The sequence below is a fragment of the Lolium perenne genome, chromosome 1 (assembly GCF_019359855.2).
Source record: "Lolium perenne isolate Kyuss_39 chromosome 1, Kyuss_2.0, whole genome shotgun sequence".
Taxonomy (NCBI): Eukaryota; Viridiplantae; Streptophyta; class Magnoliopsida; order Poales; family Poaceae; genus Lolium; species Lolium perenne.
Window position 1 is genome coordinate 10,240,341 of NC_067244.2, and position 72,089 is coordinate 10,312,429.

Sequence of the window (72,089 nt, forward strand, 5' to 3'; positions counted from 1 at the left end):
CATTTTGAGTAAAACTCTAAGGCCATAAAATATTTTTGAACTCACTTATAGTTTGAAAACACTGAGTAAATAAATTCACAATTTCAAACCACATTAGAAGGATGTGTAAACCTTTTATGAAGTTGCAAAATAGGAATTTGACAAAGGCAATATTAAAATAGCAATGAGTTACTATTATCTCATAACTTGGCATAGGATAACCTAGCAGCAGTAGGTGCTTTCCAAACATTAGAGAATTAAGTTTTAGAAATATTTAACATACTCACTAATATGAGGTGTACTTTTCACATAACAAAGATAAGGAGCAAAGTTTGAACTTCTATTTATTTTCATGACAAAGCAATGATGATGAGGATGCATGATTATGAGAAGCATGATGCATAAGAAGGTATATTAGACATGATTAAACCAAATCAAGTGGCTGGGTCACTACAAAACCAACCCCCCTTAGAAAGGATCTCGTCCTCGAGATTACCGTGGATCAGAGAAGAAAGATGGAAATTCAGATTTGAGATGATCTTCACATTCCCATGTAGCTTCATCTTCGGAATTTTGTGGTATTTCTTCTTGTCTTCCTTTCAGGTTGGTCTAATATCTTGATAGGAACCTCCAGATAGGATAAATCATCTTGGATGGAAAGATCATCAAATTGATGGATAACCTCGAAAGGAGCTCTAAAGCATTTCTTCAGTTGAGATACATGGAATACATCATGGATTCTTGAAAGTGCAGGGGCAACTCCAACTTATATGCCACTTCTCCTCTTTTGGCAACAATTGTAAAAGGCCCAATGTACCTAGGAGCAAGCATTCCCTTTAACCCAAACCTCTGGGTGCCCTTCTTAGGAGAGACCTTGAGGTATACCTTGTCACCTATCTCAAAGGTAAGAGCACGACGTCGATAATCTGCGTAACTCTTTTGACGATATTGGGCGGTTTTGAGCTTCTCTCTAACCACGCGGACTTGCTCTTCAGCTTCTTGAATCAGATCAGGTCCAAACAATTTTCTTTCTCCCATTTCGGACCAATTGAGAGGGGTCCTACATGGTATGCCATACAACAAGGCATAAGGAGCCATACCAATGCTGGATTGATAGCTGTTGTTATAAGAAAACTCAGCTAAAGGCAAGCATTTCTCCCAATTCTTGCCAAAAGTGAGGACACAAGCTCTCAACATATCCTCAAGAATCTGATTCACTCTTTCAACTTGCCCACTGGACTGTGGGTGAAAGGCAGTTGTGAAGGAAAGATGCGTACCCAATGCCTTCTGAAATTTCTCCCAAAACCGTGAAGTGAAAAGACTACCTCGGTTTGAATGAATTTTCTTAGGTACACCATGAAGACTCGCAATTCTTGAAAGATAGAGGTCAGCCATCTGACTAACACGAAGCTGAGACTTCACAGGAAGGAAATGGGCCACCTTGGAGAAAGTGTCAATGATCACCCAAATTGCATCATTCCCCTTGGGAGACCTAGGAAGACCAGAATTGAAGTCCATCTCAATCACATCCCATTTCCACTCAGGAATAGAACTAGGTTGTAGCAAGCCTGTCGGTCTCTGATGCTCTGCCTTGACACGGCGACAAACATCACACCGGGCAACATAGGATGCAATCTCCCGCTTCATGCGGGTCCACCAGAATAACTTTCGAAGATCTTGATACATCTTAGTGGCACCGGGATGAATGGAATAAGAAGATTCATGAGCTTCTTTCAAGATAAGCTCTCTAAGTGATTGTTTCTTGGGCACAACAAGACGTCGCCCAAACCATACAATCCCATCGGCATCTTCCGTGAAGCATTTGTACTTTTCTTGAACACTTTTGATATTCTCCTTGATTTTTTGAATGCCCACGCTCTTCAACTGGGATATCTTAACTTCATCATGAAGAGAAGGCTTTACTTCAAGATTAGCAAGAAATCCCTTCTCAACGATTTGCAAATTCAGCTGCTGGAGATCTTGGACCAATTCCAAAGGATGGTCCCTAGCAAGCAATAGAGCATTACAAGACTTTCGGCTCAGAGCATCGGCAACAAGATTGACCTTGCTAGGAGTGTACTGAATGTCCATATCATAGTCCTTGAGCAATTCCAACCATCTCCTTTGCCTCAAGTTTAGATCAGACTGGGTAAAAATGTACTTCAAACTCTTGTGGTCTGAAAAGATTTCACGGCGACTACCAAGAAGATAATGCCGCCATATCTTCAAAGCATGGACCACTGCGGCTAACTCAAGATCATGGGTAGGATAATTAAGCTCGTGAGGTCTCAACTGATGAGATGCGTAAGCCACAACCTTTCGACCTTGCATGAGAACACAACCCAAACCAGTGCGGGAAGCATCACAGAAAATCTCAAATGGTTTGCTAGTGTAAGGGAGAGTCAACACTGGAGCGGTGGTGAGGCGCTTCTTGAGCTCTTCTCGCAGTCCTCACTCCACACAAATTTCTTATCCTTCTTCAGAAGCTCAGTCATTGGCTTGGCTATTTTAGAAAATCCCTCAATGAAGCGGCGATAATAACCAGCCAACCCAAGAAAACTTCGGACTTGGAAGACAGACTTTGGAGATTGCCATTTCTGAACAGCAACAACCTTCCTTGGATCAACAGCAACACCCTCAGCTGAAAGAACATGACCCACGAATTCCATTGAAGTCTTCCAGAATTCACACTTCGAGAATTTGGCATAGAGGCGATGCTCACGGAGTTTCTCGAGCTCTAGTCTCAAGTGCTCTGCATGCTCTTGCTCGGACTTGGAGAAAATCAGGATATCATCAATGAAAATGACAATGAATTTATCAAGATATTCCATGAATACATGGTTCATAAGCTGCCTGAAAGTGGAAGGAGCATTGGTCAGCCCAAAAGACATGACCGTGTACTCATATGACCCATAACGAGTCTGAAATGCTGTCTTTGCAGTATCTTCGAGTCTGATTTTGATTTGATGATATCCCAATCTAAGATCGATTTTAGAGAAAACTTTTGCATCTTTCAACTGATCAAACAAGTCATCAATCCTTGGGAGGGGATATTTGTTCTTGATTGTCACTTCATTCAAGGGGCGGTAATCAACGACCAACCTAAGCGAGTGATCTTTCTTCTTGACAAACATGGCTGGACAACTCCATGGAGATTTACTAGGCTTAATGAAACCCTTCTCCTCAAGCTCTTGGATTTGCTTCTTCATTTCAGCCAACTCCTCAGGGGCTAACCGATATGGTCTCTTAGAGATAGGCGCAGCACCAGGAGCAAGCTCAATAACGAACTCAACCTCACGATCAGGGGGCATACTAGGTAACTCCTCTGGAAAGACATCAGGGAAAACACAGACAACCGGAATCCCACTCATCTCAGTGGTGGTGGGATCATTAAGGGCATACAATCGTGCACCTATAGCTTTAGGGAAAAACGGATTGTCTCCCCACTATCATTAGTGAGGCGGATAGATCTCCTAGCACAATCAATCTTCCCTTTGTACTTGGATAACCAATCCATGCCCAGAATGATGTCAATGTCTCTAGAACCAATCACAATCAGATCAGCCCAGGAAGTGACATCCATGATAGAGAGCTCAACTCCCAAACAAATAGTATCAGAATCAAGGTTAGAGCCAGGCGCTTGAACAAGCATAGGCGACGACAACTTAGATCGCGGCAAATCATAAGAAAGCGCAAACCTCTTGGTGATAAAAGAATGAGAAGCACCAGAATCAAACAACATGAGTGCAGAATGTGACTCGGCAAGAAACATACCCTAAATGACCTCCGGGGACTCCTCCGCTGCAGCGACCTCGATGTGATTGATGTGAGCACGACGGGCATTGACCTTGGCAGCAGGTCTAGCCCCTGAAGTGGAACCTCTAGGAGGCGCCTTGTGAGGCCCAAGGTGTTCTCCAGCCGTCTTCGGATGGTGCAAGAAGTAGAGAAGTGCCCACGCTCATGGCAGTTCCAACATTCAACATTCTTGTTCTTATTGTCCTTGAATTGGCCTCCACCCTGCCGCTGATTGTGTTGTTGTAGCTGTTGCTGTTGATGTCTTGGATGGGTATAAGGTTGCTGATTATGGAACCTTTTGCCACTAGAAGAATTAGGAACCGGCTTGTCTTGGCAAGAGCTAGATGATCCCGCCTTGGAAGCCTGAAATGCCTCCCTCTTGCGCTTGCGGGCTATCTCTGAAGAAATACTAGCCCTCTCGGCTAGCCTAGCCTTGTCCACCAAAGTGCGGAAATCCGGGAAATCATGTGTGACTAGCTTCTCATGAAGATCCTCGCACAAGCCATTCAAGAAGGCATGAATCTTCTCCTTTTCATCTTCAACGTCTCTTGGAGCGTAGCGGGAGAGATGCTCAAATTCCGCCAAGTACTCGTCCACCGAGCGGCGTTCCTGCTTGAGAGCCCTGAACTTCTGCTTCATGAGGCCAATGGTGCTCTCTGGGACATAAGCACGACGAAAAAGTGTGCAGAAATCAGCCCAAGACATCTCCTGACCAGTGGGCTGCATAGCCATTTGGGACTACCACCAAGCAAGTGTAGGACCACGAAACTGGTATGTGGCGAAGAGAACTTTGCTGCCATTACGAATGTGCATGTGCTGGAACTTAAACTCCATATCTCTCAGCCAGTAATCAGCCACCAAAGGTTCAGAGGCTGAAGTGAAGTTGGGAGGATCACACTTCTGAAAATCCATGAGAGAGATCTCCTGATCTTGTGGTGCCCTATGTGCTGCATTTCTCCTAATCATCTCCTCCAAAAGATGGGTCTGGTTCGCCATTGTCATCACCAGAATTTGACCGATTCAGAGGTGGGCCACGATTGAGATAGACTTGAAGATATACATGGAAGGAAGAACAAGAATTGGCCTTATACACGAAGTTGGGCTGAATTGCCCATGTATCTGTAATATAGTAGATCGCATCTTAGATTAAAAGTTAGAGTTTTACTCGTGCACGGTTAGGTGCACGTCCGAATTAGAAAGTCCCCTGGACTATAAATATGTATCTAGGGTTTATGGAATAAACAACAACTCACGTTCAACCCAAAACAAACCAATCTCGGCGCATCGCCAACTCCTTCATCTCGAGGGTTTCAATCAGGTAAGCGACATGCTGCCTAGATCGCATCTTGCGATCTAGGCAGCACAAGCTCCACGTTGTTCATGCGTTGCTCGTACTGAAGCGTCTTTGATGGCGAGCAACGTAGTTATCATAGATGTGTTAGGGTTAGCATAGCTCTTCGTATAACATGCTTACGTAGTGCAGCCCTTGCATGTCTAGCCGCCCTCACGCCTATCTCAGGTGTGGGGCGGCACCTACTTGTTCATCATCTAGTAGATCTGATCCGTTACGATTGCTCCTTGTTCTGCAAGGATTAGTTTAATATCTGCAATAGTTAGGCCTTACAAAGGGGGGGAGGATCCAGCGGCACGTAGGGTGGCGTTCGCAAGTCCTAAACAGGATGTTCCGAGGATCAACGCCATGTTGGTTTTTAGGCCTTGTTTAGGATCGGCTTATGAGCACCGTGCGTGGCCGCGAGGCCCAACCTGGAGTAGGATGATCCGATTATGCGGTGAAAACCCTAAATCGTCGTAGATCTCATTAGCTATATCTTGATCAAGCAGGATCACCAAGTATTCGTGCACCCCGTACGAATCATGGGTGGATCGGCTCTTTGAGCCGATTCACGAGATAACCTCGAGAGCCGATCGAGGCTCGTATTTAATGTTTACGTGTATGCCATGCAGGAACTAAGCGAGGCATCCCCATCACCTTCACGACCAGGTATAGGTCAGGTGGCACGCCCTTGCACTTTGCATCGCCGCGTGTGACCGAGAAGAGCATTGCGGGCCGTCGCTCGGAGGGGTCTCGGCCAGCCGCAGCTCTAGGCTCTTCCGGCTCTGCTTGTGTTGACAGGCCGCTGCCCGCCGGTGGGTTTTGGCAGTCAACACATTCAGCACGCCCGGTGGGACAATCGTCTACATCAACCACATCGCCATCTACATCTGAGATGGCGGCGGACGGCACGCCGATCACCTACGAGGAGCTGCACGACGAGCTCAAGAAGAGATACGACGAGATCAAGGTCACCCTCGAAGCCGACCTCATCGGCTCTTTTCGGAAGAACCCGTTCCCATGGCATCGAGATGGAAGGGATTCTCACCGCAAGGTGCACTCGATGGGATAGATCTCTCTGCCCCGTCGGAGGAACGCACCAGGGCCTACGGCGGAGATCAACTACTTGGTGGCTCACTCACTACACCGCCACTGAAAACTTGGTCAACGTGTTGGAGCGTCTCGCTCTGCGCGTGATCCAGAGATCATGAGCCACCAGTACTCGCCGTCAGGACCAGCTCTCGGGACGCATCAAGGAGAGTTGCCGCTCCAGTCCCGTCCACCGCTGCCATATGCGTTGGCAGCACCAGCGGAAGTGCCGGCTACACCGGCATTCGTCGTCTACAAGATTGGTGGTGACCCTAGTGACTACCAGTTCTTGGCTGAGGCGCCCAAGGAGATCCCTCAAGGATACGCGTGCACGTATGTGCCAGATTGTGGCAACTGGGCACTCTCAAACCAGGCCACAACATCAGGGACTCCGGCGAAGACAGGAGGAACGTCAGCGACAGAGCTTGAAAAGCAGACGTGGCTAACTAAGTACGCCACCCCGACGAAACTCCAGAGCCCGGCTCCTGCAGTTGGCTCAGAGCTGGAAAAGCAAACATGGCTGGCTAAGTACGCCACCCCGGCGAATCTTCAGAGTGCAACTCCTGCAGCCAGCACAGCGGATCAGATCAGTACCATACTGAGAGACCAGTTCGGCATGGTGCCGAAAAGAAGGGCAATCGGCTATTCCAAGCCGTACCCCGACGAGTACGAGATGATCCCGCTGCCACCTAAATATCGGCTCCCTAACTTCTCCAAATTCAGTGGATCAGATGGCTCCAGCTCCATCGAGCACGTCGGCCGATATTTGGCGCAACTAGGACCGGCTTCAGTGTCGGATCAGCTACGCGTGAGGCTCTTTTCACAGTCCCTCACAGGATCGGCTTTTGGATGGTACACCTCTCTGCCAGCAAACTCCATCCAGTCTTGGAAGCAATTGGAAGAACAATTCCACAACTCGCTCTCCCATGCCACCAACGACTGCAGGGTGTGGCGTCAGCACATCCAAGCGGCGATAGAGAAGGGGCGTTTAATTTTCAACCAGTACGCCATGAAGGTCGACACCCAACCCTCCCCCGCCGTTAACATGGTGGAAGTCACCTACCCTGAGGGTTGCCAGCCAGGTCCCACGTTCAGCATCAACATGGTAGGACCTGGGAACCACTCTGGCAAAGATGGAGATGAGGGCAGCTGCTCTCATAGCAAGGATACAGAGGAGGCCGCTCCACGCGATCGGCTCCATCATGATGGCAAGCGCTACGTCACAGAGGGAGAAGTGAAGAATATAAGATATCAACGACCTCTCTCTGATCACCTCCTCAACAAATATGTGAGTCAGTATGACCAACACCGACGGTCCAACTATGATGATGAAGGAGATCGTCTGGCTAGAGAAGCCAGAAGACATCGTCGGTGGGATCGCGATGAGGAGGAGCACGAGCGCCGTGCCACGGACACATCAAGGGAGCAAGATGACAACGCCAGACACTGGGACTGCCCTTTCTTCAGACACTGCTGGGATTCAGGAATGAGCCGATTGCCCACAATCGGCAATTGCCCAGAATGCAACCAGAAGAAGAAGGAGGCAGCCAACGTGTCTGTGTTCAAGCGCTTAGGGCCTCTCCCGCCACAGAGCAAACGTGCTGAGTCACCTCGTTGGGCAGATCTTGAGGATTCCGAAGACGAGGGACTAGAAGAAGAAGAAGACAGGTACCACCGTCCAAGGTGGTGCCCTGACGGACTCAGCCGTTCACAAAAACGCAGGGTTCAGCGGTTGCGCGGCCTGGAGGAAGCCGAAAGGTTATACCTGCATACGCTAAGGAAGGCACGGCCTGATCTGGCTGCAAAGGTTCAGCGAGCCCTGGATGAAGAGGGTCGTCCACGGAAAATGGAGTGGCGCCCCAAACAAAGGAGAGCCGATGGTGAAACATCGGCTGGCACGAACATGGTGTTCATCCTCCCTTCAGAGTTCAGTGCTCCAGGGTTAGATGAGACATCCGTGGCACAACTTGACTACGGCCCACGGCCGGTTATCTTTGAGAAGCCACGAGATAGGAGCTACAGGCATCTGAAGGCCCTGTACTTGCGAGGATATATCGATGGGAGGCCTGTAAATAAGATGTTGGTGGACACCGGAGCGGCAGTTAACATCATGCCGTACTCTATGCTACGTCGGCTGGGACGCTCTAGCTCGGATTTAATCAAGACCAACGTGACATTGAGCGATTTCAACGGCCAAGCGTCTGAGGCACAAGGAGTTTTGAACGTGGATCTGACCGTAGGAAGGAAAACTATCCCTACAACGTTCTTCATCGTTGATAGCACGAGCAGTTATGCTGTGCTGCTGGGAAGAGATTGGATCCACGCCAACTGCTGTATTCCCTCCACGATGCACCAATGCATAATACAGTGGGATGGAGATGAGGTAGAGGTCGTCCAGGCCGATGACTCAGCCGAAATTTCAACGGCTGGCATGAACGCATGGGAAGCAACAGGCCAAGAACCCCTCTCAGGCATCAACTTGGACGACTGCGAGCGCATCGATGTGACAAAGGGAAGGGTTAAGCTGGTTTTATCCACTGGCCTGACCATGTAGTTGAAGCGAAGCGATGTGCAACTTGGTGAGGCTGATCCTTGTGATCGGCCCCAAAGGTCTATGAAGGGACATTACAGAACCTTCAGTCAGCGCTCCAATCATTATGGAGGCCGATCCCAGCAATCGGCCAAAATTATCCTCACCACATGTTCTGCTTGTGTTCGCCCTTGACCCTATCAAGAGCCGACGTGCGAATTACAGAGCCGATATCTGCCATTCTTTGACAGCTTCGGCTCGGGGGGCACCTAAACATGAGAACAGATGCAGGGGTACATGTGTGCAATGAAATACTGGGGGCCGATAGGAGAAAATCGGCCGGTAAAAATTTACAGCCGATGCAAGGGCATCGACTTTAGAATTGAGAAACAGCCGATGCGCGGCCATCGACTCTAGTGGAATCATGCGATGTTTATCGAGTCTCCACCAAATCCAGGCCAACGGTGGTGCCTTCTGTTGATTTCTTCAGCGGCTTCGAGCCGATCCGGGTTTCTGAACCTTTTTGTCGAGGATTTCCAATCTCTGGGGATAGTTCAGCCGAAACGGAAGATTATCGGCTGTCTGAGGAAGAAAGAGGATCGGTTGGCGCATTCTCTCTGACATTCTCGCCTCGAGTGAGGCTCGGGGGGCAGCAGGCTCGAGTAAGGCTCGGGGGGCAGCAGGCCTAGTGGATACTTTGTTTAAAGAACCGATGGGGATACCATCGGCTGATCTTTCATTGCAACCTTCTTCACAATGATGGGTACTGAAAAGGATTATTGGGTTTGGTTGGAAAAGTTTAAAGGTTTTCCTGAAGATCCTGCATTTTCTACCAGATTTAGAAAATCATCAGCTGAAGAAGAGTAGGGTGAATTTCAAAGGACCGATGCGGTGCGATCGGCTCATTACGCATTGGCAAAGGGGACGAATCGGCAAGGTCAGTAGAAGAGGGAATCGGCTCAATTAAACTCAGAAGGAATCGGCAAAATCAAAATTGGGGAAAAGTTCTTCATTGATTAGATGAGATTTCTTACATAAAGAGCTAATTGCTCTCAAAAGGGAAATACTAGGGGATCCATTGCCCCATCTACTACTACTGGCCCTATTCTAGAGGCCCTATCTATGGGCCGTCACTGCCCTCGTCGTCGCCGTCGTCGCCACTATCGGCGCTGCTCCCGGCGGGCTCGTCGTCGCTCCAATGACCGCCGACCGGGCCCTCGTTGTCTTCATCTTCTTCGTCAGCGTCGTCCTCGTCGCTGTCGAAGTCGCTAAGATTGCCCGGCCAAGGGCAGAACCGCTTGGCCGGCGGCTCGTCGGAGGAGCTTTCGTCATCGTCCTCCTCCTCCTCTTCCTGCTCCTCCTCCCCGGAAGAGGTGAAGTCGCAGGAGAAGCTGTCGTCGTCACTCTCCTCCTCCGTTTCCCCAACGGCAAGGAAGCGGAGGTCGCTCTCCCCGTCTGTCGAGGATTGGTCGCCCTCGGACCAGATGGAGAAGTCGTGGTCTGACTCCTCCCCGGCCGCAATGGCGCGGCGGGTGTTCGCCGCGTGGACCTCTGCCGGGTTGTACTCCGGCGTCGGCTCACGGGATGTGGAGGACTGGCTGGAAGGATCCGATGGAGCAGAGGAGGAAGAAGACATGGTGGCAGGAGGGCTTTTGGGGTGCTAATGCGGAGGAGATGCAGAGGAGAACTGTTCATGGCGGTTAAATAAAAGGGGATATAGTGGAAATTCAATGCCACAGCAGTTTCCGAGGAAGTGGTGCCTAAAGAAAAAAATAAAAATTGCCAGATCACGCGGAGAAGTTGAGAAGGCAGGACATCATGATGAAGGATACTGCAACAGTTCTGCCACGACATGACCCGACGAAGGAGTGATTTTGGAATTACCAATTCCAAAACCAGGGGGGCATGTGTTATCACCAGAATTTGACCGATTCAGAGGTGGGCCACGATTGAGATAGACTTGAAGATATACATGGAAGGAAGAACAAGAATTGGCCTTATACACGAAGTTGGGCTGAATTGCCCATGTATCTGTAATATAGTAGATCGCATCTTAGATTAAAAGTTAGAGTTTTACTCGTGCACGGTTAGGTGCACGTCCGAATTAGAAAGTCCCCTGGACTATAAATATGTATCTAGGGTTTATGGAATAAACAACAACTCACGTTCAACCCAAAACAAACCAATCTCGGCGCATCGCCAACTCCTTCATCTCGAGGGTTTCAATCAGGTAAGCGACATGCTGCCTAGATCGCATCTTGCGATCTAGGCAGCACAAGCTCCACGTTGTTCATGCGTTGCTCGTACTGAAGCGTCTTTGATGGCGAGCAACGTAGTTATCATAGATGTGTTAGGGTTAGCATAGCTCTTCGTATAACATGCTTACGTAGTGCAGCCCTTGCATGTCTAGCCGCCCTCACGCCTATCTCAGGTGTGGGGGCGGCACCCTGCTTGTTCATCATCTAGTAGATCTGATCCGTTACGATTGCTCCTTGTTCTGCAAGGATTAGTTTAATATCTGCAATAGTTAGGCCTTACAAAGGGGGGGAGGATCCAGCGGCACGTAGGGTGGCGTTCGCAAGTCCTAAACAGGATGTTCCGAGGATCAACGCCATGTTGGTTTTTAGGCCTTGTTTAGGATCGGCTTATGAGCACCGTGCGTGGCCGCGAGGCCCAACCTGGAGTAGGATGATCCGATTATGCGGTGAAAACCCTAAATCGTCGTAGATCTCATTAGCTATATCTTGATCAAGCAGGATCACCAAGTATTCGTGCACCCCGTACGAATCATGGGTGGATCGGCTCTTTGAGCCGATTCACAGGATAACCTGAGAGCCGATCGAGGCTCGTATTTAATGTTTACGTGTATGCCATGCAGGAACTAAGCGAGGCATCCCCATCACCTTCCTGACCAGGTATAGGTCAGGTGGCACGCCCTTGCACTTCGCATCGCCGCGTGTGACCAGAAGAGCATTGCGGGCCGTCGCTCGGAGGGGTCTCAGCCAGCCGCAGCTCTAGGCTCTTCCCGGCTCTACACTGTGTTGACAGGCCGCTGCCCGCCGGTGGGTTTTGGCAGTCAACAGCCATGACCTCCGCAATATTTGGAGGTGGAGGAGGAAGATCATCATCACGCCTATGGCCAGGCCCTCCAACACGACCACCACGACGAGGAGGCATCCTGTTGAAACCGAAATTAATCGATAACAACAAGGTTAGCACAAAAAGAATAGAAGGATGATACGAAATGGGATAGATCGATAACCATAAGGGTACTAAGATAGGAATGCATTTTATATGAATGCACAAACAAACTTTCACATATTTGAAATCCAAATGGTTGTACGGAGGCATCATAGCCAGTACAAGAAGCAAATAAGGCACACAAGGTTCTTATATATCAACAAGAGCATCATCAACTAAAATGGTGCTACAACTTGTGATTGAACCAGAAAATAGCACTTATTCGAACATAGCATATCCAAAAGCAGCTAGCTACAAACTCGAAGGCCACGCACAACTAGCTATGATCTATTAAGTTCTCGACTAGGATGGACAGAAGGGAAGAAAAATACGGAGGCTAAACTTCGCACTTATGAATTTGAATAGGTAGAAAGAAGATTAAAGTTAGTTTCAAAGTCATTCTAACTCACAAGTATATGAACAACACAACTAGAGATAAGGAATAAATAATTTTTATCTAACAATTTTAGGATTTGTTGTTCTCTGAAAATATTTTCCAAAAGACATCTAAACTCGACCATTCTAATTGGTTCTATCCTAGAGACAGTCTAAGCTCTGATACCAACCTGTGACAGCCCAGGTTATGCATTATCATAATCCTATGCTGAATTAAGCTTATTACCGCAATCAAACCCAAATCAGCGCTCAACCGGCATGACCGGTGATCATAGCAACCATCCGGTTCGGCAATGATTCTAATTCAACATAAGAATAATCCAACACCATAACCAAAGCTGGGATATGCTAAACATGTTCCCAAGGATCAGTCAACATGCATACATATCCAGATTTGATACCACAACTCAAGCACAACACGATACAACATAGTTCACAAGGACTTCAATTTTTAACTTCAAATTACATGATGCAAACCAGAAGCTCAATTCAAATAAACACAACGGAAGAAATTCACAATGCCATAAGATGGCTTCAAAATAACAACCTTGCAGTTTGCCCACCAACAACCCAAGGGACTAAGCTGCTGAAGGTAGAACCAAACTACTCGTCGAGGTCATACTCAGACTCGCTGCCAAGTGAAGTTTTATCCTCTGCAAAAAGATTACAACCGCAAGGGTGAGTACTTAAGGTACTCAGCAAGACTTACTTTCCTCCATTTTAGATTAGTTCCATAGCATGCATATTAATCAAGTTAAAGAAAAAGTACACAATTGCACATGGGGTCTCCAAGACAACCAAAAGTTCAGATCTGGACTCAAATTGTCCAGTACCTAAATCACCATGGTTCCTAATCTAAAATACATCATATAATAAAGTAAAAGCACCTATGTTCATATCCCATCAGTTCTGGAATTTTTGAGAAACAAGAGAAACATAAGCAATTGACAATGACATCAATATTAGCAAAACAGGACAGAATTCTGCACCATTGTCCTAGACGAAAATTCATCAATAAAACCCATCTAAGACATGGTAAATTCACTCATTCTAGGTTCATGATCATCGCATCACAACCCTGGAATTGGAGGATCATCGGATCCACCCACAAGTGACCAAAAGTATAATGAATTCAACAACATATACAAACATTGTATAACGTGGATAAGCAACGGATATCATATTAGGACTGTGAGCAATAGAATTGATATCTAGCAGTTCATTATATTACCAAAATAAAAATGATGTAAGTAAAGCATATGAGGGGTTCAACATTTCTAAAATGCATCCCGAGACCGATGCTTGACCATTAGTGACTTACATTTCCTGTGTGAAACAACCAAGCATGTCCATGACTGTGGACAATGCTACTCGAATAGATTTAACTCTGAAGTGGTGTACAAATTTACCCTCACTGAAACAATGCACCATTTGGTAGGATCCTCGGTTACAGAGGCAAGATAGACGGTGAACTACTACAGGAATATTCCAACACGTTGCCCTAACATAGTAGCTGCCCCTAGGTTCACTCCAGGGCGCTTCTAGAAAGCGTTGACCCGGTCCATAGGTTGCAGTCGAAGCCCAAAGTACAGTTATGGTTCCTCGTTTGCGGGGTGTGCGCCATCTAGCTAGGATGGGCAAAAAAAAAAGAGACACCATGTCCTTTTTACATGACACCATGCCCAAAACAGCAAATCCAACCAAGGAAAATACCAACTAAAATTTGCAGCTACTATGCTAAGACTCGGTGGTACGATGTGGCTTGGGATCAAAGGCACGAGAATTTGTCCTTGAAGTGACTTAAGTGGGATAAAGAAGCAAATATCAGGGTACCCACTCAAGTCGATTCATTTTAGTTGCAATTTTTATTATCATAACTAGAGACATCGCTCGGTGATCATGTCATGATTCTCAACCAAAAGATAAACCACTAAGTCCGACACCATGCTCAATGTTACCAAGTCACCCAAGACCCAACGAGCAAGGACTGATACTTAGAACACAACAACATAAATATATGAATTTAGGATCATATCCAACCCAATGGAATACCAATCCCAAGTTTACCACAAACAATTTCTACTCATGGTAATGACCAACAGTAACAATAGTAAACAAGCTTTTAGAAACACAAGGGTAGTGTCTCCAACACAAACATCACATCACACAAAGCATGGCATATTCAAAATAATAAAGTTGATACACCCTAAGGGCTGCTTGCCTTTATCACCCTGCTGGTACTTTGAATTGCCGTCCTCACAATTCACACCCTCCTCATCACCTATGGCAAGAAGACCAAAAAGATCCAAATAGAATCCAAATAAGTCACTCATTCAACAATGATTTGTTGTACAAAATACAGTATAATTCCATGATGATGCTTTCATGATGCACATGACATGATAATATAGAGCAACTAGTTTGAGTTCAACACAAGCAAGTGAAAAATTAAATGTGGTAACTCAAGCATAGTTACTTGAATGGTCCATCACATGCATGCATTTTCAAATATATGTACAACAGTGGTAAAACTAACATCACTGTGTAGATGGGGTTACAATATGAGTACAACAATTTGATTCACTCATTTTGGAGATTCCTATCTCAAGATATGGAATTTACAAGTATGCATAATTTGAAATACTACCTTTTAAGGCACAAACTCTTCTCGGGTTTTTACAGGCATGATCGTGCAGCAAAACTCACACCACGGTGTAGATCTTTCAAAATTACGAATTTAGCAATTTGAATCACCCAAAACAGAGTTAGGATGAATTTTCTACAATTTTTACAAGTTGCAAACATTTGAACAAATTTTGGTTGACGGGATTGAGAAGAAGCAGTTCGTCTGCTCAACTCTGAACTTCGAAACAGATTCAGACAAAGACGATTTCGAGCGGTATAGGCAACGGAATCGAGTGCCGTTTGTTGCGTTTGAAAGCTGGGAACATAGGGCATCTACAGGAAGTTTCATATTGACAAAACATCGCTTGAAGAGATGCAAGCATGCATGAACAGCAGCACACACCGGGGGGTGCAGGGCAACACGCCCAGCATGCCAGCATATACATGCAGGGATGGCTACATACCACGAATTCGAGAGGGACAACAAGCAATGGGGGTAGATATCTCACCATAAACCCAATGCAAAATGGTCGGGAAAGGAAGAAGAGGCTTTGGTGGTCGACGGTCGTCGGTGGCAAGCTCATGGCGATGGTGACCGGTCACAACGGCAACCCGACGCTGGTGACCATCTGAAGCAACGAGCACATCAAAAGATGCACCATGAAACAGAGAAGCTAGAGGACATGGTGGTTCAGCCAGAGGCTCACTGGAATGGTCAGAAACCTCGCTGGAGTGCGGTCGGAGTCGAAGAAGATGAAGCCCGATCTCCTTGGTTGCTGTGAGATAGAGGAGGAAATCAAGTCCCCGAGAATCAGCGAATCAAGTGGCACGAAAATGATTCAGGAAGATTTCTCTAAGCTTGCCTGCAGGGAGCTCGCCGGCGGCAGTGGACTCGGGGCGTCTTGGTCGACCTAGGGTTATAGGAGTTCAGAGAAGAGGGGAGAAGTGGGGCTGAGGCTCTAGGAAGGCTTATAAAGGTCAAGGGTATGGCCAAGATGGCCTGGGCGTCGATGAACGTCGCCGACCTCACTGCCCGGTCGTTGGCTGCCACGGGGAAGAAGACTGCATGCACACGTTGTGTGAAACTGAAAACTGCTTGCTGTTTTTCTGAAACTGCTCTCTGTTTTAAAATAGTTGGGCAACCAAATGAGCACAAAAATTTCTGAAAATTTTACACAAGCAAGATATAACTATTTTTGGCATCCAGTAAAACTTTCAGCTCAAACGGAGTTGATTTGAATGGTTCACAAAATTGTGAACAGTGCAGCCAGATTTTGACAAAACCTCAAAACTGAATTATAGCTAGCATTTTGAGTAAAACTCCAAGTCCATAAAATATTTTTGAACTCACTTATAGTTTGAAAACACTGAGTACAGAAATTCACAATTTCAAACCACATTAGAAGGATGTGTAAACCTTTTATGAAGTTGCAAAATAGGAATTTGACAAAGGCAATATTAAAATAGCAAGAGTTACTATTATCTCATAACTTGGCATAAAATAACCTAGCAGCAGTAGGTGCTTTCCAAACATTAGAAAATTAAGTTTTAGAAATATTTAACATACTCACTAATATGAGGTGTACTTTTCACATAACAAAGATAAGGAGCAAAGTTTGAACTTCTATTTATTTTCATGACAAAGCAATGATGATGAGGATGCATGATTATGAGAAGCATGATGCATAAGAAGGTATATTAGACATGATTAAACCAACTCAAGTGGCCGGGTCACTACAATCTTGTCATTTCTACATAGCCACGGTGACCAAATGATTGCAATCGCTCCCATCCTAATAAGACGTTTAAACCTAACATCCACACCATTGAGCCAGTTGCCAAATAAATTGACAACACTACTTGGTGGGTATAAGGTAGACCCTATTTGGACGGCTGACCATATAGAACTAGCTAACTTACATTGGAAGAATAAGTGTTTAATTGTCTCGTCCTGATGACAGAAGACACACTTTTTACTTCCATGTCAGTTGCGTTTGGCAAGATTATCTTTAGTAAGAATAACCCCCGACGAAGATACCAGGCAAAGATTTTTGTTCTTAGTGGTATCTTCATGTTCCAAATTTTGGAATTATTATTGACCGGAAGTTCAGGCTGAATTAAAACATTGTACATGGAAGCCACTGAGAATGAACCATTCCTGGTAAGATTCCATCGAAATATATCCGGTCCCTGCGTCAATTGAACTAATTCAAGACGCTGTAACAATTCCTGCCAAGATGTTTGTCTGGGTCCTATGAGACTTCTTCTAAACTCCACATTTGGTGGAAAATTTTCCAACACCTTAGCAATAGTATCGCTTTTGTGGCGCACTATATTGTAGAATGCCGGATATTATACTCGGAGTGTGGTGTTATCCAACCATTTATCCTCCCAGAAACGAATTTCCGATCCATCCTTAATAGAGAAAGGTCCATATGGAAAGAAAAACTTCTTTGTTTCCATAAGACGAGCCCAAAATCACTAGACAATAGCAGGACCAGAACATTGACTAAGATTTAGGGGTTTCAAAAGTCGAGAATTAATAAATTAAGTCTGTTTAACTGAAACATGAAGCAGGACTACGGTCGAGATCTATAGTTTGTTTCCTCTTTTTCATGTATATACTTTGGACGTACGACCAAGGTAGTACTAATTTTTTTTTTTTTGAGGGAAAACCAAGGTAGTACTAATGGGTGTCAGTTTCTGAGTCCAGAACAAATACTAGTTCATGTCGTATCCGTATAGACAATCAATTTGACTTGTACTCGTATACATACTACTCCCTACATCCGCCTATATTAATTCAAGGGAAGAGGGAGAACGAACGAAAGTATCATCGAGTCTCAGCCAAAGAGACGCAGCCGTTTGCACCTACGTCCCACGCACTGTTCTTCTTCTAGTTCGATCAATTGTGGCCATGAAGAACTCATCCGCGTCGCCGTCTCCAGATCCGATAATCGACGAGGTCGTAAAGTTTCTCCACTGCAGCGTCGGATGCAAGGATGAGGTCGGCGCGGCGGTGGCGGCGTGCTACCCAGACAGCGACAACAAGGCGCTGGCGTCTCCACAACCCGACGTCGAGGCGTGCGCCAAGGCGGGGGCGGCGCTGCGGAACTGCATGCAGAGGCAGTTCAAGGCCGGCGTACACGAGACACACATCGGGAACTCGAACTGAGGAAGCCGATAGGTTTTATTACTAGTACTTCCTTCCTCCTAAAATAACTTGTTCAACTTTATTTATATATGAAAATATAAAAAACTATATTTTCTATATTTAGAAAAAGTTGAACAAATTATTTTGAGACGGAGGGAATACTTCGGTTAGACGGGAGTTTTTTTTAGTGTACTTCTTAGTCTGTAGTTCTTTCCTGATTTTCAAAGTGCTCTCTTCTATTGGCCAGTTCTTAATTTTACTCTCCATGTGTGCCATTATTTTAATCCAGTTTCCGTCATATCTCTAGTTAGGATAATTATTGATGTTTGCTATGCCTAAATGTTTCCCAAGCAATTAGTCACCTAAGATTGTTCGAGCTTATCTAAAAACCTAAACCTAAGCTTCATCCATCTCTCGTGCTCGACATCGTGCAACGTTCCCGCGTCTCCCTTTTCCACCCCGCGCACGGCCATCCATGGGCTCCCTCGTCCGGCCTCCCACTTTGTGTGGTCACCCTGAACAATGGCCACCTGTTTCTTTTGTCGCCTCTCAGGGTCGGTCAACCTTCTTTGTCGCACCACCACTGCTCGGCCAGCTTGAGTAGTATGTCCACAACGTGTTACGTGCCTCGATTAACCCCCCCCCCCCCCCCCCCCCCCCCCCCCACAATAAACATGAGAGTCCAGCCAGCCCCTTTGCCGACCATGTCGACATGTCGTGTAGGCTCTCCGGGGCTGCAACTTTAGGTGCCGACACCTACAATTGCCGATCCAACTCTCATTCTCGTCCGCAGTAGATGTCTCATACCGCGTCGGAGCTTCTAGGTATGTCTCAGCCATGAATTTGTGCTTGTGGGACCTCAGTGACAAGGCCTGCATTATCCACGTCTCCCCGGTGGTTGTTCTATGCCTCCACCATGGAAGGTGTAAATGTGTAATAGACATAACCTTGGAGACGAGGAAGAACCCAAAGAAGGATAAAATATCGCATGTGTGTCAAGTGGCCCCCAATAACGATCTGATAACAATCTGATAAACTTCTAGGTGGGTCTCACATTTCATGTCTATGTTAAGAAGATAACCTTGGTACATGTGGTATTGCTACTATATGATACCTACGAGCCGGTGTTTTTCTAAATCCCGAATAGTCAGGACGTCTCTTCCGACAGACTCCCTAGATATGTGTTCATGTAAGTGTGAACATGTATGTCAATATGCATTACCATCAACAACAATTGGTGTCCGGCAATATGGAGTGCAGTGTTCGCCGATTTGTTTTCCTAAAAAAAACATGGCAGTTAGGGGGCTCATCTGTGGTCCGAAGTCCGAACACCTTAATTTGGGCAGGAAACTAGAGATGGTGAAAGATGATGTAGCCTGATCCGGAGAACATTGGGAGGGGTTATTAGCAAAAAACACGCCAGGTAGTATATAAATACACCATACTCCATACTTGGGGCCTTAGGGGTTTAGGGTTGAGGGGAATCACGGGCTTGGTGCTGGTATATATCTAACGGAAGTCAAGAGTCCAGACGGGACACGTACTAAGTAGCCTTTGATGAAACTTCCGCTCCATATATCCAAGAGGAAGTTTAGGGAAATTAATCAAACCGATCACATCTTATTACGTGCTTCCTTCGTCTTCCTCGAATCGTTCACCGGCCATGGGAACGGAAGCATCCTCCAACCCTAGCTCGTTATGTCCAGTAGAGGACATCATACGGGCCGCCAAGGCCAAGGCCGCGTCGCCGGCTGCGGAGATAGGATTAAAGACCCTATTCATCGGGTGCAAGCAGAAGTACGACGATGCGTTTGATGCGTGCTACAAAGAGAGGACGACCACAACTGCGCAGAAGGTGGTGTGCGTCAAAGCGGCCGATGAGCTGCGCGCGTGCCTGCAAGCAAACCTCGACGTGATCAAGGCGTTGGCAGAAAGCGCACACGCCATGAAAGAAGAGGAATATAGCTCCACCGGGGCCGGGGATCCAAGGTCTGGCTGATTTACATACTTAGATTATTGGTCGTGGACATACAGCGTGTGCACGAATAGGAAGGCCTAGCTGGGTCATTGATCCCTACGACAGTTCTTTTACACATTATCTTGTAAGGTTTACATTGTTAATGAGAAATACTCGTAAGATTAATTATGGTTCGACCTCCAGCAGGCTGTTACTAAAAGTATGAATTTTCTTCTTCTTCTCCGTAAGATCTCGAGGCACTACGGGAGAAACTCAATGTGCCGACGGCCAGCCCATGTGCCGACGGCCAAATGTCGGGGCCGTCGGCACAGAGGCCCTCGTCGACCGGCGACGGAGCTGACCGTTGGCGCACGGTCACCGTCGGCACACTGTTGTCTACACCGACGGTCACCGTCGGCGCAAACCGGACCGTCGGCACAGAAAGGTGGCGCCCGAAGGTCACCGTCGGCACAGCCACGGCCGTCGGTACACGCGCAGACAGGCGGGCCCAGCCGTTAGGCTGTCACGGCGCCGTCTACACTGTGCCGACGGTAGCCCACGGCGCAACGGCGGCCGTCGGCACAGGGACTGGAAACTGGGCCCCCCTTCTGCTGTGCCGACGGTCACCCACGGCACAAACCAGGCCGTCGGCACAGCCAATTATGCACATTTTTTTCTTTTTCTATTTTTTTTGCATCAAAGAGATAATTATTACCCATATAATTATTTTTTTTGTTTATTTATTTCTCACTGCTATTTTGGCGAACCCCTTTGCGGGAAACCTATATATATGTATAAGGGCGGTATAGAACCCCTTCGCCAGAAATCGAACCTCGGAGGGGGTGAATGGCCCACACACGATACAAAATACTTAAGACCCACACACGATACAAAATACTTAAATAACTAGACTCACACATATACCAAAGCGCTTACAGAACTAGACCCACACACGAACCGAAACAGTTAAAGAACTACACCCACACAGAGGAAGCAAAACACTTAAAGAAACTACACCCACACACATGAACCAAAACACTTAAAGAACTAGACCCACACACAAACCAAAGCATTTAAAGAACTACACCCACACACGAACAAAGCACTTAACACTGGGTCGACACACACATATTAATCAGAGAAGTCGAAATCTTCATCCTCGCTGGGGGTGTCCTCTGAAGCGGTGGTTGTGAGGTTCCACAACAACAGTTCATCATTCTCCCCCCATGTCGACGCCTCTCCTTTGGCGTACTCTGCTTCAACCTCGGCCTTCCTCTGCCGCTTTCCCGCCCTCCTCTCTCTCCTGTACGTCTGCTTCTCCTTCCAGAATGCGCGCGTTGCCTCGACGTCTCCGGGATGGTCTGCGCCACCGTGCCATGAACTGCTCGTCCGCCTCGGTGGTATCAATCCGCCGCTGGCCAGCCTGTACCGCCGCGCTTCACCACCGTGAGCGAAGTAGTGGCTCGGTAGAGAGACTCACGAGCTTCCGTCGGAGACCCGACCTCCGGAAGTTCATTTCGTGGCGCGGCCGGCCAAACCTCCAAGCCGCAACGTCGTATGCGCGGGCAGCAGCCTCCTTCGTGTAGAAGGTGCCGAGCCACACACGCGTACCACCGGCGGTGATTTCAGCCGCGAAATGTCCCGCAGGCCGCAGGCGAACGCCGATGAAGCCCGTGTTGCTACGGCGACGAGGAGCCATCTCAGCGGCAGCTCAGCTCAGAGGATTTTGTGGTTCTATTGGATGAGAGAAGTGATGAAGGGAGAAATGTTGCTGGTGCTGTTAGTGGAGAAGCCATGGCTATATATAGGCCGACGAGGGGCTGAAACGGCGGGAAAACATGGCGGGAGAGAATGGGCGGGAAAGGGTGGGCGGGAAAAAAGGGCTGGAGAGAAGGAGCGGGAAAGGGTGGGCGGGAAAAAAGGGCGGGAGAGAAACAGCGGGAAAGGGTGGGCGGGAAAAAAGGGCTGGAGAGAAGGAGCGGGAAAGGGTGGGCGGGAAAAAAGGGCGGGAGAGAAGCAGCGGGAAAAGGGTGGGCGGGAAAAAAAGGGCAGGAGAGATTCTGCATGTATAGGGGGGAACTCCCTCGGAGGTGAACCGTAGAGAACCTTGGGATCATATGGGATGATACTTGTTTCCACATGTACCTATGACCTAAGCACGCTCAAACGTAGACATACGCCCACCGGGGGACCCCCGATGGGATGCAGTCAAAGGGGTAGACGACGCAGTCAACAGAACTAGGGTTTCGTCAGAAATCGAGCATCTGACCTAGGGAATGGCCCCAAAAGTTGTGTGTGTCCACATGGCATGCACAAAAGTGATTTGAGATGGTTCTATATCCAATGCTACCCCCTCCGGGTGTGCCCGGCTTCTCGGACATGGGGTTCCTACACTTAGGCAGATTCTGCATGTATAGGGGGAACTCCTCGGAGGTGAACCGGAGAGAACCTTGGGATCATATGGGATGATCCTTGTTTCCACATATACCTATGACAAACCCAAGAACAAAAGTAGCCCTACGCCCACCGGGGGACCCCCGATGGGATGCAGTCAAAGGGGTAGACGGCGCGGTCAACAGAACTAGGGTTTCGTCAGAAATCGAGCATCGGACCTAGGGAATGGCCCCAAAAGTTGTGTGTGTCCACATGGCATGCACAAAAGTGATTTGAGATGGTTCTATATCCAATGCTACCCCCTCCGGGTGTGCCCGGCTTCTCGGACATGGGGTTCCTACACTTAGGCAGATTCTGCATGTATAGGGGGGAACTCCCTCGGAGGTGAACCGGAGAGAACCTTGGGATCATAGGGTATGATCCTTGTTTCCACATGTACCTATGACCTAACCAAGCTCAAACGTAGGCATACGCCCACCGGGGACCCCGATGGGATGCGATCAAAGGGGTAGACGGCGCGGTCAACGTAACTAGGGTTTCGTCGGAAATCGAGCATCGGACCTAGGGAATGGCCCCAAAAGTTGTGTGTGTCCACATGGCATGCACAAAAGTGATTTGAGATGGTTCTATGTCCAATGCTACCCCCTCGGGTGTGCTCGGCTTCTCGGACATGGGGTTCCTACACTTAGGCGGTCTCGCATGTATAGGGGGAACTCCCTCGGAGGTGAACCGGAGAGAACCTTGGGATCATATGGGATGATACTTGTTTCCACATGTACCTATGACCTAACCAAGCTCAAACGTAGGCATACGCACACCGGGGACCCCGATGGGATGCGATCAAAGGGGTAGACGACGCGGTCAACGGAGAACTAGGGTTTCGTCGAAATCGAGCATCGGACCTAGGGAATGGCCCCAAAAGTTGTGTGTGTCCACATGGCATGCACAAAAGTGATTTGAGATGGTTCTATGTCCAATGCTACCCCCTCGGGTGTGCCCGGCTTCTCGGACATGGGGTTCCTACACTTAGGCGGTCTGCATGTATAGGGGGAACTCCCTCGGAGGTGAACCGGAGAGAACCTTGGGATCATATGGTATGATACTTGTTTCCACATGTACCTATGACCTAAGCAAGCTCAAACGTAGGCATACGCCCACCGGGGACCCCGATGGGATGCGATCAAAGGGGTAGACGCAGCCTTGATCAACGTAACTAGGGTTTCGTCGAAATCGAGCATCGGACCTAGGGAATGACCCCAAAAGTTGTGTGTGTCCACATGGCATGCACAAAAGTGATTTGAGATGGTTCTATATCCAATGCTACCCCCTCCGGGTGTGCTCGGCTTCTCGGACATGGGGTTCCTACACTTAGGCGGTCTCGCATGTATAGGGGGAACTCCCCTGAGGTGAACCGGAGAGAACCTTGGGATCATAGGGTATGATCCTTGTTTCCACATGTACCTATGACCTAACCAAGCTCAAACGTAGGCATACGCCCACCGGGGACCCCGATGGGATGCGATCAAAGGGGTAGACGGCGCGGTCAACGTAACTAGGGTTTCGTCGAAATCGAGCATCGGACCTAGGGAATGGCCCCAAAAGTTGTGTGTGTCCACATGGCATGCACAAAAGTGATTTGAGATGGTTCTATATCCAATGCTACCCCCTCCGGGTGTGCCGGCTTCTCGGACATGGGGTTCCTACACTTAGGTAGATTACGCATGTATAGGGGGAACTCCCTCGGAGGTGAACCGGAGAGAACCTTGGGATCATAGGGTATGATCCTTGTTTCCACATGTACCTATGACCTAACCAAGCTCAAACGTAGGCATACGCCCACCGGGGGACCCCGATGGGATGCGATCAAAGGGGTAGACGGCGCGGTCAACGGAACTAGGGTTTCGTCGTAAATCGAGCATCGGACCTAGGGAATGGCCCCAAAAGTTGTGTGTGTCCACATGGCATGCACAAAAGTGATTTGAGATGGTTCTATGTCCAATGCTACCCCTCCGGGTGTGCCCGGCTTCTCGGACATGGGGTTCCTACACTTAGGCGGTCTGCATGTATAGGGGGAACTCCCTCGGAGGTGAACCGGAGAGAACCTTGGGATCATAGGGTATGATCCTTGTTTCCACATGTACCTATGACCTAACCAAGCTCAAACGTAGGCATACGCCCACCGGGGGACCCCGATGGGATGCAGTCAAAGGGGTAGACGACGCGGTCAACAGAACTAGGGTTTCGTCAGAAATCGAGCATCGGACCTAGGGAATGGCCCCAAAAGTTGTGTGTGTCCACATGGCATGCACAAAAGTGATTTCAGATGGTTCTATGTCCAATGCTACCCCCTCCGGGTGTGCCCGGCTTCTCGGACATGGGGTTCCTACACTTAGGCGGTCTCGCATGTATAGGGGGAACTCCCTCGGAGGTGAACCGGAGAGAACCTTGGGATCATAGGGGATGATACTTGTTTCCACATGTACCTATGACCTAAGCAAGCTCAAACGTAGGCATACGCCCACCGGGGACCCCGATGGGATGCGATCAAAGGGGTAGACGACGCGGTCAACGTAACTAGGGTTTCGTCGAAATCGAGCATCGGACCTAGGGAATGACCCCAAAAGTTGTGTGTGTCCACATGGCATGCACAAAAGTGATTTGAGATGGTTCTATATCCAATGCTACCCCTCCGGGTGTGCCGCTTCTCGGACATGGGGTTCCTACACTTAGGCGGATTACGCATGTATAGGGGGAACTCCCTCGGAGGTGAACCGGAGAGAACCTTAGGATCATAGGGTATGATCCTTGTTTCCACATGTACCTATGACCTAACCAAGCTCAAACGTAGGCATACGCCCACCGGGGGACCCCCGATGGGATGCAGTCAAAGGGGTAGACGGCGCGGTCAACAGAACTAGGGTTTCGTCGAAATCGAGCATCGGACCTAGGGAATGGCCCCAAAAGTTGTGTGTGTCCACATGGCATGCACAAAAGTGATATGAGATGGATCAAAAACAAAATCTACACCCTCCGGGTGTGAACGGCTGCTCGGACATGGGGTTCCTACACTTAGGCGGTCTGCATGTATGAGGGGAACTCCCTCGGAGGTGAACCGGAGAGAACCTTGGGATCATAGGGTATGATCCTTGTTTCCACATGTACCTATGACCTAACCAAGCTCAAACGTAGGCATACGCCCACCGGGGACCCCGATGGGATGCGATCAAAGGGGTAGACGGCGCGGCAAACAGAACTCGGGTTCGTCAGAAATCGAGCATCGGACCTAGGGAATGGCCCCAAAAGTTGTGTGTGTCCACATGGCATGCACAAAAGTGATTTGAGATGGTTCTATGTCCAATGCTACCCCCTCCGGGTGTGCCCGCTTCTCGGACATGGGGTTCCTACACTTAGGCGGTCTGCATGTATAGGGGGGAACTCCCTCGGAGGTGAACCGGAGAGAACCTTGGGATCATAGGGGATGATCCTTCTTTCCACATGTACCTATGACCTAACCAAGCTCAAACGTAGGCATACGCCCACCGGGGACTCCCGATGGGATGCGATCAAAGGGGTAGACGACGCGGTCAACGTAACTAGGGTTTCGTCAGAAATCGAGCATCGGACCTAGGGAATGGCCCCAAAAGTTGTGTGTGTCCACATGGCATGCACAAAAGTGATTTGAGATGGTTCTATGTCCAATGCTACCCCCTCCGGGTGTGCCCGGCTTCTCGGACATGGGGTTCCTACACTTAGGCAGATTCTGCATGTATAGGGGGGAACTCCCTCGGAGGTGAACCGGAGAGAACCTTGGGATCATATGGGATGATACTTGTTTCCACATGTACCTATGACCTAAGCAAGCTCAAACGTAGGCATACGCCCACCGGGGGACCCCCGATGGGATGAAGTCAAAGGGGTAGACGACGCGCGGTCAACGTAAACTAGGGTTTCGTCGTAAATCGAGCGTCCGACCTAGGGAATGGCCCCAAAAGTTGTGTGTGTCCACATGGCATGCACAAAAGTGATTTGAGATGGTTCTATATCCAATGCTACCCCCTCCGGGTGTGCCCGGCTTCTCGGACATGGGGTTCCTACACTTAGACAGCGTCTGCATGTATAGGGGGAACTCCCTCGGAGGTGAACCGGAGAGAACCTTGGGATCATAGGGTATGATCCTTGTTTCCACATGTACCTATGACCTAACCAAGCTCAAACGTAGGCATACGCCCACCGGGGGACCCCCGATGGGATGCAGTCAAAGGGGTACGGCGCGGTCAACAGAACTAGGGTTTCGTCAGAAATCGAGCATCGGACCTAGGGAATGGCCCCAAAAGTTGTGTGTGTCAGCATGGCATGCACAAAAGTGATTTGAGATGGTTCTATATCCAATGCTACCCCCTCCGGGTGTGCCCGGCTTCTCGGACATGGGGTTCCTACACTTAGGCAGATTCTGCATGTATAGGGGGAACTCCCTGAGGTGAACCGGAGAGAACCTTGGGATCATAGGGTATGATCCTTGTTTCCACATGTACCTATGACCTAACCAAGCTCAAACGTAGGCATACGCCCACCGGGGACCCCCGATGGGATGCAGTCAAAGGGGTAGACGGCGCGGTCAACAGAACTAGGGTTTCGTCAGAAATCGAGCATCGGACCTAGGGAATGGCCCCAAAAGTTGTGTGTGTCCACATGGCATGCACAAAAGTGATTTGAGATGGTTCTATGTCCAATGCTACCCCCTCCGGGTGTGCTCGGCTTCTCGGACATGGGGTTCCTACACTTAGGCAGATTCTGCATGTATAGGGGGGAACTCCCTCGGAGGTGAACCGGAGAGAACCTTGGGATCATATGGGATGATACTTGTTTCCACATGTACCTATGACCTAAGCAAGCTCAAACGTAGGCATACGCCCACCGGGGACCCCGATGGGATGCGATCAAAGGGGTAGACGACGCGGTCAACGTAACTAGGGTTTCATCGTAAATCGAGCATCGGACCTAGGGAATGGCCCCAAAAGTTGTGTGTGTCCACATGGCATGAACTCAAGTGAGTTGAGAAGGTTCTATGTCCAATGCTACCGGCTGAGGGTGAGCCCGGCGTCTCGGACATGGGGTTCCTACACTTAGGCGGTCTCGCATGTATAGGGGGGAACTCCCTCGGAGGTGAACCGGAGAGAACCTTGGGATCATATGGGATGATACTTGTTTCCACATGTACCTATGACCTAAGCAAGCTCAAACGTAGGCATACGCCCACCGGGGGACCCCCGATGGGATGCAGTCAAAGGGGTAGACGACGCGGTCAACAGAACTAGGGTTTCGTCAGAAATCGAGCATCGGACCTAGGGAATGACCCCAAAAGTTGTGTGTGTCCACATGGCATGCACAAAAGTGATTTGAGATGGTTCTATATCCAATGCTACCCCCTCCGGGTGTGCCCGGCTTCTCGGACATGGGGTTCCTACACTTAGGCAGATTCTGCATGTATAGGGGGGAACTCCCTCGGAGGTGAACCGGAGAGAACCTTGGGATCATAGGGTATGATCCTTGTTTCCACATGTACCTATGACCTAACCAAGCTCAAACGTAGGCATACGCCCACCGGGGGACCCCCGATGGGATGCAGTCAAAGGGGTAGACGGCGCGGTCAACAGAACTAGGGTTTCGTCAGAAATCGAGCATCGGACCTAGGGAATGGCCCCAAAAGTTGTGTGTGTCCACATGGCATGCAAAAAAGTGATTTGAGATGGTTCTATATCCAATGCTACCCCCTCCGGGTGTGCCCGGCTTCTCGGACATGGGGTTCCTACACTTAGGTAGATTCTGCATGTATAGGGGGGAACTCCCTCGGAGGTGAACCGGAGAGAACCTTGGGATCATAGGGTATGATCCTTGTTTCCACATGTACCTATGACCTAACCAAGCTCAAACGTAGGCATACGCCCACCGGGGGACCCCCGATGGGATGCAGTCAAAGGGGTAGACGGCGCGGTCAACAGAACTAGGGTTTCGTCAGAAATCGAGCATCGGACCTAGGGAATGGCCCCAAAAGTTGTGTGTGTCCACATGGCATGCACAAAAGTGATTTGAGATGGTTCTATGTCCAATGCTACCCCCTCCGGGTGTGCTCGGCTTCTCGGACATGGGGTTCCTACACTTAGGCAGATTCTGCATGTATAGGGGGGAACTCCCTCGGAGGTGAACCGGAGAGAACCTTGGGATCATATGGGATGATACTTGTTTCCACATGTACCTATGACCTAAGCAAGCTCAAACGTAGGCATACGCCCACCGGGGGACCCCCGATGGGATGCAGTCAAAGGGGTAGACGACGCGGTCAACAGAACTAGGGTTTCATCAGAAATCGAGCATCGGACCTAGGGAATGGCCCCAAAAGTTGTGTGTGTCCACATGGCATGCACAAAAGTGATTTGAGATGGTTCTATGTCCAATGCTACCCCCTCCGGGTGTGCCCGGCTTCTCGGACATGGGGTTCCTACACTTAGGCAGATTCTGCATGTATAGGGGGGAACTCCCTCGGAGGTGAACCGGAGAGAACCTTGGGATCATATGGGATGATACTTGTTTCCACATGTACCTATGACCTAAGCAAGCTCAAACGTAGGCATACGCCCACCGGGGGACCCCCGATGGGATGCAGTCAAAGGGGTAGACGACGCGGTCAACAGAACTAGGGTTTCGTCAGAAATCGAGCATCGGACCTAGGGAATGACCCCAAAAGTTGTGTGTGTCCACATGGCATGCACAAAAGTGATTTGAGATGGTTCTATATCCAATGCTACCCCTCCGGGTGTGCCCGGCTTCTCGGACATGGGGTTCCTACACTTAGGCGATTCTGCGCATGTATAGGGGAACTCCCTGAGGTGAACCGGAGAGAACCTTGGGATCATAGGGTATGATCCTTGTTTCCACATGTACCTATGACCTAACCAAGCTCAAACGTAGGCATACGCCCACCGGGGGACCCCCGATGGGATGCAGTCAAAGGGGTAGACGGCGCGGTCAACAGAACTAGGGTTTCGTCAGAAATCGAGCATCGGACCTAGGGAATGGCCCCAAAAGTTGTGTGTGTCCACATGGCATGCACAAAAGTGATTTGAGATGGTTCTATATCCAATGCTACCCCCTCCGGTGTGCCGGCTTCTCGGACATGGGGTTCCTACACTTAGGCATTCTGCATGTATAGGGGGAACTCCCTGAGGTGAACTGGAGAGAACCTTGGGATCATAGGGTATGATCCTTGTTTCCACATGTACCTATGACCTAACCAAGCTCAAACGTAGGCATACGCCCACCGGGGGACCCAAGATGGGATGCGATCAAAGGGGTAGACGGCGCGGTCAACCGTAACTAGGGTTTCGTCGTAAATCGAGCATCGGACCTAGGGAATGGCCCCAAAAGTTGTGTGTGTCCACATGGCATGCACAAAAGTGATTTGAGAAGGCTCTATATCCAATGCCACCCCCTCCGGGTGTGCCCCGCTTCTCGGACATGGGGTTCCTACACTTAGGCAGATTCTGCATGTATAGGGGGGAACTCCCTCGGAGGTGAACCGGAGAGAACCTTGGGATCATAGGGTATGATCCTTGTTTCCACATGTACCTATGACCTAACCAAGCTCAAACGTAGGCATACGCAGACCGGGGGACCCCCGATGGGATGCAGTCAAAGGGGTAGACGGCGCGGTCAACAGAACTAGGGTTTCGTCAGAAATCGAGCATCGGACCTAGGGAATGGCCCCAAAAGTTGTGTGTGTCCACATGGCATGCAAAAAAGTGATTTGAGATGGTTCTATATCCAATGCTACCCCCTCCGGGTGTGCCCGGCTTCTCGGACATGGGGTTCCTACACTTAGGTAGATTCTGCATGTATAGGGGGGAACTCCCTCGGAGGTGAACCGGAGAGAACCTTGGGATCATAGGGTATGATCCTTGTTTCCACATGTACCTATGACCTAACCAAGCTCAAACGTAGGCATACGCCCACCGGGGGAACCCCGATGGGATGCAGTCAAAGGGGTAGACGGCGCGGTCAACAGAACTAGGGTTTCGTCAGAAATCGAGCATCGGACCTAGGGAATGGCCCCAAAAGTTGTGTGTGTCCACATGGCATGCACAAAAGTGATTTGAGATGGTTCTATGTCCAATGCTACCCTCCGGGTGTGCCCGACTTCTGACATGGGGTTCCTACACTTAGGCAGATTACGCATGTATAGGGGAACTCCCTCGGAGGTGAACCGGAGAGAACCTTGGGATCATAGGGTATGATCCTTGTTTCCACATGTACCTATGACCTAACCAAGCTCAAACGTAGGCATACGCCCACCGGGGGACCCCGATGGGATGCAGTCAAAGGGGTAGACGACGCGGTCAACAGAAATAGGGGTTCGTCAGGAAATCGAGCATCGGACCTAGGGAATGGCCCCAAAAGTTGTGTGTGTCCACATGGCATGCACAAAAGTGATTTGAGATGGTTCTATATCCAATGCTACCCCCACCCGTTTTCCCAGCCTTCTCGGACATGGGGTTCCTACACTTAGGCAGATTCTGCATGTATAGGGGGGAACTCCCTCGGAGGTGAACCGGAGAGAACCTTGGGATCATATGGGATGATACTTGTTTCCACATGTACCTATGACCTAAGCAAGCTCAAACGTAGGCATACGCCCACCGGGGGACCCCCGATGGGATGCAGTCAAAGGGGTAGACGACGCGGTCAACCGTAACTAGGGTTTCGTCAGAAATCGAGCATCGGACCTAGGGAATGGCCCCAAAAGTTGTGTGTGTCCACATGGCATGCACAAAAGTGATTTGAGATGGTTCTATATCCAATGCTACCCCCTCCGGGTGTGCCCGGCTTCTCGGACATGGGGTTCCTACACTTAGGCAGATTCTGCATGTATAGGGGGGAACTCCCTCGGAGGTGAACCGGAGAGAACCTTGGGATCATAGGGTATGATCCTTGTTTCCACATGTACCTATGACCTAACCAAGCTCAAACGTAGGCATACGCCCACCGGGGGAACCCCGATGGGATGCAGTCAAAGGGGTAGACGGCGCGGTCAACAGAACTAGGGTTTCGTCATAAATCGAGCATCGGACCTAGGGAATGGCCCCAAAAGTTGTGTGTGTCCACATGGCATGCACAAAAGTGATTTGAGATGGTTCTATATCCAATGCTACCCCTCCGGGTGTGCCCGGCTTCTTGGACATGGGGTTCCTACACTTAGGCAGATTCTCCTTGTATAGGGGTGATCTCCCTGGGAGGTGAACCGGAGAGAACCTTGGGATCATAGGGTATGATCCTTGTTTCCACATGTACCTATGACCTAACCAAGCTCAAACGTAGGCATACGCCCACCGGGGGACCCCCGATGGGATGCAGTCAAAGGGGTAGACGGCGCGGTCAACAGAACTAGGGTTTCGTCAGAAATCGAGCATCGGACCTAGGGAATGGCCCCAAAAGTTGTGTGTGTCCACATGGCATGCACAAAAGTGATTTGAGATGGTTCTATGTCCAATGCTATCCCCTCCGGGTGTGCCCGGCTTCTCGGACATGGGGTTCCCACACTTAGGCAGATTCTGCATGTATAGGGGGGAACTCCCTCGGAGGTGAACCGGAGAGAACCTTGGGATCATAGGGTATGATCCTTGTTTCCACATGTACCTATGACCTAACCAAGCTCAAACGTAGGCATACGCCCACCGGGGGACCCCCGATGGGATGCAGTCAAAGGGGTAGACGACGCGGTCAACAGAACTAGGGTTTCGTCAGAAATCGAGCATCGGACCTAGGGAATGGCCCCAAAAGTTGTGTGTGTCCACATGGCATGCACAAAAGTGATTTGAGATGGTTCTATGTCCAATGCTACCCCTCCGGGTGTGCCCGGCTTCGGACATGGGGTTCCTACACTTAGGCAGATTCTCGCATGTATAGGGGGAACTCCCTCGGAGGTGAACCGGAGAGAACCTTGGGATCATATGGGATGATACTTGTTTCCACATGTACCTATGACCTAAGCAAGCTCAAACGTAGGCATACGCCCACCGGGGGACCCCCGATGGGATGCAGTCAAAGGAGTAGACGACGCGGTCAACAGAACTAGGGTTTCGTCAGAAATCGAGCATCGGACCTAGGGAATGACCCCAAAAGTTGTGTGTGTCCACATGGCATGCACAAAAGTGATTTGAGATGGTTCTATATCCAATGCTACCCCCTCCGGGTGTGCCCGGCTTCTCGGACATGGGGTTCCTACACTTAGGCGCATTCTGCATGTATAGGGGGAACTCCCTGAGGTGAACCGGAGAGAACCTTGGGATCATAGGGTATGATCCTTGTTTCCACATGTACCTATGACCTAACCAAGCTCAAACGTAGGCATACGCCCACCGGGGACCCCGATGGGATGCGGTCATAGGGGTAGACGGCGCGGTCAACGTAACTAGGGTTTCGTCGGGAAATCGAGCATCGGACCTAGGGAATGGCCCCAAAAGTTGTGTGTGTCCACATGGCATGCACAAAAGTGATTTGAGATGGTTCTAAATCCAATGCTACCCCTCCGGGTGTGCCCGCTTCTCGGACATGGGGTTCCTACACTTAGGCGTATTCCCGCATGTATAGGGGGAACTCCCTCGGAGGTGAACCGGAGAGAACCTTGGGATCATAGGGTATGATCCTTGTTTCCACATGTACCTATGACCTAACCAAGCTCAAACGTAGGCATACGCCCACCGGGGACCCCAGATGGGATGCGATCAAAGGGGTAGACGGCGCGGTCAACGTAACTAGGGTTTCGTCGTAAATCGAGCATCGGACCTAGGGAATGTCCCCAAAAGTTGTGTGTGTCCACATGGCATGCACAAAAGTGATTTGAGATGGTTCTATATCCAATGCTACCCCCTCCGGTGTGCCCGGCTTCGGACATGGGGTTCCTACACTTAGGCAGATTCTCGCATGTATAGGGGGAACTCCTCGGAGGTGAACCGGAGAGAACCTTGGGATCATAGGGTATGATCCTTGTTTCCACATGTACCTATGACCTAACCAAGCTCAAACGTAGGCATACGCCCACCGGGGACCCCGATGGGATGCGATCAAAGGGGTAGACGGCGCGGTCAACAGAACTAGGGTTTCGTCAGAAATCGAGCATCGGACCTAGGGAATGGCCCCAAAAGTTGTGTGTGTCCACATGGCATGCACAAAAGTGATTTGAGATGGTTCTATATCCAATGCTACCCCCTCCGGGTGTGCCCGGCTTCTCGGACATGGGGTTCCTACACTTAGGTAGATTCGCATGTATAGGGGGAACTCCCTCGGAGGTGAACCGGAGAGAACCTTGGGATCATAGGGTATGATCCTTGTTTCCACATGTACCTATGACCTAACCAAGCTCAAACGTAGGCATACGCCCACCGGGGACCCCGATGGGATGCGATCAAAGGGGTAGACGGCGCGGTCAACGTAACTAGGGTTTCGTCGAGAAATCGAGCATCGGACCTAGGGAATGACCCCAAAAGTTGTGTGTGTCCACATGGCATGCACAAAAGTGATTTGAGATGGTTCTATGTCCAATGCTACCCCTCCGGGTGTGCCCGGCTTCTCGGACATGGGGTTCCTACACTTAGGCGTATTCTGCATGTATAGGGGGAACTCCCTCGAGGTGAACCGGAGAGAACCTTGGGATCATAGGGTATGATCCTTGTTTCCACATGTACCTATGACCTAACCAAGCTCAAACGTAGGCATACGCCCACCGGGGACCCCCGATGGGATGCAACAAAGGGGTAGACGGCGCGCGGTCAACGTAACTAGGGTTTCGTCAGAAATCGAGCATCGGACCTAGGGAATGTCCCCAAAACTTGTGTGTGTCCACATGGCATGCACAAAAGTGATTTGAGATGGTTCTATATCCAATGCTACCCCCTCCGGGTGTGCCCGGCTTCTCGGACATGGGGTTCCTACACTTAGGCAGATCCTGCATGTATAGGGGGGAACTCCCTCGGAGGTGAACCGGAGAGAACCTTGGGATCATAGGGTATGATCCTTGTTTCCACATGTACCTATGACCTAACCAAGCTCAAACGTAGGCATACGCCCACCGGGGAACCCCGATGGGATGCGATCAAAGGGGTAGACGACGCGGTCAAGTGAACTAGGGTTTCGTCAGAAATCGAGCTTCGGACCTAGGGAATGACCCCAAAAGTTGTGTGTGTCCACATGGCATGCACAAAAGTGATTTGAGATGGTTCTATATCCAATGCTACCCCTCCGGGTGTGCCCGGCTTCTCGGACATGGGGTTCCTACACTTAGGCGGATTCCCGCATGTATAGGGGGGAACTCCCTCGGAGGTGAACCGGAGAGAACCTTGGGATCATAGGGTATGATCCCTGTTTCCACATGTACCTATGACCTAACCAAGCTCAAACGTAGGCATACGCCCACCGGGGGAACCCCGATGGGATGCAGTCAAAGGGGTAGACGGCGCGGTCAACGTAATCTAGGGTTTCGTCGTAAATCGAGCATCGGACCTAGGGAATGCCCCCAAAAGTTGTGTGTGTCCACATGGCATGCACAAAAGTGATTTGAGATGGTTCTATATCCAATGCTACCCCTCCGGGTGTGCCCGGCTTCTCGGACATGGGGTTCCTACACTTAGGCGCATTCGCATGTATAGGGGGAACTCCCTGAGGTGAACCGGAGAGAACCTTGGGATCATAGGGTATGATCCTTGTTTCCACATGTACCTATGACCTAACCAAGCTCAAACGTAGGCATACGCCCACCGGGGGACCCCCGATGGGATGCAGTCAAAGGGGTAGACGGCGCGGTCAACAGAACTAGGGTTTCGTCAGAAATCGAGCATCGAACCTAGGGAATGGCCCCAAAAGTTGTGTGTGTCCACATGGCATGCACAAAAGTGATTTGAGATGGTTCTATGTCCAATGCTACCCCCTCCGGGTGTGCCCGGCTTCTCGGACATGGGGTTCCTACACTTAGGCAGATTCTGCATGTATAGGGGGGAACTCCCTCGGAGGTGAACCGGAGAGAACCTTGGGATCATAGGGTATGATCCTTGTTTCCACATGTACCTATGACCTAACCAAGCTCAAACGTAGGCATACGCCCACCGGGGGACCCCCGATGGGATGCAGTCAAAGGGTTAGACGACGCGGTCAACAGAACTAGGGTTTCGTCAGAAATCGAGCATCGGACCTAGGGAATGGCCCCAAAAGTTGTGTGTGTCCACAGGGTTAGGGTTAGTGTTATGATTTGAGATGGTTCTATACTATTCTTATTTTTTGTAGTAAATAGTGACAATATTTATTTAAAAAAATAAAAAGAAAAAAAAATAAAAAAAAAACTGCCTGTGCCGACGGTCACCGTCGGCACAACATCAAGCAAGGTGTGGGTCGACCATAATGGTCAGACCCACCAACACGCGCGCCCCACACACACGAGCCGCGCGCCACATCCACTCGCGACCACCCACCGCCGCCGCCACCCACCGCCACCCGCCGCCGCGCCATCACGCCGGCTAGCTGGTCCACCGCCGCCGCTCGGCCAGATCCCGCCGTCGCCTGCGCCCCGCGCCGCCGCCGTCCCCCCGTACTCCTGCCCCGGCGCCGCAGCCGCCCTGCCCCGCGCCACCGCCTTCCTCCCGGCCGCCGCCGCTGCCCGCAGCCCGCCGCCGTCCTCCCGGCCGCCGCCGCTGCTGCGCCCCCGCCTTCCTCCCGGCCGCCGTCGCCCTGCCCCGCAGCCCGCCGGCCATGGTAAGTTTCTTACCGTTTATTTTTTTTTAGCTTTTTAGTATTTGCAATTAACTAGGTAATTTGAAATGTAAATAATTTGAAAGAAACATGTAAAGAATTTGGAAATTGAAATGAAGTAAAATAGAATTTGCAAATTGAAATTGAAATTGTAATGTAAATTTGCAAATTGAAATTGAAATGAAGTAAAGAATTGAAATAGAATTGTAATTGTAAATTTGCAAATTGAAATAGAACTTGCAAATTGAAATTGAAATTGAAATGAAGTAAAGAATTTGGAAATTGAAATTGAAATTGTAATGTAAATTGAAATGAAAATGAAGGAATAGAAATGGAAATTGAAGTGAAATAAATTAGAATTTTGTAGAAATGCATTTGTTTTATGAATTGATGAATTTGCATTGACAAATTTTTATTATTTTAACTAGGTCCAGTAGTGAGCATCCCGCGTGACGATCCCGGATCTTGCGGCGCATCTCTACGGCCGTCGACATCGCCGGTTGTTCGACTACTTCCTCTACAGCCGAGGGTGAGCTGAATTGCCGACTCCCCCTCCGCATTTTTTATGTCATTAGATTTCATTTCTCTGTCAAGTCGCGTAACCTAGGTGTCAATTCCCGTCCGCAAGCGTTACGCGGATAAATATGCATTAGTGGTCAGCATATTTTGAACCGTAACGCTTGTGGCATTTACGGGACAGTCGCCGGACCCGTAGTTGGGTACGTTTTCCATGTTCTGCTCGGGTGCGAGACAGGATTTCGTCAGCGCCTCCCTGTTGTTCTCCGGATGCACATCCTCTCGGATTTTTGCCGAGACGTGTATCGGGAGAGCAGCGGGGAGGTGCTGCCGAAATTCTGTCTCGCACCCGAGCAGAACGTGGAGAACGTACCCAACTACGGGTCCGGGGGCTGCTAGGAGCCCACCTAGTAGAGATGTAGGTTGATGCACGCGTTTTCGCCGGTAGAAAAGTAAAAATATGATGCATTCAATTTCATGCTACTATTTGTTGTTTGTCACGCAATAAAGCAGGATGGCTGATAATGAGTGGATGTACAGTGGCCGTGTTAGTTCGACTCAAGTGACAGATGAATGGAAATGGAAAACCGATTTGTTAGTGAAGGAGTTAGCTCGTGGTTCGAAGGGGATTGTTCGTCCCCGTTGCCCTTGCAAAGTCTGCAGGAGGCGTCATCCTAAGGATATTCTAGAGATGACTAAACACCTTTGGTGGAATGGGTATATGCGTGACTACGACCCGCCAGTTGACTTTTCTCGGCACGAACGTGATAGAGGTGAGGTGATGCGGCAGCGGATCGATGGCAATGAGAACGATGGCATCTTAAACTTGCTAGATGATCTTCGGGATGCTGACATGCCAGAGTTACCATGGGACGAACAGTCTGAACCGGAGGAACCGCCTGAACCGGAGGGACCGCCACAACCGGAGGAACTTCCAGAGGAGGAACCTGAGCCAACCGCGAGGGCCTTCATTGATATGATGGCCTCAGCTAGGAGGCCTCTATACCCGGGTGCAAAAATGTCTCAACTTGATGGCATCACGCAGTTGCTAGCCGACAAGTGCATGTTTGAGAGTACTCGAGCATCCTTTGAAAACACTCTGAGCACAGTAGGTAACATGTTGCCTGAAGGTCATTGCTTGCCCAAGACCATGTACGAAACGAAGAAAATCTTGAAAGCATTGAAAATGGATTATGTAACATATGATGTCTGTCCAAAACTTTGCCTTTTGTTTTGGAAAGACTATGCGGATGACAAGTACTGTGCCAAGTGTGGTCACTCTAGGTATCATGAGGTAGATGTAGGCAATGGTCAGAAGAGGCAGGCAAAAGTAGCCATAAAGATTCTTCGTTATCTCCCATTCATCAAAAGAATCCAGCGGCTTTACATGTTCGAGGAGACTGCCAAGCAGATGACATGGCATAAGACCGGGATAAGACTGCAAGACGAGAAGAAACGGGTACCCATGGTACATCCATCTGATGGTCAATCATGGAAGCACTTCGATGAAAAGCACCCAAATGAGGCAAGTGAGGCTCGGAATGTTAGAATTGCGATAGCAACCGATGGATTCAACCCATATGGTATGTCGACTGCCGCGTACAGCTGCTGGCCCATGTTTGTTATTTCGCTCAATCTCCCTCCCGGAGTCGTAATGCAAAGGAAGAACATATTCTTGTCGATGATCCTTCCAGGGCCTGAATATCCAGGGAAGAAATTGAGTGTCTTAATGCAACCACTTGTGGATGATTTGCACCACTCGTGGCATCACGGTACATTGACATACGACCGAGCATCAAAGAGAAACTTCATCATGAAAGTTTGGTTCCACTATTCGATGCATGACCTACCCGGGTACGCCCTATTCTGTGGGCATAGTACAGCTGGTAAGTTTCCATGCCCAGTGTGCAGGCACGAACTAGAATTCAGGCACCTAAAAGCTGGACACAAATATGTTGCCTTTGACAAACACCGCAAGTTCCTCAGTCCAGGGCATCGGTTCAGATCTGACAAGAAAAACTTCACGAAAGGCGTAGTTGTGCTTGAACATAAAGAAATACCAAAGTTCAATGGTGCAACTGTTGATGCTGAGCTACGTGCTCTCCAGCCTAGTAAGGAACCCGGCCACCAATTTGAGGGATATGGTAAAACGCACAACTGGACTCACATAGCAGGCATAACAGAGCTCGAGTATTACAAGGACCTTGAACTTCCCCATAATATCGATATGATGCACACCGAAAAGAATTGTGGGGAGGCATTCCTTAACACCTGCTGCAACATACCAGGCAAGTCAAGGGATAATGTTTCAGCTAGAGTCGATATTGAGGAGATATGTGACAGGGTGGCTCTACACATGCAGCCTCCTGAGGGCAATCGAAAAGGTTGGTTAAAGCCGCATGCCAAGTACTGTCTTGATAGCGCCGACAAGAAGGAGGCATTTACGTGGCTCAAATATGACGTGATGTTCCCTGATGGTTATTGTTCGAATATGAGTAAGGGAGTCAATCTTGCTACAGGAAAAATAAACGGGCTCAAGAGTCACGACTATCATATATGGATTGAGCGGCTGATGCCGGTGATGCTTCGAGGGTATCTCCCCGATCATGTCTGGCGAGTGCTTGCGGAGGTGAGCCATTTTTTCCGCACGGTTTGTGCTAAGCAGATATGTACCGAGGTGATTGAGAAGCTGCAGAAGCAAGTGCCGGACATGCTATGCAAGTTAGAGATGATATTCCCCCCAGGCTTCTTCACTCCGATGTTACATCTCATCGTGCATCTCGCCAACGAGGCACTCTTGGGGGGACCGGTGCAGTATCGTTGGCAGTTTTGTATTGAGAGGGAGTTCAAATATATTCGGTACAAATGTGGAAACAAAAATAAGATTGAAGCATGCATAGCTGAGGCAACTCTCCTCCATGAGATGGCAGACGCCACGACAATGTACTATGCCAATGATGTGCCCACTAAGCATAACCCGGTCGCTCGGTACAATTCCGATGAGCCCAACCGTGACCCAAAGCTCTTGCTCTTCAAATATCCCGGTGGCAAGGCCGGTGCCTCAAAAGTGGAGAACATTTCGCCAGAAGAGAAGGATTGCATAATGCTTTACGTGCTTATGAACATGGAGGAAGTGGTCGATTTCATGAGGTAAAATGATGAACCAATTACTTTGCAACCAGTAACTTGGTTTTGGTCTAATACGTATTTTCTCCTTTCAGCCAATTCCATGATGAAATGTGGTCAGGAAGAAATGGTCCCACTCCCACGCAGTGGTACACTCTTCTGAAAGAGGGTGCCCCGCCCTTAAATAAAAGCTTCGTGAACTGGTTCCATGAAAAAGTAATTTCTCAAATGTTCCTCTTACTTTGCAATCCGTGACTTGTCTTATTACACGTAACTAATGCACAAAATAATCTGAACTGAACTTGTAGGGAGCTGATCCCAACGTTGAGATGACAGATGAGTTGAGATGCGTTTCCCAGGGTTTTAACCGTAGAGTCCATACGCATGAGAAGTATGATGTAAATGGGTATCGCTTCCATACGGAGTTTCACCAGAAGAACCGGCCTAATGCAAAAACAATAAATACTGGGGTCTACACCCGCGGAGCCGATGATCTTGATTACTATGGAAGGTTACAAAAGGTATACGAGTTGACGTTCAACAACGCAAACATAGAACTCAAGCTCTTTGTGTTCAAATGCCACTGGTTTGACCCACACGGTGGAATGAGAAGCACCCCTTCCATTGGTTTAGTTGAAGTTAGGCCTACAACCACCTACAGCGGATCCGACGTCTATGTTGTGGCTCACCAAACCAAGCAAGTTTATTATTTGTCCTACCCATGTCAGAATGAGGAACTCATGGGCTGGCAAGTCGTGTTCCAGGTATCGCCACATGGTAAGCTACCCATCCCCTCCGAGGACGATTACAACAACATTGACCCGGTAACATATGAGGGAATTTTCTATCAAGAGGAAGAGCAGTTCGGGGCTCTTCAAATAGACATAGGTCTTCAGGATCTCCACAACGATGTACAAATGCGTGGTGAGACCGTGGTGGACCTGAAGGACATAGCTATGCTCACCAAGCGCCATGCGAACAAAGACAACATTGTCGAGACTCAACCGGAACCCAATGCCGACCATGAATACTCATATGATACTGATTTTGATAGTGAGGCTGAGAACCCAATGCCTAGAGATGAGAGTGGTGATGAATGGTGAGGGTCTTTTATGCTTAGTACCTACATTATCATTATGCTTAATACATACATTTGTCATTATGCTTAGTACCTACATTATCATTATGCTTAATACATACATTTGTCATTATGCTTAATACCTACATTTTTCATTATGCTTAGTACCTATATTTGTCATTATGCTTAGTGTTTACTCATTTTCAACATGCTTATTAATTATTTTCTCTTTTCTTATGCAGGTAATTGCCCAATATGAGCGGACGGAAGGCATCATCGAGCTCCTTGCTTGATCAGATGCATCAGCGGAAGCTAGGGCCGGGTGCTTCCAGACGGAGTGGAAGACCCATTGTTCCCACCCGGCGTTACGAAGACGCAGACGGAGGACGGGGAGGACGAGGGGGAGGACGAGCTGGAGGACGAGGGGGAGGACGAGCTGGAGGACGAGGGGGAGGACGAGGGGGAGGACGAGGGGGGAATGCACAGCTCCTTCTAGCTGACATTCCCTCTGCTTCTGGCTCAGTGGCTTCACAGTCTATGGACGAGGAGGACACTAGGGAGGAGGAGGAGGACACTAGGGAGGAGGAGGAGGAGTCTAGGGACGAGGAGGCTTCGACGGAGATGGCTCCGAAGAAGTTGCGGATTCGTGGGGAAGCGCAGGTTCCCGATGAGAGTAAGGAACCTGCTACGGAGGATGAGAAGTGGCTCCTTGTCCCAGGAAAGATAGAGTAAGTAGTAAGGTGATTTCATTTTCGTTATGACACTTAGCATTTTCTAATGTTTGATAATTGTGCAGGAATTTCACATATACGGGGAAGAATGTCCGCGTGCCAGGGAGTCTGATTGGAGCTGCTATTAGGAAGTACTGGCCGGGGATGTACACTCCGGTCCTTGGGGGCGAGTCCAAGCTAGCCTACACTTGGGAAGACTTTGAGATAGCGCCTTACCCTGGCTTTACTTCCGCCGCCGACGCCGTGATCAAGAAGTTTTGGGTACGTAATGCATACTCTTTGGGTTTCGTTCATATGTAGTTGATAACCCCACCGTGATAACTCATGCCTCTCACACTTTCTGTTATGCTTGATTGCAGCGCAATTATAGGGTGGCGACTGAGCATAAGGAGAGGGCGGACGTGGTGCTCCGTAACATGTGTCGGAAGTTGACACGGCAGCAGTGGTACAACCAGAGGATCACGTGCATCGGCCACTTCTATGCTGAGCAGGGCGTAAGGTACACAAAGCCTGAGATTGTGCAGGGACTCGCCCCGGCTATGACGATAGATGACTTCATGTCGGTAAGTAATTGTCAATGCGATTCTATGTACCGCGGCTAACTTGCAACTATATTGTTTGTTCTTCAAATGAGTTTTGATTTTGCAGGTTGTACCACATTGGGCTGATAATAATAAGAGGGCCGCCTTCATGGAGTTGGTCAAGAATTGGGTCGGCGAAAACCCCGATTTCAAGGCCGTGAGCGACCGGAACAAGGCCAACCGTGGGAATCAGGGAACACACACTGCGGGGAGCAGCAGCACCGATCGCTATCGGGAGCGTCTGGTACATATAAAAATGGAACAAGCTGCATTTTTTTGATTTTCGATGATATGCATAACATTTGTTTTGTGATGCAGGGGAAGAAGCTCGGGAGGGAACTTGGTGAGATGGAAGCGTGGACGCACATGAAGCTGGTGACGCCCCGTCCGAACGAGCCTCGGCCCGCGCCTGAGATGTACTACGGCAAGGCCAAAGAGAGCAAGGAAAGATACTGCGAGGAGTACGCCAAGCTCCATCCAGAGGTGGAGGACCCTATGACCGAGCCGGTCGACGAGGTGGCGATGATGCTGGCGGGGAACGGCCAGCCGCATGGACGTCCTGCCTGCCTTGCTGGGGGTTTCAAGCCTCAGAGGAACTTCACGCAGATCAAGGCTACCCTCCCCTCCGGCAGCTACGCTACCTCCTCGCGGACTACATGCCGTTCTAGGGTAGAGGTAGATGTAAGTCATCCACACTTTCATCCTCTGTTTTGACTCTTGTTCCTGAATGGCTATGTTGATGAGACGCATTATTTCTGAAATTGTAGACTCAGCTCGAGGAGGCCTATGCAGTAGCTTACGAGGAGTATCTCGAGAAGATTAAGGAGCATGACCTTGTGAAAGATGCCTATGTCCAGTGGACGAGCAACCAGATGGCGGTAAGTTTCAATCTCTATGGTTGCAAAACATCATAAGTCCCCATGTTTGAATCTGAGCTATCTCTCCCGTTTCTTGCAGAGTTTCACTCGGTTCATGATGACTGGAGTGCGAGAGGAACCACTCCCAGAGCCACCTCATCCGGGGCCGACGCCAGTGTTCCCGTCCAAGGAGGAGTTCTATATCATGTACAAGCGTCAGCGTCAGTTGACCCCGGTAAGTTGCTAACTTGGCTAAGTTGCTAACTTGGTGTGACATGGCTAAGTTGCTAACTCCCTCCAACATGTAGGGATTGGGAGAATCCGGGAACGACACTCCTTGTGGTACGCCGATGCACCCCGGTCGCCATTCTCCTGGTGCTTCTGCCGAACCTCGGCAGTTTTCTGGTTCCGGTGGCTCTCGTCGTGGTTCTACCTCCCCGAGCACCGTCGAAATACAGCGGCCTCACTTCACCCACTCGGAGCTAGATCGTCTGTAGCTAGATCGTCACTCGGGTGGTGCACCACCATAGTTTCTACATTGTACTAGCACATGATGACACGCTCCATCTTTGTAGTGGATCCGGTGTATGTACCATGGTCTTGTATGCTATATTTGTGCTATTTGTGAGATTTGATGCTATATTTGTGAGATTTGGTGCTATACGGTGATATCTTTGTGCTATATGGTGCTATATATGTTACTGGATATTCAATCTTATAATATGTGCATTTTGTGCGATTTTCTGAGCAAATGAGGCCAAATTGGCAAAAATCAGAAAAAAACTGGGCCGGCTGTGCCGACGGTGTCACCGTCGGCACAGACCCGTAACTGTGCCAAATGGCAGGGTCTGTGCCGACGGTGACACCGTCGGCACAGCCGGCCCAGTTTCGCGCGCGTTTCCAGTTCGAAAAGGCACCGTTTTGCCGCCAGTTTTGGAAAAAAAAAGGAAAACTGTGCCGACGGTTACACCGTCGGCACAGCTGGGGACGTTGACGGCGCCGGCGTGACGGCTGGTTGGCTGTGCCGACGATGGGGCGGCCGACGGCCACCGTCCAGCCGTCGGCGTACGACTGTGCCGACGGTGAACTGCTGTGCCGACGGTGCGCGCGAAGACCCCGACGCCTGCTGTGCCGACGGGGAGACGCCGACGGTGACCGTCGGCAGAGCCTGTGCCGACGGTGAACCGTATTGTGTCGACGGTGCGGGGCCGTCGGTGTAGCCGGTCGTCCCCGTAGTGAGGGAGAGGCAGAGACTTCAGTTGACGCTAGCAATTTTAGTTTCTTCACCACACGTAGATACTCTGAGAAATCTAAAAGAAACAGAGCTGGGGGAAACTGGCTGCATCCATGCCCTCTAAATCCTGACCGTCCATCCAACCGATGTGGCTGGGCCTGCATCGCCCTTTTTTCCGATCGAGTGATACTAGCTGTCCGATCCCGGTTTAGAAACTGCTCACACGGTTCCGACCATCCGTTCCCCGAGCCCCTCCATCACCCTTCCTGATCTACCCGCTTGCTAGCCATCCCCACTGAACTGTGGGCATGCTCTTCTAGGGTCCCGCTTCTCGGTGACACAGGCTACATGGGCGTGTGTGTCTCCAAACAAACATTATCGCACGGTGGCTGCCCCGTGGTTCTGCAACCCGCCAAGGGTAAAATCATTCGCATCTCATTCCGTTTTTCCATCAACAACCCGTATGCTCGTGGTGGACAGCGAGATGCCGTCGGGTACGCTCGCTACAGCGTCGGCGTCGCCATGGGTAGAGATGCCCCTCTAGGTGTCCCACGTCGCCTCCCCTGGAACCCTATCCTCTTCCTTTCCCCTCCTTTTTCCCCTCGTCTCTCCCGTGGTGTGGTGGCGGACGGCTCAAAATGGTGGAGGCCAGCGACAGGGGAGCAACCACGGCGGCCTCCTCCTCCCTCTCCTAGTGCCTCCCTAGTCCACTCTCCATACTCCAGCAGTCGTCGCTCGTTCTTCACAGCCATCGCCTCCTCTACCCCGACCTAGACCCCAAGCTCCTCCCCAATCATCTTGCGGCGTCCAGGCATGTGTGCCTCGACGGCGACGACCATGGAGGAGGGGGTTGGGGCACGGGGTGGCCGAGCATCAGCCTCCTCCTCCATTTGGATGGACCGAAGGAGCTGCCTCCTTTGCCTCGAGCGCGGCGGTGGTAGCTCGCTGGGAGGGCCAAGAGTTGTAGCTTGCCCGACTCGACCATCTTGCCGAAGCAGAGCAGCCCTTCACGAGAAACTTCATTGGTTTTCAACGAGGTATTGTTAGAATTAATCTTGTCAAAAGATTTGGACTATGAATTAGGGGAATCTAAACGTGCATGTATGCACGTCGCATGTCAAGTAATTTTGTTAATTAGTTGATGCATTAGGTGTAGGCAAGTCCAAGTGCATGTAGAGAGCTGTGAGAAGCTGTCAGATTGAGAAACAACCCATGGTTGGATGGTTATTAGGAGGAAAGTCGCTCCTCCAGTCCACCAGAGTTCAAATCTAATATTTGACACCCAAGAAACTACGGGTATCTGGTTCGGGTTAAACTGGTTCGGGTGTCAGCTTTTTGGATCCGAGCTTTGGGTTTCAGGTTTTATGCACACCATGAGCAGCGCCCAGCTTGAGTGCCGGCCGTGACACAGCCGGATCCTCTATCCAAATGGGATAGGATTCTTTTCTTCTAGGCGAAGGGGTATGCTTAGTTCGTTGGCTGCAGTTTGCTTGTTGTGCAGCGCGTGCCATCAGGACGTCCTTCCGAAAATTTCAGGAAATATTAAACAGGAAGTCCTGTAAAATATAGGAATTTTGTGGAAATCCTTTAAATGATCTAAAAAAACTAGTAAATTGTGCATAATTGATGTAAATAACCATATAAACTAAGTTTATATCACATAATAAATAGATAATACTATATTTGATTCATATTATTTGACACTGATAGATGTATGTAGATACAATTTGATTGTAGATACATCCATTTTAGTGGCAAGTAATATGATCGGAAGGGAGAACCAAACTGAGGTTGAGTGGCTAGGAGAGGATGGTTGTATCTCCAGCCCACCAGAGTTCAAACTTCAGGTTTATCATCTGTGTCTCATAAAAAAGTGGAATATTCTTTCAGTGGGAGCAATGTTCCCGTCGATAGCGAGGCGCCTATGGTGACTTCGTCAATTTCAAGATTCGATCCACCGGCTGATCAGTCTTCCGGAGGTGCTCATAGGGATAGAGTGTGCGTGTGTACGTTCATAGATGTGAGTGTAAGTGAGTGTCTACGTTTGTACTGTGTTTCTAAAAAAAAGGATCGAAAGGAGCACAAAAAAAATTCATATTTCCGGAAAAGTGCCACGCCTAGGTACTAGACCTGTACAAGGGGAAGAAGGAGGTGCCGATTTGAGGAAGGAGGTCGAGAGTACAGCGTGACGTGTGGGCCCTCATATAGTCATATCATTCCAGATGTGATGTGGACCTTCCATGTGTGCCGTAGATGAAAATAATAAACTTGAGATATGAGGGTTTATAGAGTTGAGGGTAATCACGGCCTCTTGGTGGTGGCATATCTAACGGAAGTTAAGAGGTCGGACGGAGCACGTACCTAGCATACATATACAGGCTCATCGATACCCCTTTATCGAAAAAAAAACAGGCTCATCCATACGAGGGAAAATTTAGGGCAATCTAGATACTCCAAAACCGATCCCAACTACCATGGGCAACGGAGCGTCCAGCTCCTATGGTCCGGTATTGGATGTCCTATGGGACGCCAGGAACAATGGCAAGTCGGCGTCGAAGGCCATGTGCTTAGATGCCGTATTCATCGGATGCAAGCAGAAGGAGGATGCTGCGTTTGGTGCGTGCGACGACCAGGCGGCAATCACACCTGAGAAGAAAGAGGCGTGCGACAAGGCGGCGGAGGAGCTGCGCGGCTGCCTGAGGGCCAACCTTGCCGTGATCAAGGCCCTCGCAGCACAGGCACGCGACACGCACGACGAGGAATATAGCCCGCTGGGAAGTAAGGCCTCTTCGTGCTGTTCGTCGTCTGCATGTGGAAGTTCTGGATGAGGCCAAATTCGCCGTGGACATAGCACGTGCATCAGGGAGGCCTAACTATTGATCTATTATTTGTCAGTTTTTATTTCATTTTTACACTTTGTCTCGTCAAACTCTATACCCTAGTAGTGTGGATTCTCCTAAGATTAACTATGGATCGGCCTCCAGCAGGCTCTTGCTATATCAGCTTAATAATTTTCTTTTCTGTAAGATATTGAAACAGGGGCAAAGAGCTTAGTTTGACCTAACAATTTCAGCTTGTTCGACCTTCCTGACCAACATATTCCAGCTCGGTCATCACCACCATAATCAACACCATATTTATCATAAGAATATTATTCGGTGCCGCTTATATGAAATCAAAATACTTATAATCGGTTGACCGTTCGCATGTGTTTCCCTCGTGGACCACTATGGACAAGGACACATAGTTAGCGAGCTACAGCGCCGCCGCAATGCATGTTAGTTTTTTCAATAAAGAGCATATATTAATATCGCGGAGATACCAACTAAACCCAGCCTCTGTAACAACATCATGCCCTAATGACATAAAGGATGCCCACAACCAGAAAAGAGAAAAATAATTATAATAAAAAAGATCCGGCTACAGAGATCCATAACTTGAAACAACAACACTGACACCACCAAGACAACACAGAAGCTCAGCTTTATTCTTCGACGCGGACGAATTGGCCCCCACGCCGCCATCCGTCGCCCGACGACAATGAAGGAGTTATACCTCGCTAAGCAGTCGCTGCCAAGCCCATGGCGACTGCAGAGAAGAAGACTCCACAGCAGGTTGCGATCCCCGGCCAGGAACCCGGCAGCGCTGCATGGTCCGAAGCAGAACGGCCAGGCCCAGATCAGGCCCAGATCGGGCCCGCGCCACCGCCAGATCGCCGCGCCGCCGCAGCCCAACTTCCGGCACCCCGCATCCTGTCGCCTTGCTGCCTCATCCGCCGCACCAAGCTCACCCGCCGCCACACCTCCCCGCTCAGATGTGCCGCTGGACTTGCTGCCTCCTCTGCCCTCCACCGTTTGGTGGGTCGGACGCCTCCACCGCCGCCAGAGCCGGCGACGCAGCGGCCTGGCCGGGGCAGGCGTGGAGACGGGCAGGGTCGGGGTAGATGGATCTCCTGCTGAGCCGACCGAGGGTGAGCAACCCGGGAGGGAGAGGCGTGGGATGGATCTCCTCCGATCAGTTTTTCACGAAGTTCTGGTACCAAGAAATGCATGTTAGTATGGGCATGTAGTCTAATTTGGCCGATGCATGCTACCAAAATGCATGCATGGCTAGTTGTTCGTTAGTTCCCTCAACCCGACCACTCATCATGGAGTTCACTAGTTCGCTAGGCTTTTTTCGTCCGGGCATTTCTGCGACTGTCTCAATCAAGTAGACACTTATCCTACCCGAAGACGGAGAGCTTCGAGCCAACTTCTCTGAGGGAACGATAGATAAGAAGGGACGCTCCCGGAGTTACCATCTAGCACCCTAGAGTCTTCTGCCATGGACGACGATTTGAAGTTACTGATATTTGTGATGTTGTATACATTCACCTCATATGTTACGGAGCACATGCCCAATATTGTGAAAGCACACGCTGGATGTTGCATTGTTTTCTAGCGCATTTGGTGCAAATTGTGTTTTCCTCACCTTTTGTTCTATGTTGGTAAGTGATTGCAAAATGTAATGAACTTGTACGAGTTTTTTTGGGAAAGCATACTTAAGATATTGTATTATTTTTGGGCATTGCTACAAAGTTTTTGTTTTCCGCTGATTTATCCATGTTAAGTACAACATTTTAAATAAACTTATAGTTTTTGTTGCGAACGACAAACAAGATATCATAACATTTTCTGGACGCTTGCTGAAAGTACGTGTTCCCTTTCAGATTCTTCAATGATAAACACGTGTTTTTCAAAATGGTGCAAATGTATGGTGTAAATAATTTTGAGTATTGTTGAAATAGATGCTGATTTTTATTGTAAATAAATTTGCATGAAAAAAGTTGCCGCTTAACCACTTTTTATTGATGCAAAACACATGATTTTTGTTGTAGTCGCTTGTGATTTTCGCTGCCTTTGTTGGTGTTTTCTATTGAAAATCCATTTTTGGCAAAAATAATACTCCCTCCGTTACTTGGTATAAACAATGTAGTTTTTTGAGAAAAATTGTAGAGTACAAGGTGCAATGCGTTGCACCAATTGTCTCGACAACTTTGTAAGGAATTGGTTTACGTTTTCTTATCTTATGCAAAGCTCTCAATTTTCTCACGTCAATTGTTCAATGGTAATCTTTCCCACACCTAATGTATTTTTTTCTCAATATGCAATTTTTAATTTCTATGCCAAAAACTATATGGCTTATGTAAAGGAATGGAGGGAGTATTGTTTAACCACTTTTATTTTACGAAAACAGTAGGGAAAACTCAGTATTGTGTCATTTCATTTCATAAATAATAACTACACATCTGAACCAACTATTCAAGATGGTCTGCGAGAATAAGCTAAATTACAAGGTATGAAGCCATTGATGCATACCGGCCTTCAAACTAGGCTTAGCCCTATGCATAATGAGGTTGAAATCATCCTTCAAATTTTTGAAACAAACTCGCTGGTCCACAACCCGTCCATCAAAAATATGCTTTCTATGCCAAATCCCAACCACTTATTTTTTTGTAGCATTACTTTTCTAAACATTGCGATAATTTTGTTGTAATATTATATTTTTTCGTGGGGTAATGACTTTTGGTGCAGTACTCTATACTTTAGGGGAAAATGATTACGGTGGCATAATTATTGTACATATCATAAATATCAGAGCAAAACAATGTATCCTTTCGCAAATATGGGCTAATTTTGCACATTCGATATTTTTTTTTTTTTGAGAAACACAGTACAAACGCAGACGCTCACATACACGCGCATACACTCTCCCCTATGAACGCACACACGCGCACCCCTACCCCTATGAGCACCTCCGGAAAACTGAGCCGGCGGATTGGATCTTGAAATTGACGAAGTCACCACAGGCGCCTCGTTGTCGACGGGAACGTCGCCTCCCACTGAATGAATATTCCGCCTTTATGAGACACACAGATGTCAAACCTGGGGTTTGAACTCTGGTGGGCTGGGGGTACAACCACCCTCCTAACCACCCAACCTCCGATGGAGGGCCTACGCACGACCGATTTTGGGTTGGCCTATCGGCCGATCACTACAGGAATCTGCCGCTGCGCCGACGGTTAAGAGCCCTCGGCCTAGCCATGGAAGGCCATTGGTGTATCCTACGCCGAGGGCTGCCGTCGGCGTAGCCCCTCGGCGAAGGTCTCCCTCGGCGGAGACACGTCGGCCCTCGGTGTAGGACTGGACCTCGGCGTAAACGTTGGATGCCGACGGTCGTTCCAGGCTCTCGGCGTCTGAGCCCTCGGCGCAGCAATGGCCGGTGCGTCGTCCGTTAACGGACGTCGGCGCTACACCGACGGGCATGGCCCTCGGCGTACATCTCCAATTAAAATATAAAAAAAATCGCGTCGAACCCTAACGGGCTCGCGCCGCCGCCGCGTTCTGTTGGTGGCCGGTGCGCCGCCGCCGCGTTCTGCTCCCGAGCGCCGGTCTTGTCCATGCGCGTGCGGACGCGGCGCGTAGCCGTGGAGGTAGAAGGTGGCGAGGTCGAAGGCGTGGCCGTCGGAGGTGGAAGGCGGCGAGGACTTGGGCCGGAACGTCGGAGGCAGAAGGCGACGAGGACCTAGGCGCGGCCATCAGAGGAAGAAGGCGGCGAGGTCCAAGGCGGAGCCGCTGGAGGAGGAAGGCGGGGAAGACCAGGGCGCGGCCGTCGGAGGAGGAGGCGGCGAGGTCCTGGACGGCGTGGTCCTGCGCCGTGCGGCCGTGGCATGGTCCTGCGCCGTGCAGCCGTGCAGTCGGAGGAGAGAGGTGGGGAGGAGAGATACGAGAAAGATACAGAGGAGAGGAGAAGATAACGGCCTGGTGCGTCCATGCCTTTTTTTCCATGCCATGTCATCGATCCATGGACTAACCCTCCCAACCAATCAGAATTCACCTAATATTTGGGCAATCCGTGGCTAGCTGAATATTGCCCTCTCATTGGTTGCATTTTTAATCGAGCACAACTAATTCAAAAAAAATCAAAAAAATGTGAAACCTTCGCACAGTCTCATCTTATGTTAATTAGTTTCTAAGAAAAATATAAAACTTGGGTATCACAAATATTTTAGAAAAACTTTCTCAGAAATGACATACGGTGTCCAAACTTCTATGGCTTTCAGGTCAAATGAGCTAGGTCATGACCTAAACCATGGCATAGTTTGTCGAACTGAGCCCATATTGCGCACACGCGTGTGTATTCATATAGGAAGCAATGTTGTTGTTGGGGTATTTTGTGGTCTTTGTATAAAAAATCCATTTTTTAATTACCGAGCGCGAAAAGCGGGGTTTTTTGTGAAGCACCTACCAAAAAACCATTACAAAATTGCACCACCTAAATTTTCATGAATGCTAGACTATATTGTATGTACAAATCACCAACTTCTTGCACCTCAAAATATTTCTAGGCACCTCTCACCAAAAAGACAAATTGGCGCCGATTCAGCTCGAAGCGGACAAAATTTCAACTACATGTACATGATTGTTTGCCCTTAATTTTTTGAAAAAAATATTTTTAGGTTGAGAACTATATTTTTATCATAGATATACAAAGAGTTTAAAAAATTTATGCATCTGGGTTAGAAAGTTCATCCCCGCTGTTTTGGCTGCATTTTGAATGAAGCACAACTAATTCAAAAAAAAACTCAAAAAAATGTGAAACCTTCGCACCACATCGTCTTATGTTACTTAGTTTCTAGGAAAATGTAAAACTTGCCATATCGCAAATTTTTAGAAAAACCTTCTCAGAAATGACCTACGATATCCAAACTTCTATGGCTTTCAGGTCAAATGAGCTAGGTCATGACCCAAACCATGGCATAGTTTGTCGAACTGAGCCCATATTGCGCACACGCGTTTGTATTCATATGTGAAGCAATGTTGTTGTTGGGGGATTTTTTGGTCTTTGCATAAAAAAATCCATTTTTTAATTACCGAGCGCGAAAAGCCGAGATTTTTGTGAAGCACCTACCAAAAAACCATTCCAAAATTGCACAACCTAAATTTTCATGAATGCTAGACTATATTGTATGTACAAATCACCAACTTCTTTCACCTCAAAATATTTCTAGGCATCTCTCACCAAAAAGACAAATTGTCGCCGATTCAGCTGGAAGCGGACAAATTTTGAACTACAGGTCCATGATTGTTTGCCCTTAATTTTTTGAAAAAATAATTTTTAGGTTCACAACTATATATTTTATCGTAGATCTACAAAGAGTTTAAAAAAATTATGCATCTGGGTTAGAAAGTTCATCCCCGCTGTTTTGGCTGCATTTTGAATCGAGCACAACTAATTCAAAAAAATCAAAAAAATTGTGAAACCTTCGCACCACATCATCTTATGTTACTTAGTTTCTAGGAAAAATATAAAACTTTCCATATCACAAATTTTTAGAAACACCTTCTCAGAAATGACCTACGATGTCCAAACTTCTATGGCTTTCAGGTCAAATGAGCTAGGTCATGACCTAAACCATGGCATAGTTTGTCGAACTGCGCCCATATTGCACACACGCGTGTGTATTCTTATGTGAAGCAATGTTGTTGTTGGGGGATTTTGTGTTCTTTGGATAAAAAAATCCATTTTTTAATTACCGAGCGCGAAAAGCGGGGTTTTTTTGTGAAGCACCTACCAAAAAACCATTCCAAAATTGTACCACCTAAATTTTCATGAATGCTAGACTATATTGTATGTACAAATCACCAACTTCTTGCACCTCAAAAATATTTCTAGGCACTTCTCACCAAAAAGACAAATTGCCGCCGATTCAGGTGGAAGCGGACAAAATTTGAACTAGAGGTCCATGATTGTTTGCCCTTAATTTTTTGAAAAAAAATATTTTTAGGTTCACAACTATATATTTTATCATAGATCTACAATGAGTTAAAAAAATTATGCATCTAGGTTAGAAAGTTCATCCTCGCTGTTTTGGCTGCATTTTGAATCGAGCACAACTAATTCAAAAAAAATAAAAAAAATGTCAAACCTTCGCACCACATCATATTGTGTTACTTAGTTTCTAGGAAAAATATAAAACTTGCCATATCGCAAATTTTTAGAAAAACCTTCTCAGAAATGACCTACGATGTCCAAACTTCTATGGCTTTTAGGTCAAATGAGCTAGGTCATGACCTAAACCATGGCATAGTTTGTCGAACTGAGCCCATATTGCGCACACGTGTGTGTATTCATATGTGAAGCAATGTTGTTGTTGTGGGATTTAGTGGTCTTTGCATAAAAAATCCATTTTTTAATTACCGAGCGCAAAAAGCGGGGTTTTTTGTGAAGCACCTACCAAAAAACCATTCCAAAATTGCACCACCTAAATTTTCATGAATGCTAGACTATATTGTATGTACAAATCACCAACTTCTTGCACCTCAAAATATTTCTAGGCACCTCTCACCAAAAAGACAAATTCCCGCCGATTCAGTTGGAAGCGGACAAAATTTAAACTACTGGTCCATGATTGTTTGCCCTTAATTTTTTGAAAAAAATATTTTTAGGTTCACAACTATATATTTTATCATAGATCTACAAAGAGTTTAAAAAAATTATGCATCTAGGTTAGAAAGTTCATGTCCGCTGTTTTGGCCGCATTTTGAATCGAGCACAACTAATTCAAAAAAAAATCAAAAAATATGAAACCTTCGCACCACATCATCTTATGTTACTTAGTTTATAGGAAAAATATAAAACTTGGAGAAAAAAAGAAAAAAGTTGGGTGAGGCTATGCCGAGGGCAGCCCTCGGCGTATCTGTGACGCCGTGACAGCGCCGGCACAGTCCAGAGTTGGTGGGGCGTATCGCAGGCCTATGCCGACGGCCAGCGGTGCGCCGAGGGCAACCGTCGGCGTAGCGTCGCCTACGCCGAGGGCATTGCTACGCCGATGGCCTTGTTGGGGGGCTGGCCTGGACGGCCCATACACCGACGGCCCCGACTTTTGGCCGTCGGCGTATGACTAGACCGTCGGCGTTTCGGCCCATTCCTGTAGTGGATCAAGGCCTAGCGTCGGCCTAAACACGAACATATGTCCCCGCGTGATGTACACGAGCCACGGCACTGTAGTAGTATTAGTCATTAGGCTGATCATTGAGACCTTCAGGCTGATTGAAGAATAAATTTAATTGTGAATCAACCCGATCACATACACATGCACAATGCCGAGATTGGCTGATAGTTATGCTTCGACCACCCCATAATACTTGTTGCTGAAACGAGCGAATAGTTACACTAAGATACGTCTAGATACATACGGAGTACAATTTAGCGACAAGTAATATAAATCGAAGAGTACACTTTTTCGAATAGGGATCATGTGGAAATCTGGAGGGTAAGTTGGATTGCACGACAAGAAAAAGTAGTGTTCCATGCGGGTCCGTGCTTTTTTGACACAAAGAGATTCCACCCAAATCTGAAGTTCTAAACGGAAATATAGAGTCCAGACGGAACCTGCAGAAGTTTAGGGCACTACAAAACCGATCGCCGTTTACGTGCGTCATTCGTTGTCCAGAACCCTAGCAATCTCCTTGATTGTATATGCCATGGACGACAAATCTACTGCTACCCCATTTGGTCCTGTGGTCGAGATCACAGGGGCCGACAACATCATCTCCCCATCCGAGATATTCTTTTGGTGCGAGCAAAAATCAGACTACGCCTTCCAAGCGTGCCAAGGCGTGGGGAGGACGCCTTGGAATAAGACGGCGTGCGACACGGCGGCCGAGGAGCTCCGCAGGTGCCTCCAGGCGAACGCCGACGTGATCAAGGCGCTCGCAGCGTTGCGACATGGCAAGCAATGGAGGGCAACCATGCCGAGTAGCTCGGCTGGGAATTGAATCCTCCGTACCGTATACGTCGATCATGATCAAGTTGAATTAGATCAATTGGTCACGCAATTTGTGTAACGCAAACTGAAGTGCATATAGGGAGGCGAGGCCTAATGTATTCTCTTGAACTCAATGGTTTTGTATTTGTCAGTTTGTTTCTCCATATTTACATTAACAAAAAATCTTTACTATATACTAAACGCCACACTTAGGATCCGTTTGGTTTGGTGTCCACAACCTGCTTCCGCTATTAAAAATCAGAACGCTAACCAAAGGCCGTGAAAACGAAAGCAGATTCTAGGAAGCAGACAGATTTCGTTAGTGTAATTGCGACAGCAGGTCTACCCCTGCTTCTGTGTCCCGGTGCGTTCAGAAGTTAGTGAAAATAACCCACCATGCCATTTGCAAGTGCCTTACCGGTTCGATTCTTTTCTATCCCCCCACCCCCACCCCCACCCCCCCCCCCCCACCCCCACCCCCCCACCCATCCGACCGTCTTCTTTCTCGCACCATTCATGACTCCATCTCCCGTTTTACCGCCTCGGATAGTCGCGCCCCCTTCTACTGGGAGTTCCACCTGGGCCAGTGCCGGCCGCGTTGTCAGCAACCCTACATGGGACAAGGCACAAGAGAAGGGCATGGGAAAGCTAGCTGACAACAAAGCAGACCGAGAAGCACAACAAAGACCCAAGCGAAACCTCAGGCCCAACCCACGATACGCCGACGGCAGTTGGACACAGTGAAGCGTTATATGCAGAGGTGTGGCGAATGAGTCAAGCATCCAGTGGATCGCGGCTTCGGCACGGCGGCTTCCTACTCCACCCATCTCGGCTCTAAACTCTCACTCCCCTTCCTGTTGGTTTCCCCTTTAGCACGCTTGTGCTTGTATCGAACCATATCCTGTGTGTATGGTGGAGCAATATAAATCAAGACTCTATCAAGTGGTATCAGTGCTATCCCACCCCCTTCCACTACCGATCTGGCATAAATCATCGAAACCCACCACCAGAAATCCGTGAGAGAGGAGTGTGAGGGCGAAAATGGATCCAGAGACGAAGGCGTTCCTGGAGAACATGCAACGGAACCTCCTCACCAGCCAGACCGCCCTTGATGTGCGCATAACCTTTCGGGTACCAATCATTATTCTACCTCCTCTGGCCTAACAAAGGGCCCACGTGGATCATTGTAGTCCATGATGGACCAACACGTCGGTTGCAGTGATGAGAATAAAGTGATGAGAATAAGGAACGAGGCGGGTTCTTGACAGACAAGGCAAGAAAACGTCATTTAAGAAAAAGATAGATTAGATCTTATTGTAATATAGTTGAATCCGTGCAGGACTCTTGAGACCTGGTCTCCTATATAAATGCCAAGAGAGGGCCTACCGGAGGACCTCTCTACACAACCCCGCATACAGAAAACCTTAGAAGCCTTGCATCTCGGCGAGATCACCACGCTGCAGTCTATCGGCTGCCCCATTGTAACATTTTTCTTCGATAATCAAGATTAGACAAGCATGAGTAAGGGTTTTACCTCATCGAGGGTCCTGAACCTGCGTAAAATCTAGCGTTCTATTCGTTTGGTATCCGATGTCTAGTGCTGACCTGCATGATTCCATCAAACCCTAAGCCCCTCACGGTGGGCATTGCCGAGGAACCCCCTCGACAATTGGCGTTGTCTATGCGAATCCTGCTCGTTCAAGGCACATCATCGGTTGTTCCGATAACGCCGGCTATGCCTGCGTCAGCATCGACCTCATCCACACCGTCGATACCGATCTTGGAGGACTCAATCTATTTTGGGTCCTTCGAGTTCACCCCCACACCTTCGCGTCATGTTCAGCCTTCTCGGGTTTACGCGGCAGGATGGACCTGGCGATCGGGAGCGTCCACCTTAGCATCAACACTGGTGGCGTTCTTCGACCTATTGACCTGATCTGCTCGGGACCTGCAGCAGTCGCGACTTCATCGACTGCTACATTTGTTGCTTCATCACCAACCATGGCCGATTTATCGGCTGCGAATTCATCGACTGTACCGACAACACTGATTTTGTCAGCTCCTTCATCAACATCAGCATCATCTCCGCGCCGCACCACGTCTACAATGTCCGTCGGATCTGATGATTCCAAGTCGTCGGATCTAACGTCGTACTACTGCATGGCTTCCGCCTCAGCTTGGCTTGGGTGCCCCTCTGGGTGAGGTTGTCATCCTTTTTCCTCGCAAAACCAAGCAGAGCTATTCCATGAAGAATTTTGGATAAGTTTTCCGCTTAAAATTTTTGGAGTGTATACTTAAAGGCAGAAATGGGTCTTACGAAAAATAATTTGATCAATTGCCGGAGCTTCCGCCTCAGCTGCCTTCAGTTTTGAGGTCAAGGTTTGAACCTTGTCGTCGCTTCCCCTTAGGTTTTTCTGAATCTCCGCCATTGCCTGAGTATGGTTCTCCAACAGCTCCTTTTAGATTTTAATCTCGTTTAGCTAAGATTCCTGGAGGGAGTTCTGGGTGGACTTATACACAGCATCGATCGTCTTGAGTTGGGCTGAAAGCTCCTCAACTGATGGCTTGTTGGCTAAGAGCTCTAGTGCACGAAAACATCTTAATACACATAGCATCATATGACAAAAATATATGTCCAGAACCAAAAGGCATGTCGGAGAGTTACCTTGATGGATTTTCAGACGATCTTGGAGGATTTCAATCGTTTGCTAGTTTTCTGCCTCCTTGACACTAAGCCTCTCGATATGTGCCTTCTGGTCAAGAGCCAATTTATTCATTTCAGTATGAAGGGTGCGAGTTCTCTGCAAAAAGCATGATACATTTTTTTATCCGGAAATAAAATCCAGGAGGCTGGGCGAAAGACAAATCTTTTTTTAGCAGGAAAATTTTAAGTTTCTGCCGAAAATTGAATAATCATGAAAGTGATAAAGTTGAAACATCGTTTTAGCTATTTACTCGGAGAAAATCATAATACAATGCTTGGGGGCTAGTGTTACCTGGCGGATGGTCTTGTGTTCTGCGAAGAATGTGCAGAGCTCATCTTGTAAGATCGTCAACTGCTCTTGTTCGGTCTCCGGGTTCCCCCAGACTTCATCCATCAAGTTTGATATTTCCTTGTGACGCTGATAAGGGGGAGCCTTAACGAGGACCGGGAAGAAATTAGCATGTGCAGCAGATGTACCATGGGTAGTTTCTATGCTTTTTGGGGCATCATTAGCCCGAGCTTCAGTCGTATTCTTGTTAGGGGCTTTGGTGGAAGGCATTGAAGTGGAAGGTGATATCCCAAAAGTATAGGGGATCGTGTGTAGCCTTTTTGATAAGTAAGAGTGTCAAACCCAACGAGGAGCTGAAGGTAGAATAAATATTGTCTCAAATTCTATCAACCACTGATACAACTCTACGCACACTAAACGGTTGTATTATCTAGGAAATAAAACTAGAGTAACAAATACGGGTACTAGAGATAGCTTTGCGTGATAATAAATAACAAGAAAGTAAAGTTAGTTGCTGCAACAATAAAATAGACTAAACTAACATAAACATGAGTGTGGAAGAGTGGTGGTAATTGTGGTGGCTTTGTCCAAGTTTAATTAGCAAATAAATCGGGTTCATTGTTTTTGATGCAATTTTCTATGTGGGAGAGACTAAATATACATGCACTCCACTACTTGGAATTACAAGTACTGTTTGATTGGATGGTTAGCAAGCATCCGCAAATACTAACACTGCATTAAGGTTTCCCCAACCATAGCCTTAAGTTAATGGTCCTCTTACTCCCATATGTGCAACATTCCGGTTCGTGTCCTCAGGTTCAGAACTTCCCCCTTCCTCTTACATATAGTACAAACCCTATGATGTTTAATTCATGGGCGCACAAATATAATGGACACCAAAGAACTATATCATATCAACATACAACTCTAATGAACCAAAGACATTCGACCAAGTAACCAAAAGACAAATAAACTACACAAACATGACATAGGTCATAGGATTATAACTTATAGCATCAAACACCATATTTAGATAGGATAGTACAGAGGTGTGTGGGTGGATGAACCAAGCGTATACAAGGATGAGTTGGTGATGGAGCTGGCGGTAAAGACGATAAAGGGGGCAGCGAGAGGCGCAAAGCGGCGGCGGCGAGGGGAGCTCCTTCCCTGCCGCCGGCATTATTGGGGAGCGCCGTCCCTTAGCCCCCTTCCTTCATGGCTTCTTGGGAGCCCTCCCCCATGGAGATAGGATCCATGGGGGAGGCAAAAATGTGGCTTTGGTGGCTGCAAATTCGTTGTTGGAGTAAAAAAGTGGCTTTGGTGGCTGCAAATTCGTGGATTCATGGTGGCTGCAACACGAGTTAGGTTTCCTTCCTTTATATAGCTTCTCGGATTTTCGTCAACCCATCTAGGTTGCAGTAAATTGGGCATTTTTCGGCCGTCCGGACTCGGAATCAGTTAAATTATATGTCTAGAACGTTCCTCGCGAAATTTTCAACAACTTTGTAGCTGGAGAGTTTTCGGTTTGACGCAGTATTCAACCCGTAACGTGACAATCTTCGAAAAACGTTCTGGGACAGATTTCTGAAAAGTCCCGATTTAACTTCAACAAGCTTTCCTCTTGTATACTCGGTAATTCCTACACATCAAAATATAAAACAAGAACATTATGCACTTTTACAACTATTAGTAGGTTAGTCCAAATAAATCATAAAATTTATATAAAAACAAGTGTCAAAAGCATAATATTAGCATAAAGTCATGTTATCACCAGATTTTAACCAAGTCAGAGGTGGGCCGTGATTGAGATGGGCTTAGAGAATATGCACGGAAAATATTCATGAATCGGCCTTGTATAAGAGTTTGGGCTAGATTGCCCGTGTATCTGTAAATCATAGTAGGTTACGTGTCGGTTAGAATTAAGAGATAGAGTTTAGCTCGTACACGGTTGGGATTATTCCCAAGTTAGAAAGTCTACGGACTATAAATATGTATCTAGGGTTATTGAGAAAGAAGGACGATCACGTTCACAACAAACCAATCTAGGCGCATCCCCACCCCTTGTTTCGAGGGTTTCTTCCGGGTAAGCACCGTGCTGCCTAGATCGCGTCTTGCGATCTAGGCAGTATCAAGTTTATTCGTTGTTCATGCGTTGCTCGTACTGAAGCCTTGTTGATGGCGAGCAACGCCGTTATCATAGATATATTAGGGTTAGCATCGATATTGTCTCGATGTATTTGCTTAATTATGCTATCCCTAGATATCTAGCTGCCTTTACACCTATTTTAGGTGTAAGGGCAGCACCTTGCTTAGTCGTTATTTAGTAGATTCGATCTGTTACGGTTGTTCCTTGTGCTTCAAGGATTAGTTTGATATCTGCATAGTTAGGCCTTGCAAACGGGTTGAATGATCCAGTAGTGCGTAAGGTATAGTTTGCTGATCTTAGAGAGGATGTTCCGAGAATCAACTCTACGTTGGTTTTTAGGCCTTGTCTAGGGCTGGTTTTCTATTATCTTCCGTGTCTGCCAGGCTTAACTACGTGTAGGATGTTCCGGTTATGCGGTGAAAACCCTAGATCGTCGTGGATCGTTTTAGCTTATTATTGACCAAGCAGGACCACCATGTTATCGTAGATCCACTACGAATCATGGGTGGATCGGCTCCTTGAGCCGATTCACAGGAGAACCTGAGAGCCGATCGAGGCTCGTATTTAATGTTTACGTGTATGCCATGCAGGAAACTAGTCGAAGCAATCCATCACCTTCCTGACCAGGTATAGTTCAGGTGGCACGCCCTTGCACCAGCTTGGACGCGTGCCGGAGCATTGCGGGCCGTCGCCCGAAGGACCAGGGCCCACCTGCAGTCCTGGGAGCCTCCCGGCTCTACGTGTTGACCGTCGCTGCTCGCCGGTGGGTTTTGGTGGTCAACACATTCTGGCACGCCCGGTGGGGCATTCTTCTACAACAACTGCATCAACATCTGCACCAGAGATGGCGGAAGACCCAGTCACGTACGAAGATCTGACTGAGGAGCATAAGAAGAAGTATAATGAGCTTAAAGCTCTCTTCGAAGCCGGCCTCATCGGCTCTTTCGAGAGGACCCGCACATATGGCATTAGGTGGAAAGGTTCTCAGTTGAAGGCGCTCTCGATGGAGTAGATCTGTCTACTTCTTCAGAAGAACGTACCAGATCTCTGCGCCAGGAGATTAATTACATGGTAGCTCATTCGCTACACCGTCATTCTGAGAGCCTGGTGAACGCTTTCGAGTGCGTTGCGCTTCGCGTGGTCCAGGAAATCATGAAGCATCAGTACTCCCCGTCAGGACCTACCCTAGGGACTCACCAAGGGGAAATACCGTTCCAGACCAGGCCGCAGCTGCCATTCGCGCTAGCAGCTCCAGAACTGCCGGGCTCACCGGCATACGTCGTCTACAAGATCGGTGGCGATCCTAGTGATTACCAGTTCTTGTATGAACCACCTAAGGAGAGCCCGCACGGATACATGTGCACATATGTGCCGGACTGCAATAACTGGGCGCGCACGAACCAGATTGCAGCAGGAGGGATTTCTGGAGCAGCAGAAGGGATTTCTGGAGCAGCAGGAGGGATTTCTGGAGCGGCAGGAGGGGTTTCTGGATCGGATCCCGAAAAGCAGGCATGGCTAGCTAAGTATGCCACCGCCACGAATCATCAAAGCTCAGCTCCTGCAACTAACACCGTGGACCAGATCACTGCAATCTTGAGAGACCAGTTTGGCATGGTGCCAAAGAGGAGGGCAATCGGCTATTCCAAGCCGTACCCCAACGAATATGATTTGATTCCACTACCGCCCAAGTATCGGCTCCCTGAGTTCTCCAAGTTTAGTGGATCAGAAGGGTCTAGCTCAATTGAGCATGTGAGCCGATATTTGGCGCAGTTGGGCATGATTTCAGCGTCAGATCAACTACGCGTAAGGTTTTTTGCGCAATCTCTCACAGGATCGGCTTTTGGGTGGTACACCTCGCTGCCACCAAACTCAATCCGGACGTGGAAGCAACTGGAAGAGCAGTTCCACACGCAATATCACTCCGAAGCTTCCGAGGCTGGCATTGCCGATCTAGCCCAAATCCGACAGAAGCGCGGAGAGACGGTATCGGAATACATTCAGCGCTTCAGGACCGTCAGGAACCGATGTTATTCGGCTCGTTTGAACGAGAAAGAAGCAGTCGATCTGGCAGTGTTGGGTCTCGCGTCGCCGATCAAGGACATGGCTTCCCAAGCGTAATACACTTCACTGGCGCATATGGTTCAGAAACTATCATTGTATGAGCAGCGCCACCCAGAATTGTACCAGGACAAATTCAAACGTCCAGTGATTCTGGTTGAGACAGAAGAAGATGAAGACTCCGCAGGAGACCAGGATGTAGCCGTGGCTGAATGGGCTCGGGGGGCAAACCCCGTGTCCTGCAAATGGGTGAAACCACAAGGTCCTGCAAAAGGGTTTGACTTCGACGTAAGCAAAGCTGAGCAGATTTTCGATCTCTTGCTTAAGGAGAAGCAGCTGAAGTTACCCGAAGGCCATAAAATCCCTACGGCGCAAGAGCTGAGCGGAAGGCCATACTGCAAGTGGCATCACTCGTTCACCCATACTACCAGCGACTGCAAAGTGTTGCGTCAGCAGATCCAAATGGCGATAGAACAAGGCCGTCTGATTTTCAGCCAGTATGCCATGAAAGTGGACACGCAACCGCTCCCTGCCGTCAACATGGTGGAGTGCAATCAACCCGCGAGACGCCAGCCAGGTTTCTCGTTCAGTATTAACATGGCAGGACCCGTATACCACCCTGGTAAGGACAAAGAAGAGAGCAGTCGCTCTCGTGGCAAGGAAAAAGAGGAGGCCGGCCCACGCGACCGGCCACGATATGATGACAAGCGCTACATCACAGAGGAACAAGTGAGGAATGTGCGGTACCAACGACCACTCTCCGAGCATCTCCTTAACAAATATGAGCGTCAGTATGACCAGCGCCGGCGATACGATGTCGACGACGAAAGAGATCGTCGGTCTAGCATGGACAACAGAAAATATCGTCGGTATGATAGAGACGACGAAGGATATGAGCGCCGTGCTAAGGAAAAGTCGAGAGAGCAGGATGACATGGATAGACACTGGGATTGTCCTTTCTTTAAGCATTGCTGGGACTCAGGAATGAGCCGATTGCCCACAATCGGCAACTGCCCAGAGTGTAGGCAGAAGAAGAAGGACGCAGGAGACGTGTCAGTGTTCAAACGTCTAGGGCCTCTCCCATCTCGGAACAAGCAAGCTGAGTCCTCTCGGGTGGAAGATCTCGAGGAATTAGAAGATGAAGAAGAAGAAGAAGAAGAAGAAGAAGATAGATACCACCGGCCAAGGTGGTGCCCCGATGGACTCAGCCACTCCCAAAAGCGTAGGGTTCAGCGACTACGTTGCTTGGAGGAAGCCGAGAGGTTATACCTGCACACGTTGAGGAAAGCACGGTCCGATCTGGCCGCGAAAATTCAGCAGACTTTAGACGAGGAGGGTCGTCCACAGAAGAAAGAATGGCGCCCCAAACAAAAGAGAGCCGATGTTAAGGCATCGGCTGGCACAAACATGGTGTTCATACTTCCGCCGGAGTTTTGTGCTCCAAAAACAGAAGAGGCACCTGTAGCACAGCTTGACTGCGGCCCCCGGCCGGTTATCTTTGAGAAGCCACGAGAAAAGAGCTACAGGCATCTGAAGGCCCTGTACTTGAGAGGTTATATCAACGGGCAGCCTGTCAATAAGATGTTGGTGGACACGGGAGCGGCAGTCAACATAATGCCATACTCCATGCTACGCCGTCTGGGACGCTCTAGCGCAGATCTAATCAAAACCAACGTCACATTGAGCGACTTCAACGGCCAAGCATCGGAAGCCCAAGGTGTTCTGAACGTGGATCTGACCGTAGGCCGAAAAACCATCCCTACGTCATTCTTCATCGTCGATAGCAAAAGCACCTACGCTGTCCTGCTAGGGAGAGATTGGATTCACGCTAACTGCTGCATTCCATCCACAATGCACCAATGCTTGATACAGTGGGATGGAGATGAAGTAGAGGTCGTCCATGCAGATGACTCAGCCGAGATCTCAAGGGCTGGCATGAACATTTGGGAAGCGGAAGACCAAGAGCCACTCTCTGGAGTCAGTTTGGACGGCTGTGAGCGCATCGAAGTGACAAAAAACGGGGTGAGGCTGGTCGTATCCACCGGCCTAACAGTATAACAAGACCGAGGTCAATGGACGTACGTGGCAAGGCCGATCCTCGCGATCGGCCCCAAAAAATAAAAAGTGGTGATCTCGCTTCAAGCATGTCACGTAGTCCTAGTAACGGGACTCCTTCCCGTAGTAGAGCACGAACAAGATGTAAACCTTCATTGAGCAATGCAATCAAAGTGGGGGCCGATTCCAGCAATCGGCCCATATTATCCTCGCCATACGTTTTGCCTGTGTTTATCATTGACCTAGCAGGCGACGGAAAGCTAGGGTATGAGTTTACATCGGCTGATGAACTAGAAGAGGTTGACATTGGTCCTGGGGATAAGCCACGACCAACTTTTATCAGCAAAAAGTTAGATCCGCATCTGAGGAGCCTGATGATAGCTCTGTTGAAAGAATACCCAGATTGCTTTGCATGGGATTACACAGAGATGCCTGGGTTAGACAGGAGCATCATTGAGCATCGGCTCCCTCTCAAGAAAGGATTTCGGCTGTTCCAGCAATGTACACATCAGAGGAAGGCCGATATTCTAGAAGAAGTCAAGAAAGAGATCGAAAAAGTGTTGGACGCCGGATTCATCAAGCCATGCAGACAGGATGATTGGAGAGCCGATATCTTCAATTACTTGAAAGATTCGGCTCGGGGGGCACCTAAACAGATAAGCATGTGGGATGATGGACAGTGAAATATGGGGGCCGATGCATAAAAATCGGCCAGTAAAAAAAAATATGCAAGACAACAGGATACAAGTACAGCCGATGCACGGACATCGAGTTCAGACTAAAAAGCCGATGCACAGCCATCGACTCTGGAGGTACAAACTCAATGAAACAGTTATCAGTTTACATAGACAGGCTCTACTGAAGGAATGCCTCAAGGGCATGGAGGGCGTCAGCACGGACACGATCCACCTCGGCGATCTCGGCCTCATCATCTTCGTCCTTGCCTGTCACCAGCTGTCTGTTCAGGGCACGTATTTCGGCCAGATCAGTCTTCAGTTCAGCTTTGAGGCCTTCTGCTTCCTCTTGAGAACGAGCAATAAGAGCTTCCTTATCTTGGATAAGCTGTTTGGTTACCCTGACCCTCTCTTCAAGGTCCTCCAGTTCCTTGCGCAAGGTCTCAAGTTCAGTGCCGCTGACAGAGGTGTCAGTTTTGGCGTCCAAGGCAGCTTTTTTCTCATTAAGCCGTTGACACTTGTCTGCGATATCGGCTTTCAACGGGAGTTGGGCGTGGCGTAGGTCGATTCTCTGACGAGCCAACTTCACCCTTGACCTGAAAGCTGACAGAGTCACAACTGGCCAGAGTTTCACCTGCAGTATCACCGGGAGATGGGGTTGAATGTCTTCAAGAATGCCCTTCACTTCCTCGGGGTTTTCAACCAATGTTTCAATTGAGGAGGAGAGCAAAGCCTTGAGACGCTGGAGTTGACCATGGGTAGTGCTAGGTCTTGGCTCTTCACCTGCCCTGGAAGTAGCTGGTTCGATGGATTCAGGGTCGAACGTTAACAAGCTTGAGAGATCACAACCCTGACAGACAAACAAGAACAACGTCAGTATGCAGCAAAAGCGGAGGGTAGAGCCAAGGGAAAGGAGTGTACCTCTCCTAAGACTAGAGGGACAGCCGATGCTGAGGTGATCGGCTTTTCTGTGGGCTTGGCTAAGTTGGCAACCTTGTCAGCCACGCTCTTAGAGGTTGCTAGATCAAGGGTGGCGGATGGCATCAGTACCTCCTCGACGTCCCCACTAGAGGTGTCATCAGTCTGCAAAGGAAGCGGTTAGCCGATGCGAGTAGCGATGGGTAGTATGAAATATGAGCCAGAGGGAGTAATTACATTTGAAACCTCCTGGCTTGGTGAAGAAGCTTGCGGTTCTTTGCGAGCTCTCTTGACGCATCGGCTCTTTGTGCGTAGCCCTGCTTTGATTGGAGCTTGGAAAGCAGCGGGTTCAGGAGCTAACCTTTTCTTGGAAGCCGACGGTGGCAAGTCTCTCTGGCTCTGCGTGGTGGTTCTCCCAGAGTTGCCTGAGCTCGAGTCCCTTCGACTGGACTGTGTCTTCTCGCTGGAGTTCTCTTCGGTGGAGGTCTGTAAAAGAAATACAAGCATGTTACAGAAGCCTAGAAGGATAGATGAAATTAGCCAAGGCATAGATCAGCTTACGTGCAAACTTTCTTGAGCGGGAGTAGGGGTTTGGCGCTTCAAGGTCTTCCTGGCAGCTACTTTCCTTACTGCTTTTCTCGCCTTGATTGAGGCTCGGGGGGCAGCTGGCCCAGAAGATGCTTTGCTCTTAGGAGCCGATTTTGGTGAAATCGGCTGGCTCTGCATCACAACCTTCTTCAAGGGTGGTGAGCTTTTGCAGAAGAGAACCACCGGAGCTGGTGGGAGGAATTTGAAGGGGGAGCCGTCAGCTTGCACAGGTTCTGGGCCATCTTGTTGCTGCAAGGAAATAGAGCCAGGTTACAAACAATCATTGTGAGCCACTGCAAGAAATTTGTGAGTAGTGGTACCTGTTCTGCAGGAATATCATATTCAGCATCAAGTTGCTTCAGCAATGGTCCTCGAGCTCTCCTGAAGGCATGGGTCTTCCACATTGACCACCAGGTCTCAAAACCATCAGTTGACGAGGTGAAACGGAGGTTGTGAGGGATTGGGATGGCTAGAGCATCAATGAAGGAGTAACACCTCTGGCCGGTGAGGACACCAGGCAACTCAGCTCTGCTTTCTGTCAAGTGGTGAAGGAAGAAGTGTGGAGACACCTGCCCAAGACCAAACTGCCGGGCTACTACGACCGGCTGGTAAGACTCATAACCAGGCTTGATGATCCTGTTAGAGGTGATCATGCCAACTGGGAGGAAGCAAGGACGGATCATGATGGAATACAAGTGCCGAGTGCTAGGGTCATCGGCAAAGCTGTCCAGCCGGAAGGAGACAGGGTTTTCAAAATTTCCGGATTCAGTGTAAGGAAAGAACAAGGGGCTGTCCAAGCCTTGAAAGAAAATTCTGAACCACTCTGATGCTTCCTTAGGGGTCAGTCTGCTACCTGGAAGACTGTATAAAGCTTGGCCATAGCTAGTACATCGGATCTGCTTCTCATTAGCATCTGGGAAGGTGCAAGTGGCCATAGGTGGGAAATTTGGGATCTGGTTCTGGAAATACAGCTGAGCCCATAGCTAAATAAACCACCAGGGGCCTCATGTTTTGACTGTCTTTTGGGAAAACAGTTTGACAACCATCAGTTGGAGACATCGATAGACCTCTCCAAGGAATAGTTTGCCGAGGCCAAGTTGAGTACCTTTGGCAAGTTCATAGGCCAAAAAAAGATAGTTCTTGGTTGGGGCGAGTGAAGGACCACAGAATATGAAATGTTCCAACCAGAAATTCAGAAAGGCCGTGTGCTCTCTATCTGTTACACGGCCTTTGTTCTTCATGTGGCGTCTAAGATAGGCACCCCAGCTTGTGCACTCTGTTTTGGAGGAGAGTGTAAAAGGGACCTTTGGCAGCATGAAAGCAGAGGGGCTTGGGGATGCAACATCTAGACCAGTGATCATGGCTACGTCTAGTAGGGTTGGTGTCATGGGGCCATGGCCAAACATGAAGCAATTTAGAGCGTCAGACCAAAAGTAGCCGATGGTTTTCAGAAGGTTTTCATGTTTCTCAAGGGGAGACAGTGATAAAGATAAAGCATCGGCTATTCCTATGGTTTCCCAGGTGGCTTGGTGAGTTCTGGATACTCTGTTGTACCATGAAACCCAATCTTCAGGAGGATTAGGCCAGGCTCGTAAGCAGTTGGCCCAAGAGGTCAGATCTAGGTTCTGGTTCACGAAGGGAATTCTATTGGCCTCGCATGAAATCAAATGGGCAGGACTCTCGGTAGAACGAGGACCAAGACAAAGGGAATTTGGAAGAGAAGGATGCGGCAGCAGGATGTCTGAAACCTAAAATTAATGATGGGATGAAACATTAATTCAGGTGTTTTGCTGTTAATTCTAACATTATGCCCGGATGGCGAGGAGCGGTTGAGGATTACCTTCAGGCCGGAGACCGTAGCGTTGGCGCTGGATGATTCTGCCATCAGACTTGCTGCGGGGTTGAATCTGCGATTGGGATCTGGGGTTCGCGTGGTTGAGATTTGAATCTGTTCGATGGGCGATTTGGGGATCTAAGTTTGCTCCTTCAGATGAGGGTCGCAGGTTACCGTTTTGAACAGGCAACTAAGTTGGGCCTTACTCGCATTTTATGGTAAGGGCCGATGCGCTGCCATCGGCTCTTTGAGCGTTGACTTACTTTGACTATCGGCAAAATCAATTGAAAACGTTTTTTCATTGATAAAGGGGATTTCTTACAGAGAAGAGCCAATTGCTCAAGAAAGGAAGAACAAAAGAAGAGCCGATTGCTCAAGAAACTACTACTAGTCCTATACTAGTAGTTCCTATTCTAAGGGCCGTCGCTGGCCTCGTCGTCGCCGTCGTAGCTACCGTCGGCGCTGCTTCCGGCAAGCTCCTCGTCGCTGCTGCCGTAGCCCTCGGCAGGGGCTTCTTCCTCCTCATCATCATCGTCGTCGTCGTCCTCCGACCAAGCGCGGAAGCGCTTTGCCGGCGGGTACTCATCGGAGGAGGAGTCATCCTCCTCCTCTTCCTCCTCCTCGTCGTAGGAGGTGAAGCTGGCCCAGGAGTAGAGGTCGTCCTCGCTATCCGCCTCCAATTCCCCGTAGGCGAGGAACCGGAGGTCCGCCTCCCCGTCGGTCAAGGATAGGTCGTCGTCTGACCCGACGGCGGCCAGGGGTAGGTCGTCGTTCACCCTGACGGTGATGTCCCACTCTTCATCGTCCCAATGCTCGGGAGCCTCCTTCTCGTACTGCGCCATCAGGTCGTGCTCTGGTATCGGCTCGCTGGAGGAGGAGGACTGGAAAGAGAGACCCGACGAGGCGGAAGAGGAGGAAGAAGAAGACATGGCTGCAGGGGAAGGGTTTTTTTTGCCGATGGCTGGTACAGAGCAAGGGGATGAAGAGGCGAACGGCTCGGCGCGGTTAAATAAAGGGGGATATGGTGGAGATTTAATGCTACAGCGGTTTCCGAGGAAGTGGTGCCAAAAAACTGTCAAATCGTGCAGAGAAGCTGAGAAGGCAAGGCATCATGGAAGGATACTGCGACGGTTCTGCTCTGCCACGACATGACCCGGCGAAGAAAAAAAAACAGAGTCGTTTTGGAATTATCATTGCCAAAACCAGGGGGCATGTGTTATCACCAGATTTTAACCAAGTCAGAGGTGGGCCGTGATTGAGATGGGCTTAGAGAATATGCACGGAAAATATTCATGAATCGGCCTTGTATAAGAGTTTGGGCTAGATTGCCCGTGTATCTGTAAATCATAGTAGGTTACGTGTCGGTTAGAATTAAGAGATAGAGTTTAGCTCGTACACGGTTGGGATTATTCCCAAGTTAGAAACTCTACGGACTATAAATATGTATCTAGGGTTATTGAGAAAGAAGGACGATCACGTTCACAACAAACCAATCTAGGCGCATCGCCACCCCTTGTTTCGAGGGTTTCTTCCGGGTAAGCACCATGCTGCCTAGATCGCGTCTTGCGATCTAGGCAGTATCAAGTTTATTCGTTGTTCATGCGTTGCTCGTACTGAAGCCTTGTTGATGGCGAGCAACGCCGTTATCATAGATATATTAGGGTTAGCATCGATATTATCTCGATGTATTTGCTTAGTTATGCTATCCCTAGATATCTAGCTGCCTTTACACCTATTTTAGGTGTAAGGGCAGCACCTTGCTTAGTCGTTATTTAGTAGATTCGATCTGTTACGGTTGTTCCTTGTGCTTCAAGGATTAGTTTGATATCTGCATAGTTAGGCCTGGCAAACGGGTTGAATGTTCCAGTAGTGCGTAAGGTATAGTTTGCTGATCTTAGAGAGGATGTTCCGGGAATCAACTCTACGTTGGTTTTTAGGCCTTGTCTAGGGCTGGTTTTCTATTATCTTCCGTGTCTGCCAGGCTCAACTACGTGTAGGATGTTCCGGTTATGCGGTGAAAACCCTAGATCGTCGTGGATCGTTTTAGCTTATTATTGACCAAGCAGGACCACCATGTTATCGTAGATCCACTACGAATCATGGATGTATTGGCTCCTTAAGCCGATTCACAGGAGAACCTGAGAGTCGATTGAGGCTCGTATTTAATGTTTACGTGTATGCCATGCAGGAAACTAGTCGAAGCAATCCATCACCTTCCTGACCAGGTATAGGTCAGGTGGCACGCCCTTGCACCAGCTTGGACGCGTGCTGGAGCATTGCGGGCCGTCGCCCGAGGGACCAGGGCCCACCAGCAGTCTTGGGAGCCTCCCGGCTCTACGTGTTGACCGTCGCTGCTCGCCGGTGGGTTTTGGTGGTCAACAAGTCATCAAAAAAATATAGATACGTTATGGACGTATCAGAAGGCATTGAGGAGGCGTCCTTGCTGAAGTCAGCAGTCTTTTCTGTCTCATCATCAAGATGGATAACTTTGTGGTCTTTGCGCGGAATTGATTATGATGAGGGCTTGGGAGGAACCTCCACCTTAGGTGTTTCAGGGATGGAAGCTGGAGAGGGCCACCACTGCTTGTCCCGACCGCCACCAGTGCTCGTCCCGTGCGCCGCCCGTGGTCTATCCGTACGCTGTCCGTTCGTCATCTTCCCGCCGTCATGCGGCCAGAGACGATGATGACGACGAGCAGCTCGAGGTCGCAGTTCGCCGCATGCGAGCTCTGCGTCTTCCGCACGCGAGCAACATCGCTTCGTGCCTGTAGCTCTCCGCGGTGCGTCCGACCAGTGTAGGCCTGCTGCGCTCCGCCGAGCGTTGGACGTCATCGGCCTGGAGACTCGCAAATCCTTGATGGTCGTATGCCTCCGTGCGTCCTCTCCCCTATTTTCTCCATAGGTTGAACAAAATCGAGCTGAGTGGTGATGTTCACATACGCCGATCGTCAGCGGCATGCCAGCGCTAGCTGTACCTCCCTAGTTGCCTACACGTACCAACGTTGATTCAGCTAGCTATTTAGAACTTTGTTCAGAGGACTCATTGTACTTTGCTCTTCCATTAGTTGTGCACGTATATCTGTTTCTGATACAAGCTGAGACACGAGGCACTTCATTTTAATTAATTTTTTACGCCTCTCATCAACACGGCCCATTGTAGTTTGGTGAAATAAACAATAATTTTCTTTGGAGCACAGACGTGAATTATTATATGTGTGTTTATTACTTTGCATTCATGGCAACATATGTGACACGTATATGTTGTTTACCCTGAAGTCCACAGAATTATAAGGCTCGCAGAACTCGGAGGGTAATTTAGACTTCTCAGTTTACAGCCAAACAGCCAGTTAAGTTGTCAAAGAGTAAAATTTAAAATAGTAGCTTTTTTTACACAGCAGCTTTTCCTGCACAGCAGTACAACCAGTCACAGTCAGCCCAAACAAAGAGGCCCTTAGCCTTCTTCCTGGGCTTGCATCCAGCCACCTTGGCAAAGAATTGCTCGATATGCCTTTCTCTCTCTCTCTCTCTCTCTCTCTCTCTCTCTCTCTCTCTCTCTCTCTCTCTCTCTCTCTCTCTCTCTCTCTCGATTTTTGGTGACTTTGTTTCTGGA

General features: G+C 48.8%; 1 protein-coding gene and 1 long non-coding RNA gene across 2 annotated transcripts; both read left to right on the top strand.

Annotated features, from left to right (window-relative positions):
* Nucleotides 1-19,804: 19,804 nt before the first annotated feature.
* On the top strand, nt 19,805-43,026 carry LOC127326039 (uncharacterized). Its single transcript, XM_051352868.2, has 5 exons — nt 19,805-20,130; nt 41,797-41,992; nt 42,091-42,294; nt 42,380-42,556; nt 42,631-43,026. Exons 1-5 carry the CDS (start codon nt 19,805-19,807, stop codon nt 43,024-43,026), a joined length of 1,299 nt encoding a protein of 432 aa, XP_051208828.2.
* An 11-nt stretch (nt 43,027-43,037) lies between these two features.
* Nucleotides 43,038-43,857, top strand: LOC139835237 (uncharacterized). The gene is made up of 3 exons (XR_011751025.1): nt 43,038-43,190; nt 43,270-43,404; nt 43,478-43,857. It is a non-coding gene; the product is annotated as an uncharacterized lncRNA (long non-coding RNA).
* The last annotated feature ends 28,232 nt before the right edge of the window (nt 43,858-72,089 follow it).

Bases quoted from the DNA above. Each gene is read 5' to 3' on its own strand.
- LOC127326039 (XM_051352868.2), top strand. From the start codon at position 19,805: ATGGGAACGGAAGCATCCTCCAACCCTAGCTCGTTATGTCCAGTAGAG. The intron at 41,993-42,090 runs GTACGTAATGCA...GCTTGATTGCAG, and splicing joins CCGTGATCAAGAAGTTTTGG to CGCAATTATAGGGTGGCGAC. The intron at 42,295-42,379 runs GTAAGTAATTGT...TTGATTTTGCAG, and splicing joins CGATAGATGACTTCATGTCG to GTTGTACCACATTGGGCTGA.